Here is a 72,089-nt window from a genome sequence, read left to right on the forward strand (position 1 = left end):
CTTCTTACCGTATCCAAGCCACGGGTTAATCTTGAAACCGAAGACCAAAGTTCATCATACAGAGGGCGCGTGAAGAGGGGGGGGGGGGCTCTTTTTTGAGAGGGGGGAGAACGCGTTAAAAGCGGCGAGGGGGTCGTTAGAAGGACGTTTTCTCCTCTGAAATGACGAACTTCGGGTACATTACCTTTTGCAGTGTAGACTCAGCACAACGTGGCTTTACCGGCCGACTGGAAAGCTGTAAACATATCATGAAGAAACATTTTTTTTAACACACAAATACTATTTCACTCATAACTTTGTTTCCTTTCATCAAAACTAAAACTTTTCTTCAAAACATGTTAAAAATTATGTAATATTCAATTCAGACATCAATCGCACTAAATATTACTGCATTAATTTCTTAATGAAATTTTAAACTGATGTCAACATTAGTTACATGTTACTTTTAATTTTCGTTCTAGCATGCTATTTTCATTAGAAAGATTTTAAGTATCTAAACATTTCTAATAATTCTAAACTAGGATTCAAATATCATCCTTCACTGAGCCATCTTTCACAAATAAAAATTATTGAATTTTCAAAATGATCTAGTCCATATTTTCATTATCATTGCATAGCTCCTAATTAAACACAAATTATACAGTTTACACTCATGTTATTACTTTCATTGCATTTAAAAATACGACATTTTAATACTCAAAATTCAAAAATGACATTCAAGAAAGTTATTTTCCTAATAGAAAATATGATTCAAAAATGATAAAAATTATATTGTAGAACCACTTTCGTAATAATGTTAAAATATGATTTTGCACAAAATCTCCCAGCTCTTAAAATACTAAAACATAACTCAAAACATATCCCACAGAATCCGTTCCCTAACAATTTTAAAAACATTATTCAAAAATGATATCCCTCAGAGCCATTTCTAACAATTTTAAAACATTTCTAAATGATATCTCACAGAGCCATTTCTCTTTCAATCTTAAAACATTATTTCAAAATTATATCCCACAGAGCCATTTCTTTTTCAATCCTAAAACATTTCAAAATTATATCCCACAGAGCCATTTCTTTTTCAATCCTAAAACATTTCAAAATTATATCCCACAGAGCCATTTCTCTTTCAATCCTAAAACATTATTTCAAAATTATATCCCACAGAGCCATTTCTCTTTCAATCCTAAAACATTATTTCAAAATTATATCCCACAGAGCCATTTCTCTTTCAATCCTAAAACATTATTTCAAAATTATATCCCACAGAGCCATTTCTCTTTCAATCCTAAAACATTATTTCAAAATTATATCCCACAGAGCCATTTCTCTTTCAATCCTAAAACATTATTTCAAAATTATATCCCACAGAGCCATTTCTCTTTCAATCCTAAAACATTATTTCAAAATTATATCCCACAGAGCCATTTCTCTTTCAATCCTAAAACATTATTTCAAAATTATATCCCACAGAGCCATTTCTCTTTCAATCCTAAAACATTATTTCAAAATTATATCCCACAGAGCCATTTCTCTTTCAATCCTAAAACATTTCAAAATTATATCCCACAGAGCCATTTCTCTTTCAATCCTAAAACATTTCAAAATTATATCCCACAGAGCCATTTCTCTTTCAATCCTAAAACGTTACTTCAAAATGATATCTCACAGAGCCATTTCTCACAAATTTAAAACATTAGTTTAAAATTACATTCCATCGAGCCACTTTAAGTTTACCCATTAATATTTCCGAATCTGCAAATGATCTTATCTTACGTTTTTTCCACTACAAAGCTCTCAGTTAAACACATAAATACATTTCACATACATTTTTAATGCATAGCAATGAAAGCACATAAATAAGTATAAGAATACATTTTAATAAAATTGAATCATAAATATAAACGTAACTAATCTAATTGCAAAATTCCACAGTGTCACCATGAAACTAGAACAATATTATTACACCGGAAAAAAATAATGTTACTTCTAACGGATAATGACACTATAGACTTTTGCGTTGACACATTGTAAACTTAAGCGTTTAGAGCTGTTACAAAACCGTCCCTAAATCCCACTCCCTCCCATACTTCTATTACTTATAAAGTAACAGCCTTTTAACTGACGTGAACTTGTAATAAATGCAAAGACTCACGGATACCAAAAGAGGGGAAGGTGGTGCACACCAGGTCAGAAGTTGTCTTTCACTTAAGTCTTTATACACTAAAATCAGTTCTGCAAAAGAAAAATTTATTAGGGCCCATATTATATGCACAATAAATTCAAAATTGGCATGCAAATATTGCACTAAAACTTATCTACTCTAAAAGTTTTTCACTTGTGAACAGGGTCGTATTCAAAGGGTGGGTTTTTAGAGTTCAAACCCCCCTCCCCTAAAAAATTGCAAAATTTACCAAATGAGTTTTTTCTGAAAAAAATATTGTTACTATTGTTTTATTTATTTTTTCAATTTCATTTGAAAAATGAAATTATCTTTATCTTTACTAATAATAAAGCTGAAAGTCTCTGTCCGGAGGATGTCTGGATCTCTGTGACGCGCATAGCGCCTAGACCGGTCGGCCGATTTTCATGAAATTTGGTACAAAGTTAGTTTGTAGCATGGGGGTGTGCACCTCGAAGCTATTTTTTGAAAATTCGATGTGGTTCTTTTTCTATTACAATTTTAAGAACAAAAATATAAGATGGACGAGTAAATTACGAAATTATCATAACGTGGAACCGTAACATGGGTACAAGCCAATTGGCGAGAAAATTCACCATACATTTGTAAATTTTCAGGCGAAACAAAAGACCTTTTAATTTTTCTATTACGAGCAAAGCCGTGCGGGTACCACTAGTTATTGAATAATTGCACAAACTCAAAACTTTATCTGCAGTTACCAACCTGTTATTTTATATTGCGATCATTTCTTTGAGAACAGTACAGCGTTTTCCTTTGAATTTTGAATATCGCTACAGTTACACCAAAAGTCTTAACTATAGACTCTCTTGGCTCTTTCAAATTTAAACACTTTAGAAGTGTTATAAAATATATGCTTTAGAAGTATTACTTCGAATGTACGTATATGATTGCACGCACTTATTTTTGAGTTCTTAAAAACAAATCGAATATTTAACAGGGGTGAAGCTATGTAGTGTGTACGTCAACATTTTTTCCCTTTATGTAAAATATGCGTCATTTTTTACGTTAGCTCATATTGATGCCCTTAAAATAGCAACCACTCATTTAAATAACCTATTGTAACAAAAAGCAACGGAATATAGAAATGATGTTTTATCAATCATACTTACATTTCGCGAGAAATGTGTTTGGTAAAACTTTCCCCAAAACAAAAGCCCGGTTACGGTCCTGCATATGAATGACAATATATACAAGAATGACCTTTCTGTCCTTGCATGTTTTGTATTTTACGAAAATATGCACAACCAACTAATTAATTTAAAATTAAAAAACTAACGCTAATTAATAATTCAATAGTTAAAAAACAATGTTCCTGACAACTGATAAAACAAAAGAATATGTTTGGATACGTGTTAAAGTATGATATGAGAATGGTGGTCCTTCAATCCTGAACCCCCCCCCCCCCGCTGTTCTGTGTGCGCCACTGCGACCTCACATTAAGAGAAACATCACGGGGCACAACCTATAAAATTTCAACACATTTAATTGAGTAAAGGGAAACTACAGAGTTGTATCGTATCGTAGCTCGTTTTAAGGTATCCGACTGCGTTCGAAGACATTTTTTTTTTTAATAACTTGGATACTTTTTTTAATGTTATTTTTTAACTATAAATTTTTCAAAACTATGAAAAAAAATGTAAAAACACGCTTTTAAAATATTATAAAAAAAATGGACATTTTTGATGAAAAATAGTGAAAAAAATGTCTTACGCTAACAGCTATGGACAAAATTTGGTTCTAATCACACACAAATCCTTGTAGTAATACATATATGACATTAATGTGTGTTTTGCTATAAAAGTTTTCTTATTTTTCAAAAAAGTTCTGAAATATAGTCGAACAAAGTTCCTATACTGGTATTTTTTCGCAAACAAACGCCTTTGTTTAAACCTATCTGCATGAAAATATTACTTAATAATGAAATTCAGCTTAGCTTTTAGAGGAAAACATCAATCATATTACAGAGAACTATCTCAGAAAATTTCTCATCAATACTCGAATAACTGTTTGAGATATTGTTACAGTAGACAGTTTTCTTAAAAAATATCGTTCTTCGGAAAACGCGTTTAAATGCAATTTCTGGTCTGGAGTTCAGTGTACGACTATGTAATAATACAGCTATAACTCCAGTTCTAACTCACGTAGAGTAAAAACTAAGACAGTTTTAGAAAGCTTATTAATCAGACTACAAAATGAAATCATAACAATTAAGGATATTTCATCGAAAATGTCGATTTTAACGCAGTCGGATACCTTAAACTGAATGCAATTCAGTTAAGTTTGATAAGTAATATTAATACTTTTAAAGAAAAACAGAAAAATTCACAAAACATTAAAAAGAATTTGTGATAGTGTTTTTTTGAAAAAATACCTTGCATGTCTTTTAATGAAAAGAGTATAGTCCGACCAGTGAGTGAACGTTTGGGCGTAATTACATTGGAAATAAAATTCATAGCATAGTTTCAAATAAAGCATTTGGCACACGAGAATAAAACCATTTAAGAGAATATATCCAATATCCTCATATATGTAATAGTCAAAATCACTAATCGTGTAACGCTCTGAAGTCACCAACAATGAGACTCACGCCATGTTATTGAAGCACCAAAAATTCAGTAAGTTTAACTAGTGGTACCCGCGCGGCTTTGCCCATAAGAGAAGATTAAAAGGTCTTTTGGTTCGCCTGTATATTTACAAATAATGTATGGTGAATTTTCTCGCCAATGAGCTTGTGCCCATGTTACGGCTCCACGTTATGATAATTTGGTAATTTACTCGTCCATCTTATGCTAATTTTGTTCTTAAAATTGGAATAGAAAAAGAACCACATCGAATTTTTGAAAAATCGCTTCGAGGTGCACACGACCTGCTACAAACTAACTTTGTGCCGAATTTCATGAAAATCGGCTGAACGGTCTAGGCGCTATGCGCGTCAGAGATCCAGACATCCTACAGACATCCTCCGGACATCCAGACAGACTTTCAGCTTTATTATTAGTAAAGATTTGATATTTTTTGCCAATGTTTGACAGGCAAAAAAATGCTTTATTTTGACGAGGCTGAAACTGGCATGGCAAAAATTCAAAAAATTACAAAAATTATTGAGATACAATAGAAAAAGCATGGAGAAAATAATTAGTTGTTAACCAAAGTACAATTTAATTACAGTATTATTACAATGCAAACTCAAATATTACGTTGTTTAAACCCTGCGTTTGCCCCTTGGAAAAGGTGGTTTCTAAAATCAAAACAATTTTTCAATTTATGTACAAATGAGAAGTTTTAGAAAATTCTTGACACAGAAGACCTAGCAGGCATCAAGGAACAAGCAATGTTCGTGAGACTTATCCATTGTATATATTTTTTAAACTGGTCCACCATTTAGTAACTGGGGTAATAGTAAAAGTTACAGGGGGGGGGAATAAGTTTTGAGAAAGGTATCCAATTTGCTTTGCAAAGCTGTAATATCAAGCAGAAAATCTGCAATCTACGTTAATATTGGCAAGTAAAATTCTGGCACTTTCTTCTTGAAGCATAAGTTATTTTCAATCACAAGCAGTTTAGATGAAGCATGTAAGCGAGCAAATTAAAATCAGTAGTGCCTGTTTAATTCTTCATGTCACTCCTCTTTCCTAAGCATCCATATGATTTTTCATCCTTTGTTAGATTAATCCAAATATTACAAGCATCTGCAATTGGAAAGTTCCCTTTTCGAACTAAATCAAGTGCTAGGATTTTATTTTAAAACGATGAAATGAAGTTTCATTTTTTATTTTACTTAAACGAATATCATTTAGTGATTACTTGAGTATTAAAGACTCCTAAGTTTTTGCCAGTTTCTGCCGGTTTTTACCGGTTATAACCAGTTTCTGCCACTGGCACGACGAAAACTAGTTTCTGCCGGCAGAAAGCCAACCTAGACTCGAAAACTTGTATTTTTGCATAAAAGAGTTGGTATTTTTCTTTTTAGCAATCACAACCTTCATAAAGTTATCACCCATCGCCTTCCGAAGTTGTAACAAGTTAATTCATTTACACGGTGGGACAGGAAGCTGGGAGTGATATTTTATGCATATATTTTACCCGTAATTTTAACTTTAGCTTTAATTCACATACATTCGAATATAAGAGTCCATGATGTACAGTGATGGAATTCAATTCTATTTTTTTAAGTCCTCTTAGGAATTTTTTCGGCTGCAATTTTTTTTTATTTTGGAACAAATGTGCTTTTTAAGTATTACATAATATCACCAATTAGAATGTGTTAAGACTACAATCAATCAATATAACTCCCGTTTCCAAGTGAAGAAAATGAGACAAAGACTTTTACGAAACCTATATATACAGAAAGTGATGGAAAATTGCATCTTGACTAATTGAACATATGCGCAAGTTAATACCACATTGACGGGTTCGAGTACACTTACTTTAAAATTTTGTAAAAGTTTAGTAACGTAACATGAAACCCAGTCTTATAACCTACTGAAAATTATTCCTATAATCGTCCCTAAACTCAATAAAGCCTAGGCTCAATAAAGCCTACTGTTACGAATCCGGTACAACTTCAAACTTTCTTCGAAATGACGATTCCAATCTTAATGAAAACTATGAATTTACAAATGTTAACAAAAGAGCAGGTAATAATTGCAAACATCCAGCAATTAATCGAATATCGTTAAATACTGTACATTACTCAGTACACCACGCATTTAAATCCAAAATACGTGAAAAGAACAAATTCAAAGACGCACGGCGCGTTATACCGCTTTGGAAAGTTCGACAAAATTTTATTTCTGGGTGTTTTATTTCATTCACAAATCTTACTCAGAAATGGAGGGGCCATATACTTCATTCGAATGAAAGGGGGTTGTATGTACGTTACAAGAAACTATTTACAGGTTACGTTACTAAGATAATTTTAGATGAAAAATAATGGAATTAACGCCAAATTTAGTCAGATTACAACAAATCAATCACAAAAAAAATTACTATTTACAAAATTTGTAATAATACATTAGAGCAGCAATTCTCAACCAGTGGTTTGTTCGCGAAGAAATTTGACTGGTCCTCAGATTTTTGCTAGTCTTCGTCAAGAAAAATTTACCTAAAAAAATATGGCATTTCCTTATTTGAATTTCTGAATTTTCATCGTTTTCTACGATTGTTCTCAAATGTTTATTTGTCTTTGTATATTTTTACTACAGTAATTACTTATTTTTCCATCTAAATATTTTTTGCAGCAGTTCTTTAACAACAACAGGGGTGCTCAACCCCCCCTAAGGGCAAGGGCGCACCCACTAAATATCGCGGAGACCCCCGAAAAAGCAAGAACCACCCATACAATGAGAAAAACACCCCTCAAAACACCCCCCCCCCCTCTAAAAATTTCAATGACGCAGAGTGCGCCATGACCAAATTCCCCCCCCCCCCCACTACTAGGTGGGCAACCCTGACAACAAGCAAAGTTTTACTTATTTATCGTAAAAAAGGGTTAAGGTATCGTAAAAAGTTTTAAGTTGTCTGCAACTCGATTTTATTACTATTATTTATTTGAAGAATTGAATTTAAAAAAAAGTACATACGCATATACCTACATCTAATGAGGAAATACATTAGGCATCAATAACAAAGACTAACAAATATCTGCAGCATTGAAATACTATTTCCAAATTTTTCGAATTGGCAGTAAAAAATTTCCGAATAAGAAAACTTTTTGGGAGGTCACCGTGGCCTCTCTTAATTTCCCGGCTCTGCATACGAACGATAATTAATTAACATAGATCCTCTTTCTGGGAAAACTAAATTATCAGACTGTCTCATTTGATTCGGAGAGTTGCCGTTCCATTGTTCAATGAAAGTTCTCCTGATATAAATTGAATTAAAAAAAGTATTGCACTTCACTCAATCCAATAAAATGAGTTTAGAAAAATTATATTCATATTCGTAAAAAAATTCGTCATTTTCATAGAAATGCCCTATATCAACAACTTCTAAACAAATTTCTTGCAATTCGAATTCACTTACCATTTTTCAGAGACTTCGGCGCGAAAACTTTCACACACCGCACCTTCAGTGCATATAACTAACACGCGCCGGCGGGAAAGCATTGTTTTTATAGCGACGTTCAGCTGTCACAGCAGCCTTAAACGTCACACGGCAGACGATTGAAAAAAAAAGTGAATTAATCTTTTTGCTTCATGATGATACAAAAAGAAAATTCTAAAATGTGCTTAATTATTCCTTTTAAATTTTAGGAATTATCCTAAACCGTTCGAAATCATATTTAGAATTTCAAATTAAGTTAACTGTTTTAACATGTTTTAGTGAAGAGAGAAATGAATCGTCTGCAATGAGAAAATCGTCTGTAGGTTAATGAGTTAAAGGGCAGCTGTGGCTCTGTGATAGAAAATTCGTCTGCTAAGCCGGAGGTCGTGGGTTCGATTCTCGCCGGTGACCCTGGTATTATTTCCTTCTCTTGTGTTGTAACTTTTTCCTGTGAATATCCGGAGGCAAGGCACTTTGTAAGCAGTCCTTTATGTATATGTGAAACCGATGATCGAGTAACCCGCGTGTTTCAACAATGAAGCTTGCGCTACGGCACGATAATTCGGCAATATGTTTTGGTAATGTTTACCATGCAGGTAAAGGCTTTATTGTGACAAGGCTGAACTCGATCCGGTAACTTAACTGTTTTACTGGTAAGACTGTCATTTCAGTGAAATGAATGCTACCTACTGAAGTTTAGGGATAATCCAGTGGAGTTAGGGTGAAATTGTAAAAATTCAACTGTCAAAATATCATCAAACAGGCAATGGCTTCGTTCAAATGTAGAAGAGTAGAATCCGATTCCGATTCCGAGTCACAATTGACTACAACTGTATTTATGTCGAGGACTGCATACTAAGTGCCTTGCCTCCATTATTTTTTTATACCGATAGATGGCAGCACCATCACCGTATCGAACAGTTAATGAGAATTTAGAACGAGACCAGGAGCTAATAGCTACCTGGTGCTAGCACCCCCAGAGGTATCGTTTCACTTGGAGGACATTGAGACCACGAGCATATTTAACGTCGCCCAGTCCCCTTTAATGACGACGGTGGGTCTTCGACCATCGAGGTTTGAACCCAGGACCCTCCGGCCCCGAATCCGACACTCTACCGATCGGGCTACCACGGCCCCAGAGTAACTGTTTTACTGGTGTCATTTCAGGGAAATGAAGGCTACCTACTGGAGTTTAGGGATAATCCAGTGGAGTTAGGGTGAAATTGTAAAAATTCAACTATCAAAATATCACCAAACAGGCAATGACTTCGTTCGAATGTAGAAGAGTAGAAGCAATTCCCCCCCCCCCCCCTTCACACCTTGACGAGCGACTTTCTAGTAAATAAGAAACAATGAGTTTCGGGGGCTCAGTGCCTCTGCGATTCTAAGACGCAGGTCGTGGGTTCGACACCCTGGGCGTTATTTCCTTCTCTCATGTCGTAAATATTTCCTGTAAGTGTCCGAAAACAAGGCAGTCCTCTGCGTATGTGTAGTTGTTTAGCTTCTAAATAAATGAATAAATACAAAATTATAAGTTTTGGGACTCCGTGTTGCGAAAGCGACCTCCGCTTTGCTAACTGTTGAAGCGCCCTCTCGCGGACGGACGAGAAAGCTCGGGAGTATGAAACTTGATTTCGTAGAACACGGACATGAGTTTAGAACTTGATTCCATCAGGCATTTCAATATTTTGTATTTAATGTGCTATGTGTAGGTGTGTGTATTTTAGTGTTTAATCGTTCATTAAAGTATGTTGTAGTGGATAATTAGGCTTCGTTAGTGGACTCACCACAGAACATATACGCGTAACAATTTCTATTCTATTCTATTCAAGAGTCACAACTGACTACAACTGTATTTATGTCGAGGACTGCATACTAAGTGCCTTGCCTCCATTATTTTATATACCGATAGATGGCAGCACCATCACCGGATCGAACAGTTAATGAGAATTTAGAACTAGTCCAAGAGCTAATAGCTACCTGGTACTAGCACCCGCAGAGGTATCGTTTCACTTGGAGGACATTGAGACCACGATCATATTTAACGTCGCCCAGTCCCCTTTAATGACGACGGTGGGTCTTCGACCAGCGGGGATCGAACCCGAGACCCTCCGGCCCCGAGTCCAATGCCTTACCGATCAGGCTACCACGGCCTCGCGTAACAATTTAGGATAAATCTAGACACAGAAGCACCGGGATATATCAGGTAAGAATTTCTTATCTGACTTTCATTTATCCAGTGCTCAAATACAGAGGTCCCCAAACTCCAGACCTCCACGGATCCCCTCAGGAAAAATTACAAACTTCGCAGACCTCCCCCCCCCCCCTCCGCCCCTTTTGAGTGCAAAAAAAAAAAAAAAAAAAAAGAACGAAAGAAAAAAAAAAAAAAAAGATTTGACACAGTTAAATCTTTTTTTTTTTTTTTTTGGAATAGATATTTACGCCTTTTTTCCTTTAAATTGATGAGCTCATTGTTCTATATATTTTTCAGAGCTCTTGTGTGATGGTTTTTTTTTCTTAAATTATTGTTTTCAGTTATAGAAGTAAAATTTTATTTGAAATTCAATCTTTACTAATAATAAAGCAGTAAGTCTCTCTGTCCGGAGGATGTCTGGAGGATGTCTGTAGGATGTCTGTAGGATGTCCGTAGGATGTCTGTGACGCGCATAGCGCTTAAACCGTTCGGGCCGATTTTCATGAAATTTGGCAAAGTTAGTATGTAGCATGGGGGTGTGCACCTCGAAGCGATTTTTCGAAAATTCGATGTGGTTCTTTTTTTATTCCAATTTTAAGAAAAAAAGTATCATAAATTACGAAATTATCGTAACGTGGAACCGTAACATGGGCACAAGCCAATTGGCGAGATACGAAATTATCATAACGTGGAACTGTAACGTGGGTACAAGCCAATTGGCGAGAAAATTCACCATACATTATTTGTAAATATACAAGCGAACCAAAAGACCTTTAATTTTTCTATTACGGGCGAAGCCGTGCGGGTGCCACTAGTTAGGAATAAAAATATTATCCCCAAATTTGAACAACATGGGTCTTGAAAATTTTGGACCAAAAGGTTTAATCGAAGTATATTATCCCAACTGTAAAAATGTGTCTCAATGTTTGCATTTTGCTTAATATAGTTTTGTTACAATATGAACTTTGTCATGTACACAAAACTAATGTGTAGTGTGTTTACTTCCGAGGGGGAAAGGGGGGGGGGAGCATTTCATGCCTGCACTTAAGAAAGAACTTTTTTATTCCCCATAAATGTGTTTTCTTTTTGAATTAAAATATCGTTACTCGTTCTTCAATCTCAATTGGCGCCCAGGGTGTTATTTCCTTCTTTTGTAATACAAATTTTCCCTGTATGTGGTCCAAGGACAAGGCGCTTTACACACAGTCCTCATGTATGTGTGAAGCTGTTTAGCTTCTGTATAAATAAATTAACAAAATAATGAGTTTGATGCGTCTTAGCATTTCAACTTCATTTTCTCGCCCATGAAATAGAAATACTTTGCAACAAATAGAAACATACTTTTTACTTCCTTTTACAAAAAACTTTTTAACAAAAAAATTGAACCGCCGAAAAAACTGAAAAGCAAAAAATAATAAACCATTTTAATTAAACCTTAATAACTAAGTTCTTAAACTGATGTAAGTATACCTAAGTATATATTTTTGTAATAATTTAGAGTTTTTAATTAACCTTAATAACTCAGTTCTTAAATTAATGTAAGTATACCTAAGTAGTTTTGAGTCGGTGCCAAACAAGCAAATTAATTATTTTTGTAAAGCGTGAGGCGCAGCGGTAGCGTATGGCGACACGCCCCTTCGCCGGAAAATGCCGAGCGTTCACGAAGTTAAACCCGAACGTCGTCGAGTGGTCTCGAAGAAGCACGTGTCGAGTATTTGGCTGCTACTGAGCTTTTGCCTCATATACAACAGTCAAAATGTTTATATCATTGTTCATCATACTGAAGAAGGATTTCTCATCCTGTTAAAAGCTCAAATAAATGGTTTTGTGGGTCATAGTATTATTCAGCGTAAGTATGGCATAACAACTGTAGCCGTTAAGTGCATACATGATCCTGAAGATTTTTCTCACTGGTTGTTTGCCTCTCTCGTGCGAGGTCCCAAAGGTTTCAAAGCTCCAACGAGAGGTACTTTTCGTTGTATACGATCTACTAGTATTCATGATTTAATGATGGCGTGTGGAGGGAGCATTTTTTGAAACATTTATGTTTATTGCCGGACATTTCACATTACATTGCTAATTTTATTTGGTTATTTCTTTAAATTTAGGTAATTTAGGGATCTTTGTTTATTTATTGTTTGGCACCGACTCAAAACTACTTAGGTATACTTACATTAATTTAAGAACTGAGTTATTAAGGTTAATTAAAAACTCTAAATTATTACAAAAATATATACTTAGGTATACTTACATCAGTTTAAGAACTTAGTTATTAAGATTTAATTAAAATGGTTTATTATTTTTTGCTTTTCAGTTTTTTCGGCGGTTCAATTTTTTTGTTAAAAAGTTTTTATTTTATAATTTTTTGTGGCCATAAGCTACTAATGTGGCTATAATCTGTATGCTTATATTTTTGATTACTTTTAAAATAGCTACCTACCTTACTTGAGCTATTAATATATATATATATATATATATATATATATATATATATATAATCGTATTTTAACAATTATCTGTTGTGTTACATAAATAATTTTAAAAAAGCATTCTTTATATACTAACATGGGTAGACCTACAAAAAATGCTGCTCGGATGAGGAAAAGATGTTTAGAAGAATCTATTAATGAGAAAGAAAAAAGGTTGGAAGCAAACAGAAAGAGAATTACATTAACACGTTCACAGGAGAGTTTAGGTCAGTGCGAGGAAAGACTGTCGAGAATGAGAAGCTACAATAACGATAGGTTATTGCACGAAGGTGATAAGCAGCGCGCTCGTCGTTTAGATATGATAAGAGAGCGACTTTCAAATGAGAGTGAAGAGCAACGCGCTCATCGTTTAGATCTGATAAGAGAGCGAGTTTCAAATGAAATTGAGGACGAACGTATGCTGCGTTTGGATGCTGCTCGTAACCGTTCAGCAATGGTGGTACTTCACGAATCTTCCGAGGAGAGAACTAATCGTCTGAACGCCATGCGACAAGCAGCTCGCGAGCGAAGAAACCAGTGTAACGCAGAAAAGTATGTCACGAAAAAATAGTATGTCACCATCACTAAACTTCGCCATATTTTTTCATACAAATCCTGAATATAAAAAATGTTTGACGACTGGCACTGAAAACTAACCCTAATCACAAGTACCAGAGATTGAGAGGTCTACACTGCCGTGTGCAGGTAAAGGGCTATAACTGAAATTTTATCTTTTTTTTTTTTTTTTGCATTTTGTCATCATTGTTTGTACGTTAGCTTTGTTGTACAAACTAACTTATTTGGTTTCCGCTAAAAAAATATAATTCCAACATTTCCCAGTTGATAGTACTGAATCCAGCGCACAATTCTTCAAATATCTCGAAAACTCATTTCTGCAGATACTGTCGTTTACCTGCTCAAGACAGTACACACGAGAGACATACAAGTCTGCATCTCATTCATCGTGAGTTTTTTTTTTTTTTTTTTTTTGTTATACCCAATTCAGCATCAAAAAATCTTAGAGTGAACTACTAATCGCTCCCCTTTCCCCACCCTTAGGGTAGGATTTTTTCCCTCAAATTTATATAGGAACGACTTCATGCTATACCCTTTCCAATAAAAAAAAGAATATTCTAAATCAGACTATTCTGTAAAAAGTTATGTGTGGTCATATATAAAAAAATCTGTGAGTGAACAACAAATCTCCCCCTTTTCCCACCCTTAGGGTAGGAATTTTTTCTCCAAATTTATATGAGACCAACTTCAGGGTATAACCTTTCCAATAAAAAAAGAATTATCAAAATCGGACTATTTTGTAAAAAGTTATGTGTGGTCATACATTCGAAATCTGTGAGTGAGCAACAAATCTCCCCCTTTTCCCACCCTTAGGGTAGGAATTTTTTCTCCAAATTTATATGAGACCAACTTCAGGGTATACCCTTTCCAATAAAAAAAGAATTATCAAAATCGGACTATTTTGTAAAAAGTTATGTGCGGTCATACATTCCAAATCTGTGAGTGAGCAACAAATCTCCCCCTTTTCCCACCCTTAGGGTAGGAATTTTTTCTCCAAATTTATATGAGACCAACTTCAGGGTATAACCTTTCCAATAAAAAAAGAATTATCAAAATCGGACTATTTTGTAAAAAGTTATGTGTGGTCATACATTCCAAATCTGTGAGTGAGCAACAAATCTCCCCCTTTTCCCACCTTTAGGGTAGGAATTTTTTCTCCAAATTTATATGAGACCAACTTCAGGGTATAACCTTTCCAATAAAAAAAGAATTATCAAAATCGGACTATTTTGTAAAAAGCTATGTGTGGTCATACATTAAAAATCTGTGAGTGAACAACAAATCAACCCCCTTTTCCCACCCTTAGGATAGGAATTTTTTTTCAAAATTTTTATGGGACCACCTTCGGGGTATACCCTTTCCAATAAAAAAAGAATTATCAAAATCAGAATGTTCTGTAAAAAGTTATGCGTGGTCATACATTAAAAAAAAAAAAAATATACGTGTCGAATTGAGAACCTCCTCCGTTTTTTCGTCGGTTAAAAAAGGAAGTATTGTATTCGCGAAAACATTTTCACGCAAAAATCGGCCTTAATTTCCATTTTTCTCACCCCCGAATGAATGTTGAGTTTTTTTTCGACCCGATCACACGTGAATATATGCCTAGGAACGTACAGACACACGGAATATCCATTTTGACGATTCCCGAGTTAGTTACAACGAGTTTTCTCGTGACGTCCGTATGTATGTGCGTATGTGTGTATGTATCTCGCATAACTCAAAAACGGTATGTCCTAGAAAGTTGAAATTTGCTACGTAGACTCCTAGTGGGGTCTAGTTGTGTCCCCTTCCCTTTTGGTTGCATTCGGATGCTCCTAAGGGAGTCTTTTGCCCCTTTTGAGAGGGGGGAAATCATTGTTAATTTCGATGTCAACTCAAGTGGTGTAATAATTTGTCGGACACTTGGCGATATATCGCCAGCCTTTTAGTCGCCAACTTAACGACAAATTTGGCGATTTTTTTTTTTTTTTAAATTTGGTTTTAATTTGTCCACTGTTGGTGATATTTAGAGAGTAAACAATTGAATCACATTAAAATCGCCAATAATGTGGATATGACATTAAATTGGAGTCAAAGGAAGTCATGTGATGCACACACCAGCTCGTTTTTTATCTCTTTTGAGGGGAAAATCCTTCGTAGTGCGCCATAACTCGCGGGGGAGGGGGGGATTTGCACTCCAGACTTGTCAGTGTATTAAGTTGTAGGATTCAACATTTTCGATACAACTATGGTTTGGGCAAGCCTAACCTGGCACCATTGTGTAGGCTACGCAGATCCTAATCACAGCATTACGACGCTGCCAGGTTAGGTTTGCTCAACCTATAGTTGAATCGATTATTTCAGAAAGGGTTAAGTCCAATAGATTTCCGTAGGACTTATGCCCTTTTTGAAATAATCGATTATCTAATCTCATAGCTGTTAACATTGAGAGGTGAATATTAGAGGGTCTTATGTGTTAAACTACGGAGCTTTTGCATGAACAAATTTACAAAAAATTTATTCTAATAGGGATTTTTAAAACATGTGTAGGGATTTTTTAAATTAAGCCTGTAGACCCGAAATTTGGCATTCGGAAATCAGGCGGGATTAGAAGTTCCGAAATTGAGATCATTACACAGGGTGTCCGAAAAGTCCTTGACACATTTAAAAAATATATAGAAATAATATAGATAAATAAATAGAAAACCAACAAATTGTCGTATGAATTTGCGGTTTGCACCATAATATTTCACAGGTTCAAGTGTTTTTATGTCATCGAAAAAAAAAAGAGGAAAAGAAAAGGGGGGGGGAGAAGAAAAAAGAAAAAGGGCATTTCGCAGCCAGGGTATCTGTATTTGCTATGATTGTAATTTTTCGTTTAGTAATTTTCATTCCTTTTTGCATTTTCCAATGTCAACCAGTGGCGCCGACTCCATGGGGCCTGAGGGGGCCTGAGCCCCCCCCCCACCCCACCCCAATAAATCAAGAAAAGTATTAGTTATATTATGTTTTCTAAACTCATAAATTTGTCTTTTATTTTCCTTGTTTGAAGATAGTTTACCTTGTAAAATACATTCGGTAATGAGTTAAAACAAATAATTATTACGGTGGTAAGCAGGTTAACTGAAAACGAGTAGTGTGAATAATGATGGTGTTATAGTGCTGCAAGTACACTTAGAGTTTGTCCCAGTGCGCGAACTTAAGGGTCAAATCCGTTGCCGGTGGGCAGCGCTGCGGCGAGCTTATCTAAGTTTTGCTGATAAGCGTTGGCGTGAACGCAATGGCGTAAACGTTTTGCGTTAACGCCAAAATGTATTAATCGGTATCTTAAATTGAAATTGTAGGTAAAAATCTTACCGTTTGCCGATTCTTTTTAGGCGCTTGCATCTTTAATTGCTTAGAGAGTTATTGAAATTGACTAAAGAAAATGCACAGTACTAAATAAACGAAAAACTCACTATATTAACAAAATATTTGCAACTTAGAATAACAAATTTACAAATCGGACTCCATAAAAGATCATTCTTCCGTATTCCATCAATTCTATTTATTTTATTTCTCGCCGCCGTTGATCGTCTGCTACGATCAACGCCCGCTGTTGCTAGGATATCCACCAGTCACATCGTTTGGTTTATGAGCAGCAAAAGGGTTGCCATATCTCGGTCTATTCTTATTGTTAGTCTATGCTTTTTAACTTTTTAAAAAAAAAGATATTCTTAGGAGTCCGGCACAGTTCAGGATATTCTTTAAATGGCGACTTAGTTCTTGGAAAATACAGGAAAATTAATTACAAGTAAGTGAACGAAGGTCGTTAACATTTGCTAAATAACCACCGGAATTAAGCAAAAAATAAATAAACCACCATAAGTACAACTTGTCGGTATCCCTTAGGTAAATAGCTATAATACTGAATCTTGGATGCTCCTAAATAATAATCAAAGAATGCATTTCGTTTTAACATATTTAAAAAAAAAAAAGTATTGTCAGTTTTATTTAATTTTTCAATGGGGTTGTTTCTGTCCGTCAAAAGTACTATTTTTAGTCACTGAAATTGATAGAACAAGCAAAAAAGCATTTTCCCAACATTTAATTTTTTATTATTTCTTTTTTTTTAAATATCCGATTTTGGAAAAAAAAGGCGTGGTGTTTATAACGTCGCAAGTGATGTACTTTAGTGCGCTACTCCACTTACGCGCTGAATGCTTAAGCCTACTGTCTACCGCGTTTCTACGATATGATAATTAAGAAACGAACAAAATATTGTGCTTTACACTTGCTATCAACCATATGGTTGTCAGTACAGGTGCATAAAGAAGCGAATTAATTATTGCGCTCCGCGTTAATGGCATCAGTGCATGGCATTCCATCACTTGCAGTGGCCGATCTAGAACTCGAGAAAGGGGGGGGGAATAACCTCGGTCCAAGTGGGAGTCACCGTTTTAAAGGGTCGTTTTCGTCATTTCTGAGGATACTCTCAATCTCGGTGGGGGGGGGGGGGAGGGTTAGAGGGACATACACCCTTGTATAAACAATATAAAATTTTCTCTACAAGGGGTCCCTTTCCCGAAAAAATTAGGAGCTTAAATACGGTTTTTTTTTCATGAAATAAACTAAAATAGTATACTGAAGAATGAATAATTTCGCGAACATATTAAAGGTCTAAAAACACTATATGCACCTCAGTTGGATATAAAGCTACAAATTACAGCCCCATGGCCAGAACTAAGAGGCACTGCTAGCAAACACCGAAAATGTCAGTTACAGCATCCAGAGATTGCAGCTGCACCCTACCTTTATGCTCATGAGTCTGGAGTAGCAAAACCATGCTCAGGCAAAAACCTCTTATAAAGTTGGGTAGATTATCACATTGCTAGATAAAAAATACATTCGCATAGCAGAAAAAGGTGTGCAAACATGGTATGGCTTCCTATCTAGAAAACGAAGATGAAAGCTAGGATATAAACATTATACCCCAGCTATTGCAAGAGAAATGTAGTAAAAAGAAGCGGATGCGTGAAGGGGGTCAGAACCCTCCCGTAGAAATTTGAAACTATGATGTCAAAAACGCAATTTTCGGAACGTTTTGGTGGTAAAGTTAGGTGAGATGGGGATGAGGCTCCTTCCCGAGTATTTTCCCTTAGTATAGTCCAGATACTATGCCTGGTGACGTTTAGAAAATGAAGAGGGTTCGGGTTCGGAGATTCTTTCTGGAAAAGTTTCGTCAGTGAAGTCTGAAAGACGTAATTTTAGTCAATAATTGGTTAAGTTTAGAAAATGGGAATTTTTGGAGGCTCTCTATGAAAATATTTTTACAACTAAGTCTTCAAAGGGCTGTCCTTGGTGGCGTTTCGTTTGGAAAATGGAAAAAATTCACGGTCTGTCGCTGGAAGTTTTTTCATAAAAAAAAAACTGTACGCCTTCTTCGCCTTCTAAGGGGATCTCCTAACGTCACAAAAGTGATGTCAGGTCTTTTTTCCGGAATTTTTTCAAAATTGGGGTTTTAAAGAGGTGACTTAAGGTTTAGGTTTGGAAAAGATAGAGGAAAGAGAACCACCGGCCTCCTCTTTATTCTATCAGCCTCCTCGAGTTATTTCCCTCGAGTTAGAAAATCCTTTTAAGACGTCCTGCAGAAGTATCCAGGAGTGACTTTTGGAGAAACAGCAGACGTTTTAAAGACGTTTTTTTGACAATTTTGGGATGTCCACTGGAAATCCCAGAATCCTATGAGTGACGTCTTCCGCATGTCCGGAAGATGTCTTTGTGTTATTTGGGATAAGCATATCTCGAATAACAGTAAAGCAAGAAAGAGATGATAAGACAGCTCAAAGCATGTTAACTAAAACTGTACAGAAATAAATATCATACAAATCAAGTGTGTTTGAATTTATCATTTTTTCACGCACTCCTTTTTTACGAGCCTTCGGTTATACCAAGCAAATATTACGGTTCCTTCGTGCTCGTTAGTCGTTACAAGCGAGTTCGACTGTATACTAAATTTTAATTTTCTTCAAAACCCAACCAAAAATGTTGGGGGTGTGGCGCAACCCCTGGCACCCCGTAAATCCGCCTGTGCCTGGAAGTTTTTAAATTGATGGGTCTCTGTCAGTGGCGGCTCGTGCCTTGAAAAAGTGAGGGGGCCAGAGGTGCCCTCGCCTCCCCCCCCACCGGTTTTTTAAAAAACAAAAAAGAAATTAAAAAAAAAGTTTGATATTTAAACTTTCTTAAAATAATTATTTGAATTAAATAAATAAAATAAAATTCATTTTAAACACAGGACAAGCTACAAAATACTTATACTAAGTAAATCACGAAAGATATTAATATCACTTTTATGTCCATGACTGCCGGCAGGGTGGTGCACTTTCACCCCCTGACTTCTTTATCTTTACTAATAATAAAGCTGAAAGTCTCTCTGTCCGGAGGATGTCTGGATGTCTGTAGGATGTCTGTGACGCGCATAGCGCCTAATGCAACATTCAAACAGCGGCCGCACATCACGTTCGCCACGTAAAGCGGACAGAGTAACGTTTTCCGAAAAGGGAGAAGCATTCATACTTTGCGGTACGCGAAAAAGTCACATGTCAGTCTCTCATCCAATAGAGAGAGCGGGCTCATCTCGTAGAGACCAATGCAATGCGACGCCCAACTCTACGGACCGTCAGAAATCTGGCTTCTCGTCCCGTCGACAGGTCCCGTACAATACGGCTTGCTGTCATGGCAACGCCGGTCGAAAACTGGTTTTAGGGAGAAAAGCATACGTCGGTGACGGATGTGCGGACATAGTGTGAATGTTGCATAAACCGTTCGGCCGATTTTCATGAAATTTGGCACAAAGTTTTTATGTATCATGGGGGTGTGCACCTCGAAGCGATTTTTCGAAAATTCGATGTGGTTCTTTTTTTATTCCAATTTTAAGAAAAAAAAACTATCATAAATTACGAAATTATCATAACGTGGAACCCTAACATGGGCACAAGCCAATTGGCGAGATACGAAATTATCATAACGTGGAACTGTGACGTCGGTACAAGCCAATTGGCGAGAAAATTCACCATACATTATTTGTAAATATACAAGCGAACCAAAAGACCTTTAATTTTTTTATTACGGGCGAAGCCGTGCGGGTGCCACTAGTTCAAAAATAAACTGAAATTAATCACATAGAGAAAAGCTACAAAACACATCATGAAAATTATAAATCTCACGTTTATCTCCAATACGCTTTCCGGCGCTGCAGTACGTATCCCTTGCAGAAACGGTAAGGGGCTGCAAGGAACGCACTTTCACCCCCTAGCTTTTCAAAATAAATAAATAAATTTTTAAAAGCATTATTTTTAAAGATCTTTTAATAACTAATTATTTTCAGTGAGTAAAATTAGTTTTATTTTACGCAAGGCCAAATTACGAAAGTGCAAAAATTGTGTGATCAGAAAAATAATTAAAAATTATAAATTAATTAATTTTAACAAACATGAAAATACATCTCAGTATTTGCATTAACATAAATAAAATGAAAATAAAAAAACTAAATTAAAAAAAAAAACTAAAAATAAATTTTAAAAAACAGTAAAAATTTTTTAGCGATTTACATGCGGGTGTACTTTTCCGCATATGAATCTGTCGACGCCCATAGGAAAGATTCAGAATTTTTGTGCAGACAAAGAAAAAAAATATATTAAAATATTTTTATTTTCTTCGAATTATTGATAACTTGTCAGATTTTTATCGACTACATCAGCAGTAATAATTTCTGTGTAACAATAAGAAGGCATTTTTTGAATTAAAAAAAAAATCTTATAACGATATATGCACACACATACAATCGTACATGCTGCACAACACACAACAGTGGCGCTAGTAGAAAAATTTTTCATAGGGGGGGGGGGTCACAATAGGAAAAAAAATCTTATCAATTTGATTGATTTGATTTGCTCATTAAATCCCTCAATTTTGAAACTTTTAGTTTTAAAAACGCAATTTTAGACGGTCTTTGGTGATGTTAGGGGGAAAGAATGGTACAGGGGATTCCGCGGAAATTTTTAGAAATTGAAGCTTCAAAACGTGGCATAGGCTATATTTATTGATGTTAGAGTGGAGCTTCGGGAATCTCCCCGATGTTTTTTTTTCCCTTGCAGTTCCAAAAACGGAATTGAGGACAAACTTTGAAGATTTTTACGGAAGGGGTTCTGAAGCTCTTCCCTGGAATTTTTTTCAAAATTGAAGTCCTAAAATCGACCTGAAGGAAAAAAAGTCTTCGTTTTATCCGCGGCGGCGTATAATACGCAGCAAAAAAAAAAAAAAAAAAATGAAGGTTTTTTTTTTTAGGATGAAAGTTTTGATTTAGCATACAAAATTTTAGCAACGAAATTAAAAGCGTGAAGAAGTAATAACTTTTAAGGTACATTCAAAACTAATACAAAAAAGAGTCCAAAAAATAATGATCTCGTCTCTAAATTTTCATTACAGTACGCTAATTACTTGAAGACAAAGATTCAAGAAAGGAACAAACGGTCTAATCTTGCGCAAATAATGGCTTCTTCCTTTACTGTATGTTACTTATTTCACATAGCCTGAATCACTTAAGAACATTCAAGCTGCGTAAAATAAACAACATATAGGCCGGGTAACGAAAAAAAATACACCATCACCCACACAGAAATTCCGCTGCAGCGTATAATCCGCGGATTATACGCAGGAATATATATATACATTCGGTACAATATATATTTTTTTTTAATTTCAAACGCGTACGCACGAAAATAAAGATTGTACATAAAAAGTTATAAATTATTGTCTGAAAAAATTGAGGGGGCCCGGGCCCCCCTCTGGCCCCTCCGCCCTCCCACGAGCCGCCACTGGTCTCTGTCGTTATTGTAATTCGAGCACAATAAAATTTGTGCTAATATATTCCCTTTATTTACTAATATTTCTTACCGATAGATGGCAGCACAAAAAAACGAGCCTTTTCGGAAAAACGAGACTCGGTTCGATTTTTAACCATTCGTTGTGGTCTTGTGCTTATTTTCTTTTTGAAATACTTTCTGCTAATCTAGTTTAGGGAATGTTCAAGTGTCAAGATATTTGTTGAAAAATTGTTCTATCACCAAATCCACTCGTCGTCCCTAAACTGTATTTGATAATCATATTCCGAAAAAAATAATTGATATTTATATTTAATCTCATCTCATAACATAACTTGAAGTGATAATGTCTGCCGGTACTGAAAAAGAGAAAGAAGGTGCACCAAAAAATAGTCTTGGAATTCCAGCTGCAATTTTTGTTGTAAGCATATATAATCATACTTTTTTGTGCTCTAAATTGCATTACTGGCTTTTTCTTTAACCTGTTCTCTTGCAGAACTCATACGACGTACTTAAAAGCACATGTGCTTTGGGACAAAAAATCAATGTTTGCTTTTTTTACATCTTTATAATTCTTAATTACGTCGTATGTTTACATATTTTCTAAGTAGTATATTATTATATTATTGAGTACATGATCAGTTCTGAAAGAGGATGAATTGGTTCGGTGAATTAAATAATGAACACTGATACAAGAATATAAAGGTGTGACTACCACAGTTTTTTTCTTCGAAAATTTTATAAAAGCTATTTAGTGTTGAAATGAATGAGAAAATAGTTCAACCAATTTAAAATTTAGATCATCATGATGTAGTCTTGGGATTTTATATTAAAATTATAGGTTTAATTGCTTGACGATTATGTTTCCTGTGTATCAAAACATGTGGGAAACAAATTTTAAACTTTTGTTTTTAAGTTTTTATATTATATGATTAACGTATTTTTTTAATTAATGCATGTATTTATTTACATTATTGCATTAATAAGTAAATATAATTAGTTCTTATATATTTAATTACACTGGTAAACAAAGATTTTTTGAGTCTTGCCCATCCAACACCTTTCACCTCGGAGCTCATCTATCTAGAACTGTTCTCCAAGCAAAAAGTCAATAATAAAGAAAAATGGTTAACACCTCCATCTCACAATTGGTACAAAGGCAAAAGTCCAGGACAATCTCTTGTCCTTCCCTGTGACAGGCAGACTAACACCCTTCTGTCTCGCCTCGCCAGTGGACATCTGAAAAGTCTCACTTTCTGTGGAAGCGCCAAAAAGGTTCCCCATCTGCCCTAAATGCCAACAAGACCAGGCATCACCACAGCATATCTTGAGCTGCCTGGGATTGGACTGGAATGACATATTCGACAGTCCACTGCTAGCGTCAGATTTCATAAGGGTCAACGGCTTCATCGATTTGGTCTGACTCTGTCAGACCAAGGGGAGATTAAAAACAACAACAACAAAGATTTTTGTGCACGAAACGCTATATAGTGTTTCTGGGGTAATTTTTGGAACTGATTTCAAATATCCAATCAAAATTTTCCATCACCAACAGTTTTTGTTTAATCATAGGTTTTAAGTGATTTATCTCAACCCTGTTTTCCTACAGTACCTAATGATAAAAAAAAAAACTCTCAACAATTGAAATCTTGTCATAAAGACAAGATATGTTGAGATAGGTAGCCAGATTTGCTGGTACTGCAATGGTAACATGGTGGTTTGTCTTAATGGAACTTATTTTCGTGATATTCGCTACCTGAATTGAACCATTTTCTGTGTTTTTATATTTGATTGCAAACATAAAGAATTTATAGATTTTTTCACTTTGGAAAATGCTTTAGTATACTTAGTTTTGATTCTGTAATGGATATGTTTGATATTTTAATATCAAACAGATGAGACATGGTATGAGTTCTTTCAAAAATTAGTTTAATTAATGCTAGACACTTCATATGGACACTCCTGATACCAAATACAGAAAGAAATGAACAATAGCTAAGTTTTGGTATGATTTTTGTCATTTTTTGATACAATATGCATTGAGTACATACCCATTGATACCCCTCCCTGAAAATATTCAAGGTAACGGGCCTGCAGATTCTATTAAATTTAATATATATACACATCCACCATCCAGACTAGCACAAAATAATATCTACTTTGAAACTTCAAAGTAGCAAAAACGATTAATGCAGAATTACATGCAATGTACCGACAGCCCTATTATCACGTCCAGACACTGCAGTTTCAGCCTTATTATGCACTCATCAGTTTGGGATAGTGAATAACTAGGGAGGCAGGTGTCATCTCATTGAAGCTGAGAGTGCCAACAAACTGGTAGATTCCTTTGTGAGGATTTCAATGTGTCAGGAGAGAAATGGTTTGATGCAATCCAAAATTAAGTTTTAGTCATCAAAGTTGATACCAAAAGTTTTAGCGTTTTATATCAATGAAGATTTTTTTTTTTTTTTTTGTGTTTTAAAAAGCAAACATTAGTGAAATATTGAGCTGTAAGTTATCACCCTTAAACGAGGTTTAAGGCAGAACTGCATGCAATATACCCACAGCCAGCCCTTTTAGAACAAAACTGCTGTTTCTGGATGTCATAACCTGACTGGCTATATATTGCATATATTATTTGAATATTTTTACTTATTATTTGGGTGTCTGCAGATTAATAGAATCAGATTGTATTCACTTTTACTACTATTCCCTAGCATTATAATTCATTACTCATTGCCTACTATTTACAACCGCTTCCTACTGCCTCCTCCATTTCTAAAAAAATCTTAAACTTGGTATGCTTTGCAAACTTTTATCTAAAATTTGTTTGTGTATGCAGGAAGATGTCGAAAGCTTTATGAGAGAGGAAGAAAATCAGGAAAATGCCGAGCTCGTTCTTCGGAGGTTAGATGAACAGCATAGCAAGTACAAATTTATGGAAATGAATCTTTTGCGAAAAAAGAAAACGTAAGTTTTAATGATGATTGCATTTTATTGCTGGTGACTGAGGCAAACCTAACCTGGTAGCAGCATAATGCCATGGTTAAGGTCTGCATTGCCTTTGAAATACTATCAGGTTAGGTTTGTTCCAACTATAATATAATTTTGTTTGTTATATCTCACACCTAGTACAACTCTGCAAAAACTACTTTTCGAGAAAAATCAATTCAAATGTAATGCGCCTTAGCTTAAATTCTTATAGTAACATACTGATAGATCTCAAAAATAACATTTAACGCATAGCCAAAAAAATTTTTTCCACTAGTGGCTGTTTTGCATTTTAATAGAACTAATTAAATTGCACCAGAACATGTATATAACCTCAAAATGGACAATTTTTGATTTGTGGCAGTGTTGAATTAGGTATGCAATATGTGTTGTATATTGTTAAGAGTTCGTGATACAACTTTAAACTTCCTTTAGATTACGACGCCGTTCTTGAGAAAACACAGGAGATTTATTTACAGCTATGTACAGGAAGCGTAGTTACAACTGCTAAATCAATCATCAGCAATTAAGCAAATAACAGTCAACACCGTAAACTCAACGGTTACACACGTATTTGCATCGTTATGCAAAAATACAGCTCAAAAGGCTTCACAAAACAGAGCAATACATGCTCTTCACGCAACGCTGACACTACAGTAAAACCTGTAAAGTTGACCACCCTTGTAAGTTGACCACCTGTCTATGTTGACCGCTTTTGTGAGGAACGGAATTAGTCCTATCTCATGTAATGAAGGAAAACCTCTGTAACTTGACCACCTCTCTATCTTGACCACCTGTCTATCTTGACCACTAATGTTCGCCAAATTTGGTTTGGAGTATTGTAAAAAACCCTTTGTAAGTTGACCGCTTGGTTTTTTTTTTTTTTTCAGCAAATTATTTTATTATTTATTTATTTTTTATTATTATTATTATTATTTTCATAGCTTTCCAAGAATGTTTTTAATGCTTTGATGACAGAACAGCATTTTACTAACTAAACAGCAGCATAAAGCTTAATGCTGCTCTTTATTCTCCAAACTTGTTTTTCATTTGTTGTTCTATTTGAGATAGCTTTTCGTACTCTGTTCAATGAAAATAGGTGTCAGAAAGTTCAAAATCTAGGTTCAAAAGTTCAAAATATTTCCTTTCAGTTGCAATATGTTGTGATAACACAGGAATTGTGCTAAAAAGAGCAGGCCCGGATCTATACATTTTGATTCCCCTGCAACAAAATATGTAGGGTCCCTCCATGGTGGCCAGCAGTGTCTATTAGTAAAGTGAATAAGTCTTCGTGCTAGGGGGGGGGGGGGGTTTCTATTTTTTCTTCAATTTCTAGGGCTGTTAGCCCCTTTGAGGACGCGGGCCTCTCGCACTGCGGGTACGCAGATCTGGGCCTGCTAATGAGTAAAGTTACATTTTTCTGGTGCAAGGGATTAAGAGATAGGACATTTTGATTTTGCCTTTATGAACTGGCAGAGTCGAGCTTGTTGCTCTTTGTGCTATAAGTTTTACATAAAAAGGCTTCAAAAAGAAAGTTAGCTGAACTTGAGATTAATAAAAAGTATGAAATATTAAAATTAACTGAAAATGAAAAAAGCCAGAGAATATTAGCTGGCATATATGGAATTTCTAAAACTAAAGTGTCTAATATAGTTAAAAACAAGGAAAAACTAACAAAATTATTTGAATAGTATTTTAAATTATTGTTTCACTTTCAATAATGTTAAACAATGAAACTGAGTTGAACAGAAAGAGTAAGGGTGCATTCCTCAAAAAATGAATACATGGTGCAAGAAATGACAAAAAAAAAAAAAAAAAAATTATTACCGCCCTTTATAAGTTGACCACCTGTCTAAGTTGAACGCCAAAGTACTGCACCGCGAGTGGTCAACTTACACAGGTTTCACTGTATTCACAAGCAAAAACTAACTCGAGACTGACTCCCCCGTCCTCGGCTGTGGCTATTTATAAATCTCGAAAGAAGTTTCCACAAAATTCAAAATGATTCTCGTAATTTCCTTTTATTCATTCACGAATCTTATCAATGAAAAATAGGGGGAGCGTATACTTCAGTCGAATGTCAGGGAGTTGTATGTGCATTACAAGAAACTATTTACAGGTTACGTTACTAAGATAATTTTAGATGAAAAATAATGGAATAAACGCCAAATTTAGCTAGATTGCATCAAATTAATCGCAAAAATAATTACTATTTACAGAAATTGTAACAATATGTTCCATAACTTAACGGCTTTTTTGCTGCAAAATGTCACAGTGCAGGATTTTATTGTTTTGCGTCTTAAATGCAAAATTTGTTATTGTTAAAAAAATAATAAAAATAGGTAAGATAATTTTCTTAATGCTCTATTTTCCAAACTAGGGAAATTTATAATGTTTGGTGATTTCAAATTGGGAATGTTTCAGTCAACCTCCACCAATGAGCACTTAATTAAAAATATTTCCATTATGCTAGGCCAATAATAAGTTGCGATGGTCCTCTCATGTTGTTAGAAAAAAATAAGGTTTTGCGCCGTAGAACAATGGATGCAGCCTCAATAACAAAACATTGACAGTATTGATACATCAAACGTCAACTGTAAAAGCTGGTTTTAAAATATCAATCTTTTTTTTTCTTCCTGAAATGTGATACATATGTAGTACAGTAAAACCTGTAAAGTTGACCACCCTTGTAAGTTGACCACCTGCCTATGTTGACCGCTTTTGTCTGGAACGGAATTAGTCCTATCTTATATAATGAAGGAAAACCTCTGTAACTTGACCACCTGTCTATCTTGACCACTAATGAACACCAAATTTGGTTTGGAGTATTGTAAAAACCCTTTGTAAGTTGACCACTTGGTTTACTTTTTAAAATTTTATTTAGCAAATTATTATTTTTTTATTATTATTTTTTTATAGCTTTCCAAGAATATTTTTGATGTCAGATCAGCATTTTACTAACTAAATGAAACAGCAGCATAACTAAACCTCCTTTTGAGTTTGAGTAGATTATCATGGGGTTATAAATGTATGTGACAAAAAAATAAAGCGAAATATTTGTAATTTTTAATTAGCTATGAATTTTTAGGAACTATTAATACCAAATGAGTAACTTTTCAAAAACAATAAGACTTTTTTTTTCATCAATTTACTGAAACTTTAAATTTGCATGACACATTATATGTCATTCTGGGAAAATAATCTCTAAAAATAATTGAATAACATTTTAAATTATTGTTTCAAAGTAATGCTAAACAATGAAAGTGAGTTGAAAAGAAAGAATAAGTGTCAATTAGTCAAAAAATGAATACATGGTGCAAGAAATGACAAAAAAAAAAATCATTACCCCCTTTATAAGTTGACCATCTTTCTAAGTTGACCACCAAAGTACTGCACCGCAAGTGGTCAACTTACACAGGTTTCACTGTAATTGGTAACAAATGCTTTTTGGAGAGGAACATTTCACGGGCTGGCAGATTAAAGGTTGTTTTTAAAAATATCTTTGAAAACTATATACAATTAATATTTATTCTTTTTTTTTTTTTTTGCTGAGTGAATGCAACCAAATTATTGCATACTCTCAAAGTTGACTGATTATTTTGTTTGGTTTTTAGTATTTAATTACTATTTTGATGTATTTTTCTTTTTGTAACTCTACCTGGTCTATTCTAATTGAATTTTCTCCTCTAGGTTAAAAAGGCAAATACCAGATATCAAAACATCGCTTGATATGTTAAAACTTATAAATACAAAAAAGGTAAATTTTCTCTTCAAATTAAAACTAATCAAACAATACTGCCTTGGGAAGGTATAGTGCAGTAGTTACTGCAATTTTTTCTTTTTTCCTTTCTTTCTTTTTATATTTTTTCATTGATTGTACTTCAGCTTTATTGTATCAGCTTGCTTATTTGGTTAATGCTGAAAATAAAGCACGAAAAAAACGTCAAATTCTAACATTTCCCTATTGTTAGATTGCAATCTGAATCGTGTTTTTTCAAACATCTTAAAAACTCATTTATGCAGATACTGGGCTTTATATTCTCATGGCAGTATTTGTTTCTCAAGTGTCACTTGATACATTTCATAAATTAACCATTCATATTTTTGTTTTTTACTTAGGATAATGAAGATACTTTTGATACACAATTTATGGTGTGTGATGATTTATACATAAAGGCAAAGGTTCCACCTACCAATAAAGTTGGCTTATGGTTAGGGGTAAGTATCAAAACGTTGTGAAACGGATGTGTGCGTTCAAAATAACATTTTCTGCTTTACATTACAATTCCATGTGTCACAAACTTTAAAACTAATTTTTACTCCACTATTACCATCAATCCTTCCTTCTAAGTATATGCAGGGGAATGGGAGTCAAAGTAAAATGGTGAAATATTTTCCCTGCTTTTAGCGCCACTTACCTAGTAATATTTTAACTATGTAGTAACATATGTAGTCTATTCCAGTCAAAAAAAAAAAAATTACCTTTGAAAATTAAAGCATCTGATAATACAATCAATTTTCAAAAATGGATACTCAATTTGTAATATTTTGCTATACTGGTCCAGAATGTGCTAAATTGTTTGAAAAAAACTTATAAGATTCTTGGAGCCAGTGTAGTTCTATTTATCGAAATTGACTGGTAATCATACTTCATGTTCATAAAGAGTGATTATTTTTAATTGGTACCATGCTTGTGCTGAGTAGGTTTAACTTGAGCTATGTTTTTCAAAAATATACATTTTAACAGATACTTATTATGATGTATTTAAAATTCAGGTTTTGTGTTGTATTTGTAAACATTGTTTTCTGGTGAAATTATATATTAAAATGTGTAATTTGCAGAAAGCTTAAATATTTTTATAGTTTGTAATGCGTTCTTCTAGTTTTTAAAATGTTAATAAGTGTAAGCAAGAGTCTCGATGCTGCTGTTATTATTATTTTAATTAAAAAGGAGGCATTTTGAAGCATTTTCTTTATTTAAATTACTTGAAAATCACCCGCCAAGTATGACAAGTGCAAACTGCTTCTTCATTAGAAAGATTTTCCGTAAAATTTGAAGTGTTCAAATTGATATATATACATATGAGAGACGGTGGGGGCGTTGGGCGGGGGGGGGGGCAACTGCCCCCACACTTTTTTCATCACTGAATATTGCCTCAACGTTAAGATTTTAATTTCAAAACATTCTGGGTGAGATAACCCAAACATTAATGTAGCAATTATATTGTTTAAATTCTCAGTTTCTTCAATTTTGAAAAATTTTTGGGAGAAAATCCCGGACCGCATTCCCTCCTTCCTTTAAATTCAAAGATGACCTAAGTTTGCATTATAGAGACTCCAGTTTGAGGGGGGGGGATTCAGGAATTGAATACCTCTAGATAGCATAAAATTGCGTTAAGACTCCAGTTAAGGGAAAAAAATCTGGAGATTTTTTTCTGAAGTTCCCAAAGGAAGTTGAAGACTAAGTTCTTAGGATTTCAGCAGTTCAAAAAAAAAAAAAAAAATACTAGGAGTACCTCTAATCCCTTTCGTTCCTCCTTATGTCAGCCAAAGAGAAGTCTGAAATAACATTTTAAACTTCATGGGAAGAGACGGCCAAACCACTTGCCCTAAGTTTGCTAAATATGGCTTTAATTTATGTCTTTAAGACACTAATTTAAAATTTTTATCCAGGACTGGCCTTCCTTATCCTTACATTAGCAAAGACAGTCCAAACTTCTTCGTTTTTATCATTAATACTAGAAAATTGCTCATCAAGGTATGATGGGTGAAAGTTGCTTCTGCATTTGAACGAAGCAATTGCCTGTTTGGTAATATTTCAATAGTTGAAATGTTAACCCTAACTCCAGTGCATGAACCCTAAAATGCGGTAGAGATAGCTTTCATTTTTGACCATTGTTATGTTTCTTCATTATCCTAAAATGAGTCTTACCGGTAAAAGAGTCAAGATACCGGATCCAGTTCAGCCCTGTCAAAATGGAGCATTTCCCTGCCATGTCAAATATTACCAAAACATATTGTGTGTCAAATTATCATGCCGTGGTGCGAGTTCCATTGTTGATGAGGTCAGCGTTACTTGATCATTCGCTATTATATGTATGAGGATTCTTAATGACGGTTTATTAAAAAAAAAAAATTGATGACAACCCTGGAAACTCCTCTCAGTTTCTCAAACGTTGAATAAACTACTAAAACGGTGTTTTTTAAACTACAATTCCAAAACATTTAGGCGAGAGAACATCAGAACCCCCCCCCCCCCTCTCCTACTAGTCACTCAAGGTAGCCTAAAATGTCTTCAACTTTCTAAAAAAGTTTGCCCCGGCACTTGTAAGCCCCACTCGTTGCCTCTGATGAGAGAGAAATGCTTACATAGATTGAAAAAAAAGTAAATTCATATGTTTCATGAGAGGATATATTTTTTTAATTTCCACGTTGTTAAAATAGTTTTTTATTTGGTTATGTTTTGACAATTGTGATTTTGGACTTTAGTAACATTCAAAAATACCAGAATGGTTCATGCTCTAAATATAAACTTTACATTAAGTGCAAAGGTGCAAATTGGTCCTAATGACCATATGTTTATTACCGTATCCTATTTACTGTTTCTTTTTTTATTGACACATCTCGTGCTATATTACCTAATCTAGAAAACATCACCAGTCATAATATGATAGGTGCAAATTTCTTCGTCATTCATATATTTACATGGTTGTACTTGTTATTTAAACCTCAGTTAGATTATTTAGTTTGAATTATGTAATTAGAGAAAATAGTTTAGTTGAATTTACACAAAATGCTTAACTGAATAAAGAATCTTGTTTTGCTGTACTCAGGGTTCGCCGATATATATCAGTCAATATATATCATGATATATATCACGAACTATATCCGGTATTTATTTTGAAAATATTGTGATATTTTCGATATTTATTTTTTCCACTGAGGCTGTATTTTCAATATAAAAAGTAGATTAATATTGGTAAAACTGTTTATTTATTATTAAAAATAACCAAAAAGTTACGTACTATATTTCTATGATACATTAATACATTATTAATGTAACAAAGTTATATAATATTCCTTTTTTACATGTATTTTATATTCATAAAATTTTTAGTAATGTAGCAATTTTAATTCATACTAGCTGTGTGCCCGGCGTTGCACGGGCTACGTAAAAAACGAAAGAGATGTCCAATTGATGTTTTTGCATTACTCTGACATCAGTTTCTAAAGCGCTAAGGAGTAAATAAATACGCGTAATGCAAGGTTTGCAAAGCACCAGTAGAGCTTATTTTTGGCAAAAATCTCTTTAACGTTAATCATAGTTATCGATAATGCAAGTTATGCATATTTTCAATTAGCACAAAAGATAAAAATACATGCATTATCAATTGTAATCTGTGCTCACTTGAAACTGAATTAAATCTGATAGACTATATCTGAAACATTTGTATGTACTATTACGATCAGCTTTTTACATAAAATGACACATACTTTTTGGTTGCTTACGTGAAACTAAAGCACCAAGACTTAATAAATACCAATAAGCATTAATGTAATACCAAGTCATCAGATTCCAATTTAGCTTTAGTTAAAATCCTTAAAAACAATCTTTTTTGTTCAGCTCTGTTTCACTTGAAGAAATCCTAACAATCGTAATTTAACGTGTTCTTTTAACGATACAAACTGTATTTCGAAAATAGAAACAGGAAGGAAAAAGAGAGTTATTAAAATTCGAAAACTCACCCATGTGACGAGAAAAAGTCCAACAAAATAAACATAATTATTGGCACATCCTAAATGTACCAAAATATGAGATCGGTGAATAATAAACTTACACTACAATCAATAAACATAGCTAAAGAAACAACTTTCATATGCTGAAAAGAGTTAAGAACGTTGAATGTAAAAAATAAAAAAAGGACAGACGATAAAATAAAGGCTATGTCCGAATAGGGCAACCAATTTTAAACTAATTTTAAATGAAATTCTAGATGGAAACGTTGTTTTAAGATTTGGACAGCAGCCAAAAAAATCTCTTTTGACACAATTATTAAAATTTTATTTGCTCAGCCATATGCAAAATGGCAACAGGAAAGAAATAAAAATTCCAGAATAACGTTATGTTAATTAAAGTTTTAATTAATATCTCTGCTAATTAAAGTCGCACAATTACGAGATTGGTCCTATTGTTTTCTTTGGAAAATTTCTAATGGATCGGTATCTCGTTTGACTCCCGATTCGCAGTGGTTCTAGAGAAGATAGATCTTCAGACAGGCAGACGCGAACAGATTTTAATATTATAGTGGATTAAAAGTGCCTAATCAATTATTAAACATTGCTCGGAAAAAAAAAATGTGTTATGACTGTGCACCGACTAATGCATATTATTTATTTTTGAATCATAAAACTGTAAAAGTAGCTAACAGAAGAAAACTGAGTAAAGCAGCTAGTGCTTAATATACTCTATTAAAATTGATCGAAATGTGAAATGAAATGTTAGATATAAATAATGAAAGAAACCTTTATTTTAAGTCTATATATTGTAATTATAATATAATAAAATAAAAAGAGATTTGAGGATGCATTTACTATTTTGAAGACGTTAGTTTGTGCTGATTGAAAAATCAGATATAGATCAAAATATCCGATATATATTAAAATATTGGATATTTTCGAAGATATCATGATATTTTCGAACCCTGGCCATACTGACTTGAGCTGAAAACGTACCGCCAAGTGAATCTCTTCTCATTGCTTGACCGGTGAGAGAGTTTAGTATCTTGTTCCGTCTTGTCAAAACAAAGCATTTCTCTGCTTCTCAAATGCTGCAAAAAACTGTCATTACATTATAAATAAAAGCACTGAATTTTACGTGCTCCAATAATGATATAATGCCCTCTAACATGCTACGGCGCAAATTTTATTGTGGTGACGTCAGAGCGTTACCCGATCACAGATTTTGGCTATGTTGTACATGATATTTAAATAGTGCAGGATGTGTTTATTTTTAAAGAAAAAAATATCATTCTATAATGATGTTTAAAAAAAATTTATGCTATAAAATGTGAATTTGTTTACTGGTGCTTGTTTTGAACCTTTTTTTTTTTTATAATGTAGGCCAACGTTATGTTAGAATACAGTTTAAAAGATGCTGAAGGACTTTTAACGAAAAATCTACAGACAGCCACTAAAAATCTATCACAGTTAGAAGATGACCTTGATTTCTTAAGAGACCAGCTTACAACTACTGAAGTCAGTATCCTTTTATGGTGAGGGGAAAAAAAGAAAATATGCTTTTATTTTGGGAAAGGTAATTTATTTTCTTGTTGATATGTTTAAACATTTCCAATAATCATGTTTCTCAGTAGTTTTTAGTTTTTGTCTTAAATTGTTTTGTTGAGTGTTTCTTGCATTTGAATAAGCCTCATACATTACCCTTAATACTTGCTAAAATATTCATTCACAACTCTTTCAACAATAAAGAGCTTTTATTTCATACATAATTTTTTAACCCCCTATCATTTTATGGATGTTTGTAGAAAAAATTCTTCTGTAAATGTTTGTTATCCATAAAGTTTAAAAAATATATATATATGAAATCAAAGTTAAAATTTTCAAAATTCAAAGATATATTTCATTTTGGTTATACCTATGTAATCTTTATCAAAGTTACCTGTGTCTGCTCCTCTATATGTGGAAATGAGTTCGTGAACCCCCCCCCCCCCTAGGAAATGTATCCCCTTAAAATCTGCATCTATATTGAACCATCCTATTTTAACTAGAGGTGAAAAATATGAGATAATTACGAAAAGCTTACCGACTGTGTAATCTAGCATTGTGTGGTAATCTTGAATAGTGCTTCATTCTCTAGTGGTAAAAAGAAGTTAGGTCACATGACACAATTTTAACACTCTCTGGAATAAAAAAAATATATTACCCCATTTGGAGTATGCTGTTCAGTTTTGGTCTCCTTATCTTAAGAAAGACACTTTATGTATTGGAAAGGGTTCAAAGGCGGGCTACAAGGCAAATAAGTGGACTTTCCCACTTAGATTATGATTCCAGGCTTAGAAGGCTAAAAATGCACAGTCTTGAGCAAAGAAGAGACCGAGGGGACATGATTCAGCTGTTTAAATTTATTAAAACGAAAGATGTTACGGGGTTAAAGTTTAGCACTGAAAACAGGACAAGGGGTCGTTTTTTTAAGCTATTTAAATCTCAGGCTAACTTGGATGTTAGGAAAAATTATTATTTTAGCAGGGTAGTGGAACCTTGGAACAGCTTACCGGAAGAGGTGGTAATGAGCGAGCGAGTAGATAGTTTTAAGAGGGCCATTGATCTTCACTGGGGATTGTAAATTGACTAGGACCAGTCTAGCTGGGCCCAGAGCCTGTTGCTGGTCGTCACTTTTGTATTTGTATTTGTATAGATTTATAAATTGTCATAAGTGGGCTTGCCAGATTTCTGAAATGTTCAACCGTAGTGAGTATTCAAAAGCGTACACACCTTTGGTTGGTTTTTTAGAGTGTTTTAGAGATTAGTGCATTCTGAATGCTATGAATAAATGGTTACTAATTAAGAACCTAAACCAGTTGTAATAAATAATACATATGCAAGCAGATATATTTAAACATTTCATTTCCTACTTGTTAGTATTTTAAAGTTACTTTACTAAGAAGAAAAACTTTGAAAGTGTGAACTTAAAGTGTGAACAATGTTTAAATGTTCTTTGTATTGGCTAGGACGTTTTTAGAGTTTTGTTTTTAATCTTGTTGTAAAACTCCTCACAAGCTAATCTGATATTAATTTTACCAGTCATTGGTATAAATCTGTACCTCACAGCCCGACTAACTTAAGTCACATAATCGCTGCTTTACAGGAGATAGGAAAAACATTTGTCAGGCACATGCAAAGTATAAGACGCACTCTTTTAACCCTGGTAAACAATTACAGAGGTTTTTTTTTTTTTTTATAGATTTACGTTATTTTTAGACTTTTTTGGACATCTGTAATCAAATTTATCTTTTACCAGGATGTGAAGTAAATTGGCCGGGACACCTGGATTTTGTCTGAAAACCAGGACTGTCCTGGTCAAACCGGGACATCTGGCAAGCCTAGTCATATGCATGAGATCAGCAGTTCCTAAATACCTCAATGGTCTCTAAATTTTCCCATTAGATTAAATTTCTAAATAATATCAGCAGTCTCTAGACGTTAAAAAAAAAAAAAAAAAAAAAAAAAAAACAGTGCCTGTGTTGAACAAAAAACTTATAACATTGTAGAAAAAATAGAAAGCAAAGTAAAACGAAACATTTTTGAATTGAAAAAAGCAGAAGATGTTTAAAAACCAGACTGGAAATCTTTTTCTCAGTAATCACCCTGAATTTAATTTGTTATACTTTATATTTATTATTTAATGTCTGTTTAACTTTTGGAAAGTTTTAAATTTAACTTCTTAAACAGGGTTGGCAAGTTTTTGCCGGGGGCGGAAAAAACCGCGGTTTTTTTCGCCCTGCAAAAATAGGTTTTTGCCACAGTTTCAAAAATAGATTTTGTGTTGACAACTTACGGACAGTTTTTTTCCTTTTTATACAAAAGTAAAAGCATGAAAAGATTTTGATAAAATTTTAATTCAATTATTTTTATAGTTTAAAAAAAAATTAAGGTTTAACTTACTTTTAAAGTTATGGAGCATTTTTACGTTTAAATTTTTAAACATTAACATAAAATTTCAGTTTGTAACATCTAAGACAAATAATTAACTTACAATGAAAATGTAATTAGCTTGTTTATTATAGCATTTTTTACAGAATACTAAATATTTGTATAAAGTATCCTTAATCAAGATGCAACTGTAAAATAAAAGAAATAAAAGTTGGCTCATTCTGAAAAAAATGTTTTAGCAAACATTTAAAATCTTAAGTTTTGCAATCCCAACATTTGTTTTTAATTTATTTTTCACCTTATAAATTAGAAGTAACATGGAGAGACATAACTAAAATATTAAAGTGCATTATTTGCATTATATTGTCACTATTTCTTGATTAACAATATAATGCTACTTTATTTGCAATTAGGTTTTTGCCGTTTTTTCCATTTTTGCCGTTTTTTTTCCATGGTTTTTTCCACTGTCCCGGCAAAAAACCCAACCCTGTTCTTAAAATAACTGTTGGAGGGGTTTCTGTAATTCTCAATTGTGGTCTCCATTAACTAAAGCCCTACAGAAGATGAGCCCAAGCAAATTATCTTCTGTGGAATTTTCTGCATCCACTTATACTGGTGTAAGGCTTCAACTCGCAACCATTCATGAGAAGGTAGCCTTACATACAACATTTGTTTACGCTCTCATATTTTAATAGTGAAGTTAGCCAGCGAATGTGATACTCTCAGTTAGGGTTGGCTTTCTGCCGGCAGAAACTAGTTTTTGCCGTGCCAGTGGCAGAAACTGGTTATAACCGGTAAAAACCGGAAGAAACTGGCAAAAACTTAAAAGTGTCTTTAATAACTCAAGTAATTAGCAAATGATATTTGTTTAAGTCAACTAAAAAATTAAACATCATTTCATCATTTTAACAAATAAAATCCCATGCTAGTGCCCTTGATTTAGTTCAGAAAGTGAACTTTTCAATTACAGAGGCTCATAGTATTTAGATTAATTTAACAAAGGATAAAAAAATCATACGGAAGAGCTTAGGAAAGAGGAGGGACATACAGAATTGAACGGGCATTACTGATTGTCATTTGCTCATTTATATGCTTCCTCTAAATTGTTTGTGATTGAAATTGTAATGTCATGTGCTTCAAGAAGAAAGTGCCAGAATTTTACTTGCCTAGAATTTTGTACCTAATGTCACAGCTTTGCAAAACAAATTGGCCCCATTTCTCAAAACTTATTTTTCTATTCAAATTTTTACCACAACCCCAGTTACTATATGGTGGACCAGTTATACAATAGATGAGTTTCACGAACATTGCTTGCTCCTTGATGCATTGTCTGCTAGCTCTTCTGTTTCAAGAATACAGTAGTACCTCCTTTAAGGGACACCTCTATTTAAAGGACATTTTTTCTGGTCCCAGTCCCTTTAAATAGGGACCTCCGTGTATTTACCTCCGACTAAGGGACACTCCATTCAAAGGACAGTCTCAGAGAAAAATTACAAAAACTCATGTATAAATGAGTAACAAGTGTTGAATTTACTTGAATTCAAAGTTAACTTTTTGTCTAAAAATTAACTTTTTTTTTAACTTTTTTTTTTTCACTTCAACATGAACAATGAAGTAACTATGTATTGTAAAATTCTTGCTGACATTTACACGCATGCTTTTCAATCTCAGCAGTTTATTTACTTAGACTCAGCTTTGACAGATTGTGTACCGACCATAACAAACTTTATGTAGAAAACTTGAAATGTGCACACTAATTGAAACTTTAGTTTGCATTGTATTGTATCGAAAATTACAATAAATCAATGAAATTCAAGTAAAGGAATAACTTGAAAATATTTTTTGTATGTTTCATAACCTAACCTCAACAAATTTGTGATCAAAATTTAATCATTTATAAATTTTGAAACTTAAATACCTCTGAAATTTTTTGGTGACATATTCGTATGTAACATTTTCATTTTTAAAACTTAAGTTTTGACTTTTTCCGTTAATTAATTATAAAACCATACTCGGTTAGTTTACTTAATACTCAAATACCTCCGAATAAGGGACACCTCTATTTAAGGGACAAAATTTCTAGTCCCCTTAGTGTCCCTTATTGAGAGGTTCTACTGTATTCTTAAGTTTCTCATTTGTGCATATTAAATTGAGAACCTGTTTAGATTTTAGAAACCACCTTTTCGAAGACGCAACTGCAGGGTCCCAACAATGTAACATTTGATTTTGAATTGTGATAATTTTGCAATAAAATTACAGTGCTTCGTTTAACAATTAATTATTTTTTCCATGCATTTTCTGTTGTATTTAAAGAACTAATTTTTCATTTTGTGAGTTTTTGCCAGTTTCTGCCATGCCGGTTTTAACCGGTTTCTACCAGTGGTTTTAACCACCTCGGCAGAAACTTGCTAACCAACCCTGCTCTCAGTTCGTCCTGGGTTTGGTCCTAGCCGATCGAAGATCAACTACCTTCATTATTGGTGACTGGGGCACATTAAATATGCTCGTGGTCACTAAGTCCTCCAAGTGAAACGATACCTCTGGGGTGCTGGACCAGTGATTGCTCGATTTCTTGTCTGGATCAAAATTTTCAGGGTCCCATCCAACTGGTTAAACCATAAATATGTAAGAAATATTTTAAAATGAAGATAAGAAATAAATAGTTATTACAAATTTCTGTTGGGTTGAAAATTATTCCGTAGGAAAGGAATATAAATAAGAATTATTGCATAAAGCATAAAATTTGCTCATAAAACTTTTTAACAATAATTAATTTCCTAAATAAGTATTTTAGATCACAATAAAATAAATTATTAAATTTAAAAATACCAGGGTCGTCAAGAAAAGCAACAAATAATTTGTTAAACTTGAATAAAATTTGCAAAAAGCGTCTAAAGTAGTGTTTTGTTACATGATGCTAAAATCCAATGTGGAAGTAAAAGACGGAGAATAGGATTATGATTTGTAGTCTGTGTAGTGTGTAAATATTTATAAATACACGTCATTGTCCGTTTTTGTGAATTTTTCTTTTTTTTTTTAATCTTTCAAACAATTATTTATTTAAAACTCAATTTTGACATTTGTAAATATTGTTTTGAATTTATATTTATGTTTTTAATAATCCGGTTTTACCATGGTATTTACCAGGGGTGGGAAAAACCTCACCAACCCTGATTCTATTGTTGTTTATTAGGTCTCTCTTAAATAAATCAAAAGTAATTTTGTAAATTTTCCTTTCCAATTCAGTCTGTTTTTGGATGGAAAAAAATCTCAGTGAAGCCAAAATGATTGAACTTTAAGAATGATGCAAAATGGTGCAAAATGTTCAGGTGTTGTTTCATGTTTAGCCAAAAGTTTTCAATATGCCCTATCTGAAAAGATTTATACTCAAATTTTTTAAATGTGCTTCACTAGGATCGAAATTTAATATGTTTCTTTAATTATTTATTGAAGGGGAAAATAAGCATATTTCATGTGTCTAATTTGTATTAATTGTGTGATTTTTGTCAAAATGTATGTTTATGAAATCTTAACTGCATCCTCAGATATGGCACGTGTATATAATTGGGATGTAAAACGCAGGGCGGCAGAAAAAGAAAAACAGCCCACGTTATGAAATGCATCTTTTCATTAGATATTTTGAAATAAATCTGAACCATTTTAAACGTTTTCCCATTTTTGCATAGCCTTTTCGAGCATGTTTGTTTATTTAATTGGAACTCACAACAATTTTCTTTTCTGTTACTTTTATTGAAAAAAGATATGTGTTTCTTTTTTATACTACTGAACGATACTAATAATGCTGATGTGTTGCAGCTCCAAATAAAAATTTAAAATTTTGAATTATTTGACTATCTATTGGCTTGCTGTTTTAACATTTATTCCTTTAATTTTCTGTCTAATTGATGAATAAAATTATTTAACTGCTAATGTTCCATGTATTTATTTTCTTTTCCAGTTCAAATTTTACTTGCATCTTTTTATACAGGACTAGCTGTACCTGATGCGTGTTGCTACGCAAACAAAAAAATACATCATTATACTGATCGGTTGAACAGGGCAGAAGTTGCTACTCTGCAGTGCCACCTGGTGGCGAGTGGCTTCTGTGAGCATAGTATGCACCTTCTCCGTGGAAAAATACATATATATAGCAATTTTCATAATAATTGGTCCAGGTATCAAGTGAAGCCGTGCCTATACTCAAATTTTGTACTCACGCAGTTTGCAAGATCAATCCATCGCTAAAAATATCAAATAGAAAAAGTTTTAAATCCCCCCGTTGCATGAAAAGCCATAAAACAATAAAGAAAGAATTTATTTGTTCCAACTCAAGAAAAATGGCAACAGCTAACTTCTTATCAATGAGATCTTTCACGCGAATTAATTTCTGCAGCCGTTAATTTTATTCGTATTTATCCAATGGATTGTGACTTAAATTGGAATAAAAAAGGAACTATCGATCGGATTTTTTTCGAACTGGTCTATAAACATTCCCAGTACCAAAAATAACAAACGGTGAAAGTTTCAGCCAAATCTGCCGGGTAGTTTTTGAGTTCATGGATGACATACAGACAAACATTCATTTTTATATATATAGATGTTTCTGAACTCTTGGGCAAACTTTAAGATGTGATAGTACACATCAGAACAAACAAGATACAGTAAACAAAAATAAGGGTCACCAACGTCTTCTGAAGGAGTTGGGCGACGGTCCAAAATTTCTAATGATCATAAAAAACGGGAAAATTGTTGCGGTTTTTGCTAAAATTATTATTTTTATCAGTATTTACTTGAAAATAAATTTCAAAGATGTCGTTTAAAAAGTGCCGATAGAGGGAACTTTAGACTTTAAAGTAACAAACGACTATTTTTTACCGCTATTTTTGAATCTCATTAAATGTTTTCTGATTCTTGAACTTAAACTTCTAACATTTTCTAGCAGGTTGATATAATAGCAATAAATTAAATTTACCATTCTTGTGTAGCAATCTAAAATGCTTGCTAAGTGTGTATTACTCACACTATAATTTTGTTGTCCATCACAAGTTAAAACAAACCAAAATAAAGAATGTTTAAAAAACTGAAACCCAACTGCTGCAAAAAACGCCAAAATGTAAGAAACAAGGTAGGTGCTGTTTGGTACCATCGTCTTATTGAGTCAAACAAGTCATTCGATATGTTGGATGCTCAGAGCCGGATTTAGACTTAATGGGGGACTAAGCTGTTTCAGATATGGGAGCCCCCTTTGTAGTCCGAACAGCTATTTTATCGGTGGCGAAGGAGGCCATTTTTAAGTGTGCCCCCCCCCCCCCCAGGCATTGTGTTGTCTTAAGGCCAGGCTTTTACTTTTTTTTTTTAAAAAATTTAATGGTTTTTGCCTTTTGTCCTCTTTAGCCTAACCTTTTAAGAGGAGCAACGATATCAAGAGGGTGTTACAGGGCTCCCCTTTAAGTGGGGCTTAGAATATCTCCCATTTTAGGGGGTTCGGTGGTTTCTCCCCCAGAGGATATTTTTAAAAATAGATTTAAAATTCTGCGTTTCGAAGTCTTTATGAGAGGTAATTGGAACTACAAAAATACCAGGAAAATACAGACAAACAAAACTTTTCAAGATTTATGTGTATCCTTTTTTGTAAAATAAGACAATGCACAGTAAAAATTGTTTTGGGATCGACAAGTCAATGACAGCAGTTGACACAGAGAAGGAGCAAGGGAGGAGAAAAGGCATTATTACTCGCTCCCATTGGATTGGGTTTCGATACAATTAGTTTTTGATCACGCCTTCAACCCATCAACATAACAATGAATTAAATATAAAATAGATTTAAAAAATAGGTAACGAGAGTAACATTCTGCCCATACAGAGAATTCATAATTATTTATAAACTTAATAAGAAATAAAATTGAAGTAGACTTCGCTTAAGAGTTTCAAAAACTTATCTAATTATTTTTAAGGACTCATTAACAATTAAAATTATTTAAGACACTGCATCTGCACTTTCCTGTCTCTGACATTTTAGTACTTGATTGTATAGTTTTTTAGTATTGTTCTAACTTTGTAAGAAATAGCTATTTTAAATTTAAAAGAAAAAATAAACTACAGGTTTCTCATTGCAACAACTTTTTTTTTAATTACACAAGTGCAGAAAAAGAAAATGAATGGAAGTTGTGGTTTTTTTTTTTTTTTTTTTTGTCCTTAACAGATTTACCATATGCAGTTGAAGTAAGAAAAAAAGCAAGCAATGCAAAAGAATTTCCAAAATATAGCAATCAGGATTAAATTAAATAGCAAGGTGTGAAACATGTGAGTCATAAAAGCCAATAAGATGCTTGGGTTTATCAATAGATCTATTTCAAACAAATCTAAAGTTCTTCTGCCCTTATGTAGAAGTTTGGTAAGACCCCATTTGGAGTATGCTGTTCAGTTTTGGTCTCCTTATCTTAAGAAAGACATTAATGTATTGGAAAGGGTTCAAAGGCGGGCTACAAGGCTGTTAAATGGACTTTCTCATTTAGAATATAATGATTCCAGGCTTAGAAGGCTAAAAATGCACAGTCTTGAGCAAAGAAGAGACCGAGTGGACATGATTCAGTTGTTTAAATTTATTAAAATGAAAGATGTTACGGGGCTGAAGTTTAGCACTGAAAACAGGACAAGGGGTCATTGTTTTAAGCTATTTAAATCTCAGGCTAATACGGATGTTAGGAAAAATTATTATTTTAGCAGGGTAGTGGAACCTTGGAACAGTTTACCGGAAGAGGTGATAATGAGTAAGGGAGTAGATAGTTTTAAGAGGGCCATTGATCTGCATTGGGGACTAATTAATTGACTAGGACCAGTATAGCTGGGCCCAGAGCCTGTTGCTGGTCGTCACATTTGTATTTGTATAATATGTTACAGAAACGAAGAACCATGATTTTTACATTTTTGATACATAATGTTAGCAAGGAGTTTAATTTGACGTATTTTCACCCCCCCCCCCCGCACACCCTTATTACCTATGTGTTAAGAATTTTAAGATTCAAGGTTTGTAGTAAAACTTTTCCGAATTTTCAAGATTCCAAGTACAGTAAAACCTGTCTACAACGATACTGTTGGGACCTAAAAATGATATAGTTAAAGACAGGTTATCATTATAGACAGTTTGATTATTTATTGCTGTCATTCTGCTTGGGACCAAGGAAAATATCGTTATAGACAGGTTTATTGTTACAGACAAGTTTCACTGTACTTGAAAATGAAATTCAATTTTTCAAGTACTTTTCATTTTTTCAGGAATGAATCACATTTTTTTGGGAGTTAGGGGCCCCAACAAAGCGGGGGCCCTAAGCTATAGCTTGTCCAGCTTATACGTAAATCCGACCCTGTGGATACTCCTATTTATTTAGTTCTATTGAAATCCTCTCACTTTCACATTAATAATGTTATAACTCAGTCCAAATGTCGTTATCGTTCGTTGTCAACTAGTTTTTTTTTCTATGAACACAACTACGGCATGTGAATTCTTACATTTTAGTAGTTTTGCCCTAGTCGGGTTTCGGTTTTTTTTAACTTTTTCATCTATAAAGCTCAAAAGAACATTCTGCTCTTGGTAATGTGAGAATTATAGCAAAAAATAGCTGCGCAATTGCAATTCTCACATTTTTGGACATGCACAAGAGAAGCGCGATAGCTCTTCCTGGCACTCAAATGGTAGAGAAACCAAACATCGAAAATTAACTGTAGATGCTTCAGACGTTCACATATGCTCTGTGTCGTGTTTTCACACAGTTCAATTGAGTCTTACGACCAAACTGAGAAAACAAAGCATTCATGATTCATATCCTTTCGTCTAAATACATTGCGTTCATAAGTTGAATGGCAGTGAAAGAAATGATTCCAACTGTATTTTCATTAAGGACAAGCAAGCAAAGTACACCTAAGTCTTATTTCAAGGAATAAAGTAATTTTGTGAAATGCCTCTTGCACAAAAAACTTGCTCTAATTAAAACAAATGTACGAGGCGTGTTTTTAAAGTAAGTTCCGTTTTTATATAAAAAAGGAACGAGTACAGATAGAGCTAAGTAATTTAGTGCACAAAAATCTACCACCCTTACGCTATTTTTCGACATTGCTCCCGTGATTTTCCAAGCATTTGTCATAGCGTGGTACAGGTTTTTGCATACCTATTCGTACAAAGTTACCGCCCGTTTAGTCAACCATGAGGACTCTTACAGGGCTTTGGCTGGGGCGTTTTTGAACATCCTCTGGTCTGCCCTCACCTCGCTCGCAGCATCTTTCATTTGTTTCGGCATCTAAAGTCTTTCCAAGGTGGTCTGTGGCACAAGAGCAATAATGAGCTCAGAGAACATGTTATCCCATGGCTGACTACACAGGCGGCAATTTTCTATGAATAGGTATACAAAAACCTGTACCACGCTATGACAAATGTTTGGAAAATCACGGGAGCAATGTCAAAAAATAGCGTAAGGATGGTAGATTTTTGTGCACTAAATTTCTTTGCTCTATCTGTCCTCGTTCTTTTTTTATATCAAAACGGAACTTACTTTAAAAATACGCCTCGTATCAAAGAAGCAATCAAAATTATGAAATACCGCTTACCCAAATAACTTCCTCTAATTAAAACCAATGTATCAAAGAAGCAGCCAAAATTATGAGACTTTCGAAGAATCCATTCTTTAAGTAACTTAAGAACAAATGTGATGCTTTCTTGAAACTTGCATATGTTGATAAATTAAAATTTTGCGAATCTTGAGTAATCATATTTCCTTGGATGACTTTAGAATGAAACAGTATTATGAATACAAGTTATCATTTGCCACTGCTTTTATATCATTGTAGAAATGCCGTATTTTCTTGCGTTAGACTTTAAATGATAAATCTCTCAAAATACGTTTGTTCTGTCTTCAAAAAAGAAGTGGCAACATCTACTGTATCTTTAAAAGGAGGGTGTCTCCACCCCCCCCCCCCCCCAGCCCCACCCTTTGATTTTTTTTTTTTTTTTTTTTTTTTTTTTTTTTTAAAGTAAGACCCTCTAAAACAACCTTGAAGTTCTCAATGGCTCAGTTTGCGCCATGCCCAACTCCAGAAAATTAAGAAAAATATCCTGTGGTAAATAAATGTTTCCTGCGACAATGAAATTTATTTGCTTTAACAGACACACAATATTGAATTCATTTCATAATGGGAAACTCAATGGAATGTATATGATCTTATATAATTAAAAACTGAGCGTATCTATGTATGTACCTATCTATATGTCCGAGTTACTTCTCTCGAACGCCAGTGAACTGACCATCGAACCAGGCATCGATAGATTCGTAATCTTTCCGTCTTTATGTTTGGCTATTTAACATAATCCTCCGATAATAATTAGCGAAGATATATCAATTAAAAATTATTAATTATAATACTTAGACTAGAAAGTCGCCGTCATGGTATGATAGGAGAAAATTTTCTTCTATACAGTGGCGCACTCAGGATTTTTTCTTGGGAGGGGCTAAATTTTTTTAAAGGATATCTGATACGTGAAGAGAGAGGCAAAATCAGTGTTTTTTCAACTCCTCCCAGTTTTATATAATTTTTTTTTTTTTTTTTTTATAATTTCATATTAGGAAAGTTTCGTTACAGTTTTTATTTTAATCATATATCGACTTTATAGAATTTTAGGGAAGAATAAAATTGCTCTTTTTTTTTCCTGTTCTCAGTACTCTCTCTCTCTCTCTCTATCTATCGAACTACAAAATCAGTTTAAATTTGAATCCTTAAAGATACACACCAACGTAATTAGGCTCAAATTAAGAAGAAACATTGAATAAATAAATTGCAGCAATTATTATTTTTTAAAAGAGGTTGACCCGTTTGTGGAGAGAAAAGTCTACTGAGAAAAGAATTTTACAGCAACCGTAATTTTAACAGAAGTAATTTTCAACCATTTTGTATAATTTCTAAAATTAAAGGCCAAAAAATGCAATTTGAGGCCTTTTCTTTGGTTGATCAAGGGGGTCAAGGCCATTTCTGAATTCCTTCTGATCTTTGGGAGGGGCTTAAGCCCCTTAGCCCCCTCCGTGGGTGCGCCACTGCTTCTATATTTGAATGCAGCAATTGCATGTTCGGTGATGTTTTGGTAGTTTGGTAGGGTAAGTTTTAACCCTAACTCCAATGGATTAACCCTTAACTCCAGTAGATAGCGGTCATTGTTGACCATTTTTATTATGTTTCTTCATTCCCCTAAAATGAGTCTTTTACCAGTAAAACAGTTAGGTTACCAGATCGAGTTCAGTCTCAACACAATAAAATCTTTCCCTGCATGTTAAACTCCACCAAATCATACTATCAAATTATCATGCCGTGGCGCGAGTTTCATTGTTGAAACTTGCGGGTTACTCGATCATTGGCTATTATTTCTACGAGGATTTCGACACAATATCCCTATTTTTCGAAGGCTTTCCTCCATTCAAATTATTATTCAGGGCTTCATCTCAACTTTCCGTAACAATGCTTTTATTAAAATTTGTAGCGGTGAAGAAAATCATTGGGACGAAAGATCTCTTGCCTTTTTTCCCCCTAGATTATGAACAAGTAAAATTTTGGCTTTTGTTTTAAAGCCTTTTCCTGTTATTGGGGAATTCAAATGGTTTACTTTTTGGTTATTTTTCCGCAATCTGCTGCAAAATTTAACTGTTTTTTTTTTTTTTTCCAAGCCTGATTGATGAACACGCGTACCTTGACATAACTTTTATTTTGAAGGTAAGCCGGGCGACGTACAATGGGGCGAAAACGCCAAAAATCGCTTAGAAATTGATTTTTTTTTTCTATATTCAACCAATTGAGGATTAATAAATTTGCACAGGCCAACCTCTTAGGCAATCAGAACTAGAATATTAGAGCCCTTCGTCCACTACAAAGCCGAAGGGAGCCTTTAGACGGTAAAGAACCTTGAATGCGAGAATTTACAAAAATTGCTTTTAAGCAATCTACAATTTTTTTTTCTTATTAAAGGCGGGTATATTAACTTCTTGTGTCCAACGATAGTAATAGGACGAAGAAAATGAATAATTGGATATTCAATCCGAAAATAGGTTTTGATCAGCACCGAAAACTAGAGAGTAAGGTTTTTTTTTTTTTTTTCAAAACACTCTACAAAAAATGTCCTCTTAGAAATTAATATTAATTAGTCATAAATGGTCTGTAGAAAGACCCTGAAAAGGAATTAGCTGCGTAAACCTGCGAACTTTGGACCCTGAGCCCAAACAAATCGAAAAAGCTCGTTATTTACATGCATGTATAAACAAAAAATAAATAAATAAATAAATAAATTAATTTGAATTTTGACACTTTGAATTCAAATTATGTTTTTCGCAATCACGAGTGTGTGTATGTAGGCGTGTGTGTTTGTGTGTAGGGGGTATGTGTGTTTGTTTGTAGAGGGTATGTGTATGTGTGTGTAGGCATGTGTGTTTGTGTCTGTGTGCTGTCATAAGTGTGTGGGTAGTTGTGTGTATGAATGTGTGTGCGTGGGGGCGGGGTATGTGTATGTGTGTGTAGGCATATGTGTTTGTGTCTGTGTGCAGGCATGAATGTGTGGGTAGTTGTGTGTATGTGTGTGTAGGTGTATGTGTTTGTGTGTGTGTGTGCGTGCGTGTGTGTGTAGTTGTGTATGTATGCGCGTGTGTGTAGGACATGGACGCAACCTGGAGACGGCTTTCGCTATAGGAGCAGCATCGTGAGGAGCCGGTCGACGGTGATGTTGCGGAGGTTGGCGGTGAGAAAATAAAATGATAGGACATCAAAACAGTCAAATGAGAACAATAAGCAACCGTGATTGCTCAATAATTTGAATTTTGGCCTCTTGAATTCAAATTATGTTTTTCGCAATCACGAGTGTGTGTGCATGTAGGCGTGTGTGTTTATATATATGTGGGGGGGGGGTGTTTGTGTCTGTGTGCAGGCATGAGTGTGTGGGTAGTTGTGTGTGTATGCGAAAGTGTCTGTATGTATGCGTGCGTGTGTGTATGTGTTTGTGTGTGTAGGTGTACGTGCGTGTATATATGCGTGTAAGTGTAGGATATTGGCGCAACCTGGAGACTGGTTTCACTAGAGCAGCAGCATCGTGAGGCGGCCGACCGACGGTGGTGCGGCAGAGGGTGCTGGCGGGAAAATAAAATCATAGGAATTCAAAACAGTCAAATGAAAGCAATAAGCAATCGTGATTGCTTTAAAAAAAAAAAAAAAAAAAAACGAGAAGAGTTGAAAAACATTTTTGAGCGCTTTTTGCCGTTTTCGCCCCACTGTGCGACGCAGCCAGTTTATCATTAATTTTTGTTGCACCAAAAGCATTTGTGAGCTTTTTGATTGCAGCTCAAAAAAAGAACCATTTTTTTAAATTGTTGCTCCATATTCTGAGATTTTATCATTGTCTTCATTTTTTTTTAAAGACAACTTACTTGCGCGTGCGTAATTTATTTATAACACGAGATTCAAAAAAAAAAAAAAAAAACACTAATTTAAAAAAAAAAAATCACCACCTTCAGCTATTTGTAAACCTAGTTGCTTGCTTTTTCTCGTTCAGCTACTTTGCGTATTTCGCATCGCTGAAAGGTTTCTTCCACGGTAGCAGCTCGGATCCTTATGCTGACGCGAAAGTTCGCTGCCCTCGTGACCCTGTTGCAAAACTGGAATTCCTCTTTGACCCTCCTACGATGTTGCGAAGGTGAAAACCGAACTTGCTCCATATCTTTCGAATCCTTAACTCAATGTCAAAGTTAAACTGTGAGCAATTAAAGGAACTGTAAAACTTCGTTATACCACTCCTCGGTATATCGCGGGTGCCATAAGTCCTCCAATATTTTACGAAACAGAAAAGTTTCGGTTTATTTTTCGGCTTCTTCTGCCCTTATGTAGAAGTTTGGTAAGACTTCATTTGGAGTATGCTGTTCAGTTTTACTCTCCTTGTCTTAAGAAAGACATTAATGTATTGGAAAGGGTTCAAAGGTGAGCTACAAGGCTAATAAATGGACTTTCTCACTTAGACTATGATTCCAGGCTTAGAAGGCTAAAAATGTACAGTCTTGAGCAAAGAAGAGACCGAGGGGACATGATTCAGTTGTTTAAATTTATTAAAATGAAAGATGTTACGGGGCTGAAGTTTAGCACTGAAAACAGGACAAGGGGTCATTGGTTTAAGCTATTTAAATCCCAGGCTAACATGGATGTTAGGAAAAATTGTTATTTTAGCAGGGTAGTGGAACCTTGGAACAGCTTACCGGAAGAGGTGGTAATGAGCAAGGGAGTAGACAGTTTTAAGAGGGCCATTGATCTTCACTGGGGATTGTAAATTGACTAGGACCAGTCTAGCTGGGCCCAGAGCCTGTTGCTGGTCGTCACATTTGTATTTGTATTTCATTCGTCCTGTTGTTCCCTGCAATCTCGCACGTATAACTTTTTTTTATGAACGATATCTACTTCTACATTCCGTTCCAATGAAAATACACCAGCTGGCCTCGGGGGCGGGAGCCCCGAACGTTAGTTTAGGTGGGGGGGGGGGGGAGTTTTTTCAATTTGCCGAATGGAACTCCGAATTTTGCTGAATGATCAAATACGGTTTCGTACACATACATACATACATCTAAAGATTAGTGACGTTTACAAATCGAAATATATTAATATGTTTCATTTTTATTTCTAATGGCAGTAAGAAGAAGAGACAAAGAACAAAATAGAAAATACAAACACAATACACAGAACAAGGAATACAGTACAGTATTAGCTGCCTATACACTCTCTTGCCCCCAAAATAACAGTCGCACAGACTCCGTCCGGAAAGTGCTGGTGGTGAATGTCCATTTCTTGATTTGAGTTACAATGAGGATACTTTCTGTTCTCGAACTCCGCGACTAGCAGCTGCGACCGGTTCTAATTGAAAAAGGGGTGATGGTTTAAGGAAGCGTACTTTCTCGATGCATTCAGTTTTTGCTTGCTCGTTATTTCCTTCTTGCTATCACCCCTGTTTTGATAAAATCAGAAGAGACCTGACGCATGCGCAAATTCGAGTAAGGTTTCGCCTTAAAATATCAAACAGTAATTGGGACTTGGCCAGTTAAAAGACGAAGCATATCCACTGAACTCTGCTCTTAGTGTTATTGGAAAATTGAAATTATGCTTCCGAATCTTCGGAATCGTGAAACAAAATCTGCTGGATAAGAAAAAATTTTGGAAGGTTACAATGAGCTCTCATCAGGGCGCCCCAGGGCAGGGGCGTGCACAAAACTTTTGGGAATGACTTTTTTGGGCCCCCTTCATATTGTTTGCCCCTATATTTCGAGCGTAGTTTTAAAAATATTGGGCCCCCTTCAGGCTCGGGCCTGAACCAACAGGAGTCCCTTCTCCCCCCCTTCCCCCCTTGTGCACGGCCCTGCCCCTGGGTGCTCTCCAGTATGAGTTTTAGTCATACAGGATGTTTTTCAAAAATGTAATCACACTTTTCAGAAGCTTAAGAATTTCTACACTAACAATACTCAATATGAGGCCCCTAGGGCGCATATGCGACCCGCTGAATCCTCCAAATGAAATCTGAAATCATTTTAAAAGAAAAGTCACTCAAAAAATTAAACTACACGTTAAATTTGCATAAAATACAAGCAAAGGTGTAATTTGATGTTCTAAAAATATAGAAAGAGGGAAAAACTCATTATTATTATTTTTTTCCATTTACCCAAGAGTATTTATGAGGTAAATGGAGAAACCTAAATTGTTCATCAAAAATTGCTTGCAACTTTAACTTCATTTACTACAAGTTTTGAGTCACCTTTCACCTGGCAAGTAAAACTAAATGGAAACAGTTACGTCTTTTGAACTTGTAGATCAAGTGGAGACAGGGGTGCCCACCCCCCTAAATATCGCGAAGACCACCCCTCCCCAAAAAAGCAAGAGTCCTCCTAAAAATGAGAAAAATACCCCTCACTCCCCCCCCCCTTAAAAATTTCGATTGCGCAACCTGCGCCATGACCCCCGTTAGGTGGGCACCCCAGACTGGAGAGGAAAATGTAAGATCTCTAAACTTTAAAAAACATTTTTTCTCACGGCGTCATCTTCACAAGCCAGTGTTCAGGATTTCGTAAAGGGAGGGGTTTCAAGATTTTTTCCTCCTTGTCCGCATTGTCCAGAAGTGTTAAACAATTCATTTCGGTTCAATGGTCACAGCGTTCTTTTTTTTTTTTTTTTTCATATATTCTTATCAAACCTTTTTATCTATTCACTATGGGATAGATTGGAAAAGTATTAAAAGTTTTGCACAAAATTCTTTTATGACATTTTAGGTAGGGGAATGTGGGGCAGGGTGAAATGGCTAAGATGACTGAGCTTTATGAAAATGAACCAATTGGAAATTTGTTGTGAAATTTACTGTTAAAAAAAAAGAAAGAACATTCAATATTAAATTTTATAATGAAACTTGCATTGAAATATTTTTTATTTTTGGCAGTAATTTTGAACTTTCAAAAAAAAAAAAAAAAAAGAAAGTGAAAATTTTTCACTTTTTTTTCATAGGGCAAAGTGAAAAATGAAATATTTTTGAAATGAATTGTTTTTAAACTGACTGTAAAAAGTATTTTTGATCAAATGAATCCGTAAATAAAATTTTGAATAAATAAATGAAAAGAAAATGGAACAATAAACGAATAATTAAATTAATAAATTAACTAATATATGAAGAAAAACAAATGAATCTGTAAATAAAATTTTGTATAAATAAATGAAAAGAAAATGGAACAATAAACGAATAATTAAATTAATAAATTAACTAATATATGATGAAAAACAAATGAATCTGTAAATAAAATTTTGTATAAACAAATGAAAAGAAAATGGAACAATAAACGAATAATTAAATTAATAAATTAACTAATATATGATGAAAAACAAATGAATCTGTAAATAAAATTTTGTATAAATAAATGAAAAGAAAATGGAACAATAAACGAATAATTAAATTAATAAATTAACTAATATATGATGAAAAACAAATGAGTGAGTAAAGAGATTGTGTGAGTGAGTGAATGAATAAGACATGAATACGTAAATGTTTTAGTAAACGATTGAGTGAGTAAAATTAGCTATTTCACTTTCCCCTATCCACTATGCCCCGCATGTAATCGACTACTTCAGCAAAATATTTAAAATACAAATAAGCTTAATATTGTTACAAATCCTGTAAATAGTAATTATTGTAGTAATGTAACCTGTAAATAGTTTCCCGTAATGAATATACAACCCCTTAACATATGGCTGAAGTATACCCTCCCCCTATTTCTTTTTTTGTTCAATGATAAAATTTGATAACGGTCTACTATTTTCCAGAAGTGTTTGGAATATTTGAGAGATTTCTTTCGGTGTGTATATAAACCGTTACGCTGGATAAAGAGTTGAGTTTCGATTGAGAATTCGAACTGAGAGTGTATTAGCTCTGTTTATTGTGAGGCATTTCGCTGTGTTGTTTTTCGTATTTGGAAGTAAATACGTGTGTAACCGTTGAGTTTACGGTGTGGTGTGATATTTGCTTAATTGCTGATGATTAATTTAGCAGTTGTTGACGATCTTTCCTGTACATAATGTAAATAAATTTCCTGTATTTCTTATCAAGAACTGTGTCATCCTTTCGAGAAAGTTGGAAGCCGCAGCGGATACGTTACAATATCAACTAAGTAAATATTTCACAGAGTATTAGGAGGTCTCAGTTAATATTTAAAATGTTAGAAACAAGAACTTTATCATTTCATAATACCAAAAATATTTCATGAAATGCAACAAAATATTACAAAATGAGTACTATCATAAGATCCAGTCTTCGGTGGTATTTATTTTCTGACTAGAATACTACACAATATGATTGGGACACTTTCAAAAATTCACATTTTAAAGGATTTCTCAAGAAATAATAGACCAAGTAGCTGCGTGCCCGGCATTGTACGGGCTACTTAAAAAATGAAAGAGATGTCCAATTGATGTTTTTGTGTTACTCTGACATCAGTTTCTAAGGCGCTAAGGAGTAAATAAATACGCGTAATGCAAGGTTTGCAAAACACCAGTAGAGCATATTTTTGGCAGAAATCTCTTTAACGTTAATCATAGTTATCAATGATACAAGTTAAGAGTATTCTCAATTAGCACAAAAGAAGAAAATATATGCATTATCAACGATAATCTCTACTCACGTTAAAATGAATTACATCTGATAGACTAATTTATGTACAATTACAATCAGCTTTTTACATAAAATGACACACTTTTTGGTTAATTACGTGAAACTAAAGCAACAAGACTAAATAAATACCAATCAGCATTAATTTAATACCGAGTCATCAGATTCCAATTTAGCTTTAGTTAAAATCCTTAAAAACAATAATTTTTGTTCAACTCTGTTTCACTTAAAAAAATCCAAACAATCTTAATTTAACATGTTCTTTTAACAATACAAACTGTGTTTCAACAAGAAGGAAAAAGAGTTATTACAATTCGAAAACTCACCCATGTGACGGGGAAAAGTCCAACAAAATAAACGTAATTAGTCACACATCCTAAATGTACCAAAATATGAGGCCGGTGAATGATAAACTTACACTACAATCAATAAACATAGCTAAAGAAACAACTTTCACATGCTGAAAAGAGTTAAGAACGTTGAATTTAAAAAATAAAAAAAAGACAGACGATAAAATAAACGTCCGAATGTCTATGTCCGAATAGGGCAACCAATTTAAAACTATTTTAAAATGAAATTCTAGATGGAAACGTTGTTTTAAGATTTGGACAGCAGCCAAAAAAATCTCTTTTAAAAGAATTATTAGAATTTTACTTGCTCACCCATATGCAAAATGGCAACAGGAAAGAAATAAAAATTCCTAAATAACGTTATGTTAATTAACGTTTTAATTAATATCTTCGCTAATTAAAGTCGCACAATTACGAAATTGGTCCTATTGTTTTCTTTGGAAAATTTCGAATTGATAGGTATCTCGTTTGACTCTCGATTCGCAGCGGTTCTCGAGAAGATCGATCTTCAGACAGACAGACGGACGCGAACAGATTTTAATATTATAGTGGATTGCTTTGTAACTTTTGTTCCATAAAAAGTATACTCCAGCTGTCAATTTCAAAAAAAAAATATATATATATATATATATATATATCACCCTTACGTTTCGGGGGTCAGTAACAAATTGAGGAAAACAAAAATGGTTTTTGGTCATCATTCATCGTAAATTGCTGAGAATTAGTTGTAAATTTCAGAAATTGGTTAGCTTACTATGTGAAATCATTTTTCATACTTTTGAGAAGGTATCAATGATATTCAAGAAAATATAAGCATTTCTTTCAGAACTACAAATTTTATTTGAAGGTTTTTGGCTCATAACTCGCAAAGTTTTTCATCAAAGCTAACGAAATTTTCAGAAAACTTGACAGTATACAAGAGAAGAATAATACTAAAATTTGAAATTAAAATGTTGAAAATTTGATAAAATATGGACACTTAAAGCAATTAATTTATTACTGCTCATGCGCGAAAGCTAGTAATTTATAACTTTCATCATCTAATACCTAACTAGATTCCTCAACTCATAAAACAATTCCCCAGTTCAATATCTCAAAAATTTAGAAAGTTATCAGCAAACTAATGAGCCGAATTTGAATAACTCTTGGATAGGCTACGAATCACGAGGGATCGTTCACAAATAATCTGTTTTTATCATGACTCACACTGAAGATTGCAAGCAAATGTTTTAAAGTTACGAACGACCCCTCACGGTTTGTCGCCTTCCCAAGAATGATTGAAATTCGGGTCCTTAGGTCGCTGATAACTTTCTGAAATTTTAAGATATTGAACTGGAATTTTTTTATGAGTTGAAAAAGTTAGTGGCAGCAATTCGACGGGGGGTGGGGGAGGAGGGGGGGGGGCGAAATTGCTCCCTCCTTCTTTTTTATGGTTCATAGATTTAGTTTATTTTTCAATTTAAAAACCAAAACTAACAATTATAAAAAAAAAAGAAAAAAAGAAAATTAATTTGAATTCTGAAATTTTGATTTCAAATTATGTTTTTCGCAATCACGAACTGAGACAGGATCCTACCTACTCATTGGAGTTATTGTTTCTAGAAACGGCTCCTGTCCCCCCCCCCCCCCCAAGTCTGCCTCTCCTCCTGGGCGATTACGTGTGCATAGTTGTGTGTGTAAGTGTGTAGGCTTGTGTGTGCGTAGACATGAGTGTATGCACGGAGGCGTGTGTGAGTGTATGTGTGTGAAGTCGTGTGTGTGTATGTGTGTGAGTGTGTAAGCGTGAGTGTGTGTTGGACATGGACGCCTCCGACCAGGAGAAGCGGATAGCTCAGGACCGGAGCAGCCGCGCCGTCTGCAGAGGACGATGGGCGGTGGTGCTGTAGAGGCTTCTGGTTCAAGCTGAAAAAGGCACGGACATCAAAAACGGTCAAATGAGAACAATAAGCAATCGTGATTGCTCAAAAAAACAGAAATGTCAAAATTTTCAGAACATGATTATTTGTTTTACTTTGTATACATTATTTAGCACAAGCAGTAACTTTTAGTGTACGTGTTCATTGTTTAGATATTAGTAAATCAATTGTTTTACTTAAACAAGCCATACTTGTTTAATGAAATGATTACCAAGTGTTTGTGAGATCCTCAAAATACTCTGGGGTAAATAATGTAAGTCCAATTCATGTCTAAGTGTTGTTTGGGAGAAAGTTATTGTATACTGTATATAAAAAAAAATCATCAAAATCTTAAGAAAAACGCTAGTTGTTAGATTTACATCAATTACCACTCATTTGCTCTCAACAGGGGTGCCGACAAAAGGGGTTATGGCGACAAAGGGGGGTAAGATGCGCCGTCAACATTTTTGGGGGGAATTTTTAAATTATTATTTATTTATTTATTTATTTATTTTTAATTTAAATCATTTCTTTTAATTTATTTTACTTTATTCTGTCTATATTTTATTTCATTTATTCATTTAGTTTGTGTGTATGTGTTATTGGTGTAGCACATAGCTTTTCTAATAAAATAATAATGATAATGACAACTAAAAATAAATAAATAAATATAAAATATTTTAAATTATTTTTTAAAAATAAAAAAAAATAGAGCAAAAAATACAAAGAGGGTTGAGAAAATTGGGAAAGGGGAAGGGGGGAGAATTGCGCCATTGAATTTTTTTTTTGGGGGGGGGGCACCCCTCGCTCTGAAAACCAGCTCTAAAATTTTGTACTCTTTTGTTTTCTTTTTCTATTCTTTCTTTCTCCTTTTTTTTGTGTTGGCGTTAAAAGTCCTTTTGCTTTCAGTATTTTTTTTTTCTCCCACATTTCGGTCTCAGTTGCCGCCTCTATGCTTTTACCCTAACTGACCCTATTAGTTTCATAACTTTGAAAGATACTGATAAAGTAATACGGAAAGGGATTGTCACTCTTGTTTTGTAACCAGGTCCGACGATAGGCGATGTCAGCGTAGTCGGAAGCTTTAGGCCCGGGCCTTGGGAAGGGAGGGGGGGGGGGCGACTCTGGCACAAAAAAAGAAAGGAAGAAAAGAAGGAATGAAAAAAGAAAGAAAGAAAAAGAAAGGTAGGAGGAAAGGGGGGGAGGACTCCGAATAAGAAAAAACGTAAAGATTAAGTAAAATTTACCCTTTTGGCATTTACTGTTGTGGCACTTAAAATACAGTTACAGTAAAACCTGTAAAGTGGACCACCTGTCTAAGTTGACCGCTATTTTCAGGCACAGAATTAGATCTGTATCCTATAATTCGACCTCTGTAATTTGACCACCTGTTTAAGTTGACCACTAAAGTACTGCACCGCAGGTGGTCAACTTACGCAGGTTTCACTGTAATTGTTTTCTAGTAAGCAGTTCTAATTTTTTCCCCCTTTTTTTCTTCGCCCATCCCCCTTTTTATTTCTTTTTTCCCTCATTTTCTTTTCTTCCCTCCTCCTTTTTCTCCTTTCCCCCCTTTTCTGTTCTTCTTTCTTCTCTTGTTTTCTTTTGGGGGGGGGACGGGAGGGGCCCGGCGACATACTAAGCAGGGGTGATTGTGTTCCGGTATTTTACCGGATTTCCGGTATTTTCATCTTGAATTCCGGTATCTTCATCTTCGAAAATACCGGAACTTCTATATTTTCAGAAAAACCCACTTTTGTAAAATTTAGGGCGATTAATGAAATGCCAAAAGTCCAAATTGAAGACGTTTTATTTGGTATTTGGTATAAAGCTTAAGCTACGGTCATGGCTTGTAAACTCTATGGTAACTATCGAAGAACAGCTGAGCTGGGGTGGGGGATTGAATAAAGGCTAGATAAGAAGAATCCTTGAAAATTTTTAAGAAATGAGAAAAATTAAAAGAATTTAATTCCCACCATGCACATGGACGTATTAAGTCCAATTAAAACTTCGAGTTTTAGCCCCAACAAATAATTATGTATATAAATTATTTATATACATAATATAATGTGTACATACACGTAATGTATATATACATATATGCCCATCAAAACACTTTTTCTTCTTGGGAAAAAAAAGTTCAGGTATTTTTTCATGGAGTCACAATCACCCCTGTAAATGACAAGGGGCCCCCTTGGCTCTCTGCGGCCCTGTTTGTAACTTCTTACTCAAAACTCGCAAAACAACGAACATCATCACTCATGCGTGCAGCCGACAAATCCGTCCGCATTCAGTTGGCAAAAGAACGAAACAAAAGAGTTCCGTACTGATCAAGGTCGGGGTTAATGACGACCAGTAACAAAGCGGACAAGACTGCGCATTTATTTTTACCCAGTCCCACTAAAGCAAATCTTACTATCAAAGACACCCCATTATTCGGACGTATCAGATACATCGCAGAATTTTAATGCATTTGTGCCCAAACTTACGAACAAGAGCTGCTATTGTTTCAGGTCAAGAACACTTGTAAAGCTCAATATATTTTCCAATATTAATTAATATCGAATTTTAATTGGTATTAATTTTTGTTCTCGAATTTTCCTGTTTACTTTCTTTTAATGGCAGTCTGAACAATGATTACAATTATGCTTCGCATTTAGGTTAGACTGCAAATATGCGATGAGTTGTATTGTATATACGGATGCGAGCTTTCTTAGTAGCAATTACCAAGTTTGTTTTCATTAGAATGTTAGAGTATATAGTTGTTTATCGTATATTTCTCCGGGCCTGCTAAATTTGGCTACTTAGTGACTTAATGTGTAGTGAACTATGGCTATATAAAATGGAGCTCTCAGAAAGGGGAGCATTCCGCTTAACATCCGGAGAGAAAACGGCTTTCGGCTTAACAGGAAACTTTGGTCATAAATATTTGCAAAATATGTTGGTAGAGTAACAAATCTTTAAATTATTAGCAGGGATAGAATGTTGATATCTAAAAATTCTTTAAAGATGCAACAAAAGGCTTGTAAAATTCATAAAAATGGACCTCAAAATAATAAGTCATGCCGTATAAATTAACGAAAAAAGTGTTTTACGTAGTTTTTTATTGTTATTTATTCGTTTTAATTATAAATTGTAACTTATATTTATACCTGTTTTTTGTAGAGAAATGACCCACGTTGGCATATAGGCGGCTGGTGCACCAAAATAGTGTGTGTGGGGGAGGGGGGCAGAAAAGTGTTTGAAGTTAGGAGGCGTGGCTCCTGATACTCTTTTTTTTTTCTTTGAAAAATTGGGCTATATTTAAGGTTGTAAACATTACATATTCTATGACTTCAAAAAAATGAAATATGGCCTCAAAAATCGGGACGGATGGCCCTACGTTAGACTTTCCCCTTCCAATTCACAGTTCCATTATTATAGAATAAGATGAGAATTGTCCATAAATTTGGAATTTCTAGGTTTTACATTAGTGAAATACATCAATACACTCTATAAAAAATCCTTCTTCAATTGATCATTTATTTTAAACTCTGAAATTGTAAGGGCCCCTTTACTTTTGGAAGTGAAGGGGCAGTCGCCCCCCTTGCCCCCCTCCCCGAACGAGCCATCTATGCACGGTTGCCAGTCGGTGGGTTTCGAGATTCAGAAAATCATCAGTGTCCATGTCTAATGATTATGCGACGCGTAAAAGATCTCTTGGGGATTTGTTTGGTTTTGAATGCCATCGGAAAAATTTAATCCTTAGTGCAGTTTCGCCACGAAGCGCGTTCATCTGGGGGGGGGGGGGGAGGTCAAAATCATCTGTGCCATTGACATCCGCGCCTTAATGGTGGCACTTGAAAGACTGGATGCCGTATTGAGGGATCGCACTTGGTTTGTGAAAGTCTATGGCACCTAACGCAGCCCCATTTGAAACAAGAAAAAAAAAACGTAGAAAAAGGTGCCAACGTATTGTAATTTTAATTTCAAAAAGTAATAAATAAAAGAATAATGTAATTTATAAGTAAAATTAATATAAATAAATACCTAATAAAGTAAATGAAAAGAAAAAAAAAGAAGTAAGAAGTTATAAGCCAATAAGATGCTTGGGTTTATCAATAGATCTATTTCAAACAAATCTAAAGAAGTTCTTCAGCCCTTATATAGAAGTTTGGTAAGACCTCATTTGGAGTATGCTGTTCAGTTTTGGTCTCCTTATCTTAAGGAAGATATTAATGTATTGGAAAGGGTTCAAAAGCGGGCTACAAGGCTAATAAATGGACTTGCTCATTTAGACTGATTCCAGGCTTAGAAGGCTAAAAATGTACAGTCTTGAGCAAAGAAGAGACCGAGGGGACATGATTCAGTTGTTTAAATTTATTAAAATGAAAGATGTTACGGGGTTGAAGTTTAGCACTGAAAACAGGACAAGGGGTCATTGTTTAAGCTATTTAAATCTCAGGCTAACATGGATATTAGGAAAAATTATTATTTTAACAGCGTAGTGAAACCTTGGAACAGCTTACCGGAAGAGGTGGTAACGCCCAGCTAAAAAAAATCTGTAGAAAATCTTTAAAAAAAAAAATCTGCAGAAAATTTAAGCATATTTGAAACATGCTTTCTAAAGAAAATCTGCAGTTTTAATCTGTAGATTTTTTGCAGAAAGCGTGTTCTAAATATGCTCAAATTTTCTGCAGATTTTGTGAAGAAAGCATGTTTCAAATATACTTAAATATTCTGCAGAAAATCTGTAGATAAACTGAAAAAAATGTACCCAGCAAACTAAAAATAGTAGATAACAACTAATAACAAATGAAATTAATGCAATAAAAATCCGAAAACATTTTTAATTTTAAGTTTCGACATTTCTTTAATAAAAATGAGTAAATTCACTACAGAGTGGTGTTTTATGTTCGTTTAACAAAACATATAATTAAAACTTGAACTACTCCTCCGAAATGAAAATTTAAATTTTATTAATTTGAAGCTTATGCAAATTGAAATAATCAAACCAAATTTGTCACAAAAATACATCGCTATGATTGTAAAATTAGTATAAAGTTTCAAGACGAAATAATAAATAGAACTATTTGTAAAAATTAAAAATTTCGCAAAATTCCTCCAAATCGACCACGTGATGGAAAGTAATAAAGTTAATTAGGCTAGTTATTATTGAGACATCGTAACACAATTTTTTTCATTAACAGATATTGACAACGTAAATGTTCACTCAAAATTTTAAGTCAGTCGGTGAAAAAGTAAAAATTTCAAAAATTAAAAACTTCCAATTAGGCATCAAACTAACCCTATACACTTATTAAATAAAAGTTAATTTAATCAAATAATAATTGTTGCATTTTAAAGTGTCTTACCTTTTTGTGAACCGGGGCATGAATTCAATATTTTTTCATGGGTTTCCAATGATGAAACTTGAAATTGCCCTAATTATTTGTTTCCGTGATGGAACAAAAACAATGCGCGTCACCTTGCCGAGCGGTCACCTACTCTCGTAGCCCCGTGTGGCACCCGCATAGTACGGGACGGACCAGGGCCTCCGCGGACACTAAGGCTTTCGGTGCGTTTGTACTCGAACGGCGGAATGCCGTTCGAGAACATTATTTCAAGTCATATTTGTTCTTATTTAATTTCAATTTCCTGATTTTTCTCCAAGTGAGACAAATTTGACTCTGTTCAAATCCGTATCCTTCTTGAAATTGACATTTTTGAAAGCCCTTTCAAACCATGTAATAACTTGCGTTATTCAATATCGTTTTGTTTTCAACAAAAAAAAATGATGTATTGTAATTTCACTTTTATTTGATTTGAATCATGCACATATATTAAAATTGATTTAATACAATAAACAGATATTTTTTATTTGGTAAATGTTTCAGAAATGTTGAAATGCTTTTAAATTTTAATTTAAGTTATCAAAATATAAATCAAAGTTCTTGGGGGAAAAGTTTAAGTTATTTATTACTGGATTTAAATTAGAAAAACAAAGCAATGTTTAATTTTCTGAAAAACTGAAAAAAATATTAAAAAAATTAAAATTGTGAAAAACTTTTATGCTGTGTTATAAAAATTTGAAAATATAATTTAAATTAAAATACAGATTTCTTTTTGATGACCATAAAATATCTGCAAACGTGCGACCTTTTGAGAGAAAACTGTAAGAGAATTTTTTGTGTAGATATTCTGTAGATCTAATTGAAGACAATTTACAGATTTTTTTATCTTCAAAAAATCTGCAGAATATTAAGAGAAAACTGAACAGAAAACTTTTTTTGTGTAGATTTTCTGCAGATTATATTGAAGACAAAATGCAGATTTTGTTTATCTTCTAAAAATCTGCAGAAATCTTGGAAAATACTTCAAAAAAAATTTTTTTTTCTGCAGATTTTCTGAAGATTATTTTTGGCTGGGTGAGCAAGGGAGTAGATAGTTTTAAGAGGGCCATTGATCTTCACTGGGGATTTTAAATTGACTAACTAGGACCAGTCTAGCTGGATCCTGAGCCTGTTGCTGGTCGTCACTTTTGTATTTGCTGTATTCGTATTTATATAATTTCTAGTTTCACTCTTCAATAATTCCAGAATTGCATTCTATTATCAAATTTTTCCTGATAATCCCAAAATCGAAAGAAAACCTGTTGCTCAAAAGCAACAATCTTGAATCCTGAACAAGTCTGTTCCACATCAACATTTGTTATTGGAGTGCGCTTAAAATATAACAAGTTACCTTTACACAAATTTCTTCTTCTGTTGCAAATTTTGCATTTTCTCCAGTTTAAATAACCTCAGATTGCTGGTAAGTACAAAAGTCAACATTTATTTAGAAGTAGTAACTAGCTGCGTTGCCCGGTCTACCTTGAAAATAAAAATTGTGTCAAGTCCCGTATGTTCAACAATCAGGCATAGATAAATAACAAAAAGAAACATCATGCAAAATTTCCCTCCCAGACAATAACGACAGATATTAAAATACTTTCAAGAAATTAAATCGAGAAAGATGGATTCAAAAAGCGTAACCATGGAAACACGAAATAAAATAAGTTTAAGGAATTAAAATGCGAAAGAAAATGGTTAACAATTTGAATGGACATGAGATTTTTTGACCTTGATTTGAAAAGGCTTGTAACTTTTTTTCCTTTCGAGATAGTAGAAGCTTAGTTTTCGACCAAAGGTCGAAATAGATCTGGAGTGAAAAATGTCGCTTTTTTCCAATGGTGTCAAAAAGAAAACTGTGGGTCCATTCCTTTACTTTTTATTGATAAATTTAATGAAGAAAGTAGTGCCTAAATATCAGCTAAGTCTAAACAAATTTGAGCTAAAAAAGCGAGTAACTCCCGCCGTAAGTTGCTCTGTTAAAAATTTAAAAATCCTCTCCACAAAATTCCAAAGAAAAAAAAAAACTCTGATAAATAAATATTTAAAAAAACCTAAAAATGTTCGGAAATTTGTCAAAGTCAAAAAAAAGGACCAAACGTTCTAAAAAATGCTCTCTGAAGAAAGTAAAAAAATGATGAAATTTTAATTCACATGACGACGAACTAAAATGTTTCACGAGAAGGCAGTTCGACCCGCCTCCTCGAACGCATAGTTCCCTTTCACGCGAATGTGATCGGTAAGCAATCCTTGCGCTTCTAAATGAAACAACCAGACAGCCTTAATTTGGGCGTACATTTTAATGTGCAAAAAATCTTAGTGTCCTTTACATCAATTGCTTCACTTGCTTGTTGTCATTTTAGTTATTCTTACATATTAAAACTGCTGCTTTAACAACAAAATGCTATGATCCGAATATATACCTTCTGCCGAAAACAGCGAAATAGAATCATCGGATACCACGTGACGAAGAAGGAGTCAAGTGCCTTCACGTGGAAAACGGACAATAATATTAATTTCTTCTAATCGCACGTCTGCTCCATAAATCCAGCACCAATTCAGTACTTGGAAGCCATCATTCGACGCGTCCCAGCTAAAAATAATCTTCAGAAAATCTGCATTTTTTTTTTTTTTTTTTTTTTTTTGAAGTATTTTTCAAGATTTCTGCAGATTTTTAGAAGACAAAAAAGTCTGCATTTTGTTTTCAATATAATCTGCAGAAAATCCACGCAAAAAAGTTTTATTTTTAGTTTTTCTAAATATTCTGCAGCTTTTTTGAAAATTAAAAAACATCTAAATTGTCTTCAATTAAATCTACAGAAAATCTACACAAAAAATTCTCTTACTGTTTTCTCTAAATACAGTTGAACTTGGTTAATACGAACTGCCAAAAATTCATGAATTTGTTCGTATTAACCGTTATTCGTAACATCCGTGAATAAGTAATATGGAGAAAAATAAAAAATGCATATGTAAATTTAAAACAGAATTGCTTTGCAACTCATTTTCAATGTCTGTCTTTTCACGAATTGTTAGAGTTTTTCTTTTTACGCTCTCCCCATCTTTAGCTTTTAATGAGCTACCAAATAAAGCAGTATTCAGTTTATAAAAAACGTCGGACAGCCAAGCAGGATAGGAACTACGACTTTTTTCTTGCACGAACAAGAAAAAGCTAAGCCAGTTTACGGCATGAAATAACGTGCTTTATCGATATTCAAGGACAGACTAAATAGAAGGGTCGGAAATAGTGGGACAGTAATTTTTATTAAGTAAAATAGGTGGCAATACCCCAATGAAATGATAGACGGTTTCATCCCCAAGCAGACTTGACCAGTCCAAAAGTAAACAAGTGTGATGAGCTTTAACTCTTTCAGAATATTAGAGGAGCTTTCAGAATAGAATTGTTCGTCTTAACCGAAACTTTCATTTTGATCTACGTAATATCCGTAACATTTTTAATGTAATTAAAAAGTAAACCAAACTAATTTAACAAAGTGTTCGTTTTAGCCGTGATTTCGTATTAACCGTGGTCGTATTAACAGAGTTCAACTGCAGTTCTCCCGAAACGCCCCTCCCCCGTATATTCTCTGAAGTCACTAAGGACTCCCTAAAATTACGTTTTTCTTGGAACTTGTAATGTTTTGTTGACTTGTAACTTTTTTTTCGGGGGAGGGCCTTTTGAAACTTCATTGATTTTGCCTTTGACTTCACTTATCGGAGCTCCTCGCGAAACTTCTAGCCCCCTCCCAGGGCCCTGGGCGGGCCCCCTTGTCAGTTTGGTCAGCGTTCCCCTCTCTTTATAAAATCGTACAAAACTTATAGCCTGGCCCCTAATTTCCGTCTAGATTAACATAGCCTCCCGTTGGCTCTAAATTTGTACTATAAACTTGGATTGTGAACGCATCTTTGCCAGAGATCCCCTGTATTTTTACGTCATTCACTTGTAAAGTAAAGAAACAGTTCTTTGAAACAGGATGAATCATTTAGGTAGACCTTGTGCACAGGGCCAGATTTGGAAGTGTGGAGGCCCCGGGGCTACGAAAGAGTGGAGGTCCCTAATCATGGTTCGAAAAGATCATCATATTTTCGAAAATATCCGATACTTTGATATATATCCGAATATTTTTATATATATGCATATATCCTATATTTTCGACCCGTGAAAGTTAGAATATTTTGTGAAAATTTTATTGTGGGAGCCCCTTTGTTTTGGAGGTCCCGGGGCGGTAGCCCCGCCTGCACTCCCCTAAATCCGGCCCTGCCTCTCTTTATAAAATTGTACAAAACTTATAGCCTGGTCCCTAATTTCCGTCTAGATCGACATAGCCTCCCGTTGGTTCTAAATTTGTACTATAAACTTGGATTGTAAATGCATCTTTGCCTGAGATCCCCTGTATTTTTACGTCATACACTTGTAAAGTAAAGAAACAGTTCTTTGAAACAGGATGAATCATTTCGGTAGACCTTTGCGCATGAGGTACTTAAAGTACCATTAAGCTTGCCTGCAACATCAATCGGCGAATTGTTCAAACGAGCTGATGTGTGCATCACATGACTTCCTTTTACTCCAATTTAAAGATATTAGTGCCTCGGAGTGAGCAAAAAAACACTTCAAATACTTTCACCCCAAGTTTGTTGCGAACCGAAGCAAAGAAAACGTTTTATACAGATAAATTTTCCCAATTTTGGCAGTTTTAATGTGATTCAATGGTTAACTCTCTAAATATGGCCAAATTGAAACTAAATTTAAAAAAAAAAAACCGCCAAATTGTCGTTAAGTTGACGACAAAACTTGGCGACCAAAATCTTGGCGATATATTGCCAAGTGTTTGCCAAATTATAGCACCGTTTGAGTTTACATTGAAATTAACAATGATTTTACCCCCAAAGAGGTGTAAAAGACTTCCTTTGTAACATCCGAATGCAACCAAAAGAGAAGGTGCACAACTGGACCCCACTTGGAGTCTATGTGCCAAATTTCAACTTTCTAGGACATACCGTTCTTGAGTTATGCGAGATACTTACACACATACGCACATACACACGTACATACGGACGTCACGAGAAAACTCGATGTAATTAACTCGAGGATCATCAAAATGGATTCTTCAGGTGTCTATACGTTCTTAGGCATGTATTCATGTGCGGTCGGGTTGAAAAAAAAAAATCAATCTTCATTCGGGGGCGAGCAAAAATGGAAATTAAGGCTGATTTTTGAGTGAAAATTTTTTCGCGAATTTTTTACTTCCTTTTTTGTAAAAGGAAGTAAAAACGGGGGAGCGCAAGTCAGATAGCTCGGGTTCTAAAGACTGCAATGATTAAAAATTCAATCGAACATGTTCGTAAGAGCTGTTTGTTTCCCTTTTCATTCAAAGCAAAGGCCCGTGTCCAGATTTTCATAAAGGGAGGGGTTTTAATCTTACCAGTAGGGGGGGGGGAGAATTCAACCCCCTTACAACTTTTAGTTTTACGACAAATTGCCGATCCCAGTATGGCGTTTATTCACATGTAAGGACTGCTGTATTCTTGAAAGATACCTCTAGCTGTACAAGTTACCAAAGTATTCCTTCGTTTCACAGATTCGCTTTAATCAAACTTTGCTTGCTTCTTTTTAATTAAATCTGTTTACTATGTAGTATATTGCAATGAGTATTAAAAACTCTTCACAAATTCTTTTATAATGCAGAATGTATATCAGGTTGTTATGTTCTGAAATAATGCTTAATAAACTAAACAAGAAAGAGCTCTTTGCAAATGCAAATAAGCACAATCACTAATGCATCTTCATAGATGTAACATATGCCAAATTCACCATAAGCTCCTTACAATAAGCAATATTCTTTCTTTGCATTGGTAGATCATTCAGCGGTTCGTCCGCCATACTTTTTCCGAAATATTACATCAGTTTGTAAGGCTTTAGCAGTTGTAAATCGCAAAAAACTTCAGAGAGAAAATTAAAATAAAATAAAAAAGCTGAACGCAAACTTTCTCATTAAAGTAAATTTAAGTCAAATATACATTTTCTTCATTTTGCATATTTTTTCCCCAAGGGAGGGGCTTAACCCCTAAAACCCTCCCCTTGGACACGGCGCTGAAAGCATCAATAGTCTGAGCCTGATAGTAAACACAAATGAAAGCAAAAAAGAAAGAAAAAAAAGTTGCAGACACAACGAGCGAGTTAACGAAAACTCTGCCTCTGTTCCATTTTTTTCATCCTTCCAGCAGCATAATAACAGGAATTCCTTCTGTGACGAAATGGATCAGTGTCAGATTTGCTTTCGTTTTGTAGTGAGCCAAGAAATTGGCGAGATAATTTCACTCAAATAGGTCATTGTCCATCTAGAATCTTTCGTTGGCTGAAGAACACGCGGGCAGACTCCTCTGTTTTTTCAATGCCATGATTAGAGATAAGAATTCAAAGCTCGCTTACTCGACTGTGACGGCATTTCATTCAGTTAGGATGGATTCTGATTATTTCTTTCTTATTTCTTCTTTTGGACGTTCAATGAAGCCATTGGTACAAGATTGTGGAAATCTTCCAATTGTGAAAAAGATTTATTGAGTACCAATATTAGAGGATTTAGATGAGATGTTAATTATAGAATAACACAAAATGAAGTCCGCGATTTATTATTATTATTTTTTTCTTTTTTCAAATAATAGCCTGTTGATTTCGTTTCGAAAAACTTGCGGCGTTATCTTGGAAAGCTTATAAATTGGAATCTGCTCATTTCAATTTGTGTTTTGCTTCCGAGGAAAATAAATGACTACATTAGAGCTCTCCGGTTATCCGAACTCCAACTAACACATCCGTCCAATTATCCGAGTTATCTCTCTCTCAACTGGCTGAGCGCGCAAAATTTAAAATTTTCGAGACTTGGAGAAGGAAGAAATGAAGGTAAAAAATGATTATTTCTCCTAAATCGTGAAAAAAAGTGGAAAAAAAAATAAAAATTAATTTGAATTTTGACATCTTGAATTCAAATTATGTTTTTCGCAATCACGAGTGTGTGTATGTAGGCGTGTGTGTTTGTGTGTGGGGGGTATGTGTGTGTAGGGGTATGTGTGTGTAGGCACGTGTGTTTGTGTCTGTGTGCTGGCATAAGTGTGTGGGTAGTTGTGTATATGAATGTGTGTGTGTGGGGGGGTATGTGTGTGTAGGCATATGTGTCTGTGTGCAGGCATGAATGTGTGTGTAGGTGTATGAATGTGTATGTGTTTGTGTAGGTGTGTGTGTGTGTGTAGTTGTGTATGTATGCGCGTGTGTGTAGGACATGGATGCAGCCTGGAGACGGCTTTCGCTATAGGAGCAGCATCGTGAGGAGCCGGTCGACGGTGATGGTGAGGAGGGTGGCGGTGTGAAAATAAAATGATAGGACATCAAAACAGTCAAGTGAGAACAATAAGCAATCGTGATTGCTCAAAAAAAAAGTGAAAACACAATATTTTTTAATTCAGGGGTGCCCACCTAGTGAGGAGGGGGGGGGGGGGGGGGTCATGGCGCAGGCTGCACCATTGAAATTTTGAAAAGGGGGTGTTTTAATTTTTCTCATTTTTGGGGAGCTTTTGTTTTTTGGGGGTGTCAACGATATTTAGGGGGGGTGCGCTCTTTCATTTAGTGAGGGCACCACCGTTTTAACTATTTATTCACAATTAAATTTGATTAAATTTGTACATTCGCTGCTTTTAAACCATCCATTTCAACCGTTTTAATATATGTGCAAGCATACGAGTCATTGTCCAATGGGGTTGTTTGCTTCAATCAAAAGTAGTACTTTTTGTCACTGAAATTGATAGAATAAGCAAAAAAAAGAATAACATTAACTCAGAAAATACTTTCATTTTCCCAGCGGTTATTTTTTAATTAATTTTTTTAAATATCCGAGTTTTCAAACAAGGCGTAGTCTTTATGACGTCACAAATGATGCACTATGGTCATCTTTCTACCGCATTTCCACGTTTTGATTATCAAAAAGCGAATTACAATTGTGCTCTACGCTTGCTATCAACCCTATCGTTGCCAATACACGTGAGTAAAGATGCGAAGTAAATATTTTGGACCGTGAATGGCAACACTGAATGGCATTTCATCATTTGTGATGTCATCGGCAGAAGCGCTAAACGATGAAAGAGCACCGATTTAAGTAATTGTTTAAAAATATTAAACTTAAAGAAATTATTGAAAAAATGGTCAGATTTTATGTTTTTAATCATGCTCTTTCAGAAAAAATACTTTTAAAATTTTGGAATCGACCCCATTGCAGTTAACTCCCAGTTATCCGCTTTGCAGATTATTCGCAAGCCTAATCCACGTCCGCAGAAAAATTTCACCGGTCCACAGATTTTCGCTCGTTTCGGTAAAAAAAATTTCTTTACTCGAAAAAAAAAGAAAAGAAGAAAACAGGGTTATTCCATTTTAAATCAACAAATGGGGTGTGCATCACCATTTTTGATCTTGATAAAAATTTGCATGTGCATTCCTTTTATTTTCTAGACCTCAAAAAATAAATATTTTATTTTTTAAAAATTTTCCCTTTGATATATAGGCCATTTTTGTTGGTGGCAACAGCAAAAATAGGGTATTTTGATGCTTTATCTTATGGACAACAACTTTTTTTCTATCAAAACTTTTTAACTCAAACATAGCTCATTGGAAAGCTAAGAAAAAGATCTTTTCATATATAATATCAAAAAATTTCAGATTAAAAAAAAAATACCAATTTTTCCAAGGTCAAAGTTTACTATGAAAAACTATTTTTTTACCACTTTTGAAAATTAAAAAACCCATGAAGGGTTTAGAATAACCAGCCCTATTTTTCATCATATATTTATATGCGTGACTACTTATTGTATAAAAAAAATTGGCTTGTTACTCCGCCCCCTTTATGAGATATGCTCCCCCGAAGTTGCAAATTTTCAAAAAAAATCCAGTTTTCAACGCTAAAAAAATGCATATGGGGGAACAGATAAAAAAAATTTTATTTGTGGTATTTCAAGTACTTTTTACCAGCTTTTTAGCAAAATAAAAGTTGTTTTGTTATTCAAAGGTGTTTGGCAAATATAAGGGTCTGAATTTTCAAATAATTGCACTAAAACAACGCAATTTTTTTTTTCCACTTTTTAATCTTAGTTTTTATTGAAAAGTGCGCTTCCCTTGCAAGAATTTTTGGTTAAGTGTTGTGAAAAATTTGGAACACCTAAAGAGCCACTATTTCATTGCCAGTAAGCAAGCAGAGTTTTTAAAATAAAAAAAAGACGCTCTGGATAAGGGCATGGGCGCCCAATAGGCAAAATTTTAAGGGGTGAGACTGGCTCAGATATTTTCCTCATGGTTTAGCAGGATATTTTCCCTGTAGAAACCGATTTCAGTATCGATTAGAGTTAATAAAATTTAACATTTTTGAAAATAACTTATTCGTTAATGGCAAAAGAAGAAATGTTCTAAAGAACTAAAAGCAAGGAAGTTCTAATTTTTAAGGGGGGCGGGTTAAGCCCCTAATTGCCCCCTCCCCCCACCTACCATATGGGCATCCTTGGATAAAGTAGAAGTTTTGGTACTTGGAGACGTCTCAGAAAATTTTTCTTGTGTTGTCCAAGACGAGGTCCAGACCTATCACTGGTCAGGTGTTCAATGCACACTTCCTTTTGTTGTATACTGGCAAAAAAATTGGAAATGTTCAAACAAAGTTTTTGCTTTCTAAGTGATTACCTGGATCACAACACTATCGCAAAGATCCTTATTAAATAAATTAAGGCAAACCACCCTTCAGTTTCAAAATTAACCTACTTTTCAGATGGGTCTGCTGCACAATATAAAAACAGAAAGAACTTCATTAACCTCAGCCACCATGAAGAGGACTTAGGTATAAAAGCAGAGTGGTATTTTTTTGCTACGTCCCATGGGAGAGGCCCATGCGATGGGATTGGTGGAACAGTAAAGAGGCTAGTTCGAAAGGCTAGTTTACAGCGCCCAATTAATAATCAAATCTTAAATCCATTAGATGTACATGATTATTGCACCAAACATATTAATGGTTTAACAATTTTCAATGTTTCCTGTGATGATGTTAACATAGTAGCAAAGGATCTTGAAAAAAAGATGTAAAGCAGCACTGCCACTAACCCAAACAGTCTTTTCACTGCTACATCCCTATCAACAGACATATCATTCATACCAGACGCGCGGTCTGTTCCTTCAGATTTTACAATTTTTCAGGTCATGAAAGACGAACCTGCTGAACAAAAAGCAAGAATCCGAAAGAAATTATCAGATTATGTTTGCTGTGTGTATGATAGTGAC

General features: G+C 34.4%; 1 protein-coding gene across 1 annotated transcript; it reads left to right on the top strand.

The window, feature by feature from the left end:
• The first annotated feature begins 22,479 nt into the window (after window positions 1-22,479).
• Window positions 22,480-40,911, top strand: LOC129216901 (prefoldin subunit 3-like). Its single transcript, XM_054851117.1, has 6 exons — window positions 22,480-22,744; window positions 25,166-25,293; window positions 29,005-29,071; window positions 29,434-29,532; window positions 34,435-34,573; window positions 40,527-40,911. Exons 1-6 carry the CDS (start codon window positions 22,670-22,672, stop codon window positions 40,595-40,597), a joined length of 579 nt encoding a protein of 192 aa, XP_054707092.1. The 5' UTR covers window positions 22,480-22,669; the 3' UTR covers window positions 40,598-40,911.
• Window positions 40,912-72,089: the final 31,178 nt, after the last annotated feature.

This window comes from Uloborus diversus, chromosome 2 (assembly GCF_026930045.1).
Source record: "Uloborus diversus isolate 005 chromosome 2, Udiv.v.3.1, whole genome shotgun sequence".
NCBI lineage: Eukaryota > Metazoa > Arthropoda > Arachnida > Araneae > Uloboridae > Uloborus > Uloborus diversus.

Coding starts and splice junctions, on each gene's coding strand:
- LOC129216901 (XM_054851117.1), top strand. CDS start 22,670: ATGTCTGCCGGTACTGAAAAAGAGAAAGAAGGTGCACCAAAAAATAGT. Junction 22,745..25,165: donor TTCCAGCTGCAATTTTTGTT/GTAAGCATATAT, acceptor TTGTGTATGCAG/GAAGATGTCGAAAGCTTTAT. Junction 29,072..29,433: donor AACTTATAAATACAAAAAAG/GTAAATTTTCTC, acceptor TTTTTTACTTAG/GATAATGAAGATACTTTTGA.